The 71,943-nt window shown below is 40.6% G+C and overlaps 5 protein-coding genes across 8 annotated transcripts; 1 reads left to right on the top strand and 4 right to left on the bottom strand.

The window, feature by feature from the left end:
• Positions 1-16,567: 16,567 nt before the first annotated feature.
• LOC131241977 (cysteine-rich repeat secretory protein 38-like) lies at positions 16,568-17,317 on the top strand. Its single transcript, XM_058240334.1, has one exon. The coding sequence runs from the start codon at positions 16,568-16,570 to the stop codon at positions 17,315-17,317; it is 750 nt and encodes a 249-aa protein (XP_058096317.1).
• A 9,705-nt stretch (positions 17,318-27,022) lies between these two features.
• LOC131242119 (uncharacterized) lies at positions 27,023-34,676 on the bottom strand. Of its 2 annotated transcripts, XM_058240544.1 has the most exons (8): positions 34,666-34,676; positions 30,575-30,830; positions 30,262-30,399; positions 29,978-30,056; positions 28,422-28,493; positions 28,221-28,296; positions 27,994-28,062; positions 27,023-27,150 (listed from the first exon to the last, which is right to left on the bottom strand). In XM_058240544.1, the coding sequence occupies exons 2-8, from the start codon at positions 30,746-30,748 to the stop codon at positions 27,066-27,068; spliced, it is 693 nt and encodes a 230-aa protein (XP_058096527.1). In that variant the 5' UTR covers positions 30,749-30,830; positions 34,666-34,676; the 3' UTR covers positions 27,023-27,065. The 2 variants fall into 2 exon arrangements, with proteins under 2 accessions (XP_058096527.1, XP_058096526.1); XM_058240543.1 differs by lacking the exon at positions 34,666-34,676 and having other exon boundaries at positions 30,575-31,706.
• Positions 34,677-39,022: 4,346 nt separating this feature from the next.
• LOC131242118 (glutamyl-tRNA(Gln) amidotransferase subunit A, chloroplastic/mitochondrial) lies at positions 39,023-46,200 on the bottom strand. Of its 2 annotated transcripts, XM_058240541.1 has the most exons (10): positions 45,515-46,198; positions 43,624-43,935; positions 42,581-42,760; positions 42,295-42,389; positions 42,114-42,189; positions 41,862-41,939; positions 41,601-41,694; positions 41,465-41,514; positions 40,672-40,785; positions 39,023-39,451 (listed from the first exon to the last, which is right to left on the bottom strand). In XM_058240541.1, the coding sequence occupies exons 1-10, from the start codon at positions 46,097-46,099 to the stop codon at positions 39,362-39,364; spliced, it is 1,674 nt and encodes a 557-aa protein (XP_058096524.1). In that variant the 5' UTR covers positions 46,100-46,198; the 3' UTR covers positions 39,023-39,361. The 2 variants fall into 2 exon arrangements, with proteins under 2 accessions (XP_058096524.1, XP_058096525.1); XM_058240542.1 differs by lacking the exons at positions 42,114-42,189; positions 42,295-42,389 and having other exon boundaries at positions 45,515-46,200.
• A 3,338-nt stretch (positions 46,201-49,538) lies between these two features.
• LOC131244330 (flavonol synthase/flavanone 3-hydroxylase-like) lies at positions 49,539-53,986 on the bottom strand. The gene is made up of 3 exons (XM_058243958.1): positions 53,583-53,986; positions 51,289-51,613; positions 49,539-49,937 (listed from the first exon to the last, which is right to left on the bottom strand). Exons 1-3 carry the CDS (start codon positions 53,957-53,959, stop codon positions 49,668-49,670), a joined length of 972 nt encoding a protein of 323 aa, XP_058099941.1. The 5' UTR covers positions 53,960-53,986; the 3' UTR covers positions 49,539-49,667.
• A 3,730-nt stretch (positions 53,987-57,716) lies between these two features.
• Positions 57,717-71,270, bottom strand: LOC131242117 (NAP1-related protein 2-like). 2 transcript variants are annotated; one of them, XM_058240539.1, is made up of 10 exons: positions 71,025-71,268; positions 69,603-69,725; positions 69,418-69,468; positions 69,087-69,158; positions 68,838-68,951; positions 68,622-68,683; positions 66,194-66,254; positions 65,827-65,883; positions 63,783-63,821; positions 57,717-58,201 (listed from the first exon to the last, which is right to left on the bottom strand). In XM_058240539.1, exons 1-10 carry the CDS (start codon positions 71,148-71,150, stop codon positions 58,118-58,120), a joined length of 789 nt encoding a protein of 262 aa, XP_058096522.1. In that variant the 5' UTR covers positions 71,151-71,268; the 3' UTR covers positions 57,717-58,117. The 2 variants fall into 2 exon arrangements, with proteins under 2 accessions (XP_058096522.1, XP_058096523.1); XM_058240540.1 differs by lacking the exon at positions 63,783-63,821 and having other exon boundaries at positions 71,025-71,270.
• Positions 71,271-71,943: the final 673 nt, after the last annotated feature.

Genomic DNA, 71,943 nt, shown 5'->3' with positions numbered 1-71,943 from the left:
AGATATTCCACCTACGATCTCTTGGGCTCTCTTTTTCAACGGTAATGATCAATTTCAAGTTGTGATTCACGCATCCATTCCACCACCACCGGACCACTGCTTATTCAAAGATGGGTCTTTTCCTAGTTGGCTAACTGATCGCATTCCGTACATGTGGGTCTGTGGTTCGGTGATCTGGACCGTTGTTATTGTGTTTGGCACTCTAGATGCCCTAGATGGGGTATAGGGATGGCCAAGAATCCTTCTGGAATCGAATATCGTAAATCTCAACTTATGGCGTATTTTTTTGGAATCATAAATGTGGATCGTTGCTGTGTTTAGCACCATATCAAAGGGTTGGGATTTCCAGTCTTTTCTGGAGATTGGCATGTGATCGCATGATATCAACAGTTTGGATCAGTGAATAATGGGTCCCAAATGCGCACAATCGTCAAACAATAACGTCACTGATTATCACGACCTATTGGGTGGTGGACAACCAAACAAAGTACTAGAGTTATATTATAATTATACTCAGGCAGCTTATGAAGCTTCCTTCGCGGGTATTCAGAAATTGTACACGTGGCATACATTTACTCAAATTAAACCGGACTAAATTGTAGAAACCACTGTCACTATGTCATAGTCCCAAAATCAGATTGGACGGAAAATCCTGACCTCTGATTCGTGGACACTTGTTTGTTTAAATAGGGCCATTGGATATCTTTCATTTTCAGCCGTCCATTGAATGTCCACCGTTCCGATTCTCAAAATCTCAGATAATCAATGTATATGTAATTTTTCATTCGCCATGCATTTAAACTGGAAACGATTACTTGGACAGTTTAATTTACTTTAGTTATATACACCCATGCAACGCAATTTCTAAGTGGCTGCTTATCATCCATCACATCTACCAGAGTATCAAAAGTCTTTCTAATTGACAAGAAGATAAACCAAATGAGAACGGACTTAGGAAAATATGATCTAAGCCATAGAAATTAAGAGCAACGATCCACCGCAATTACTTACCTTATTACCATGGTAATTCCTGTGGTGGACCGTCAGATAGGAGTGGTCCACTATGAATTGCAAATGACTCTAAAACCAGCGTCAAGAGATGATCGAAGCTATCAGATGAAGTGCTGAAAATTGGATCTTAAGACTATGTCTACAACTTTGTAGATTTTTGATTTCCTTGATCGGATGGATTTGATTGTCCACTCATGTTAATTTTGGGCCATGATGCAATCCATGGTGAAATCCTCCTATCCAACGGTTGTAATTATCATAGCAGGTCCGAAGAGGGCACCATAGAGGTATTTGAACTGGAATAAGTTTAGGAGGGTTTGCACTGGATAAAAACTATCTTCGATTTAAAGAAGCATGATTCGCATGTGGGCCATGATTTTGAAATAATTATGTACGGCTTGTCAATGCACGATAATGCATTGAAATAATTGAGAGATGGAAATAGGATCTATTATTTTTTGCTAATGAACTGCGAAGTCACCCTTTACACGTGCAAGATCCAGACCGTTCGGCTTCTGGCCTCTGCGTACCTCTGTAATTTTGATGATCCAACGTATCGCAACTATTGATTGGAGGATTACAGATGGACGAATAGGAGGAGGAAGAACCAGTGGTCCGCTTTTGTACTGGTTCACGGCCTTCTCACTGGTGAGGCCCACTATAGATGGTTGTTGCAAAAGCCCATTGAACATGGGACCATAGCATTTAAATCTGCTCCAATCCCACCGAATGAATGGTGTGGATCACGGACATAGCATTGGATTCTTCTCGTTTCCGTTTTTTAAGAGAAATTTATGACCGTGGACTCGACCGTTTATATATCGGATATTCTTGAAGCAATACAAACTTAACTTCCGAACTTAGGCATCCTCGTACGGACGATAAATTCCAGGACGAAAATACCCTTCCTTTGGACGGAAACGGATTGGCTACTCTCCCTGCCACCCGCCAATGGCGGATTGTCGGTGGTCCGTGGGCCTCACCATGATGTATTCTTTTCATCCATGCTGTCCATATATTTTTTCAGATCATTTCATGGTATGAGACAAAAAATGAGGTGTATCCAAATCTCAAGTGTACCACATTACAGGAAACAGTGTTGAATGAGCGTCAACCATTAGAAACTCAGGTGGGACCCACTATGATGTTTGTGAGAAATCCTCCCCATCTAAGTTTATTCATAGGGTCACAAAGACCAGGATGAAGAGGAAAAACAAATTTCATAATGATCCAAAACTTCTGTAATCCCTAAAAGGGTTTCAAAGGTAGATGTTCAATTCCCCACTGCATTTTACAGTGTGGTCCACTTGATAGTTAGATCTGTCTTATTTTTCATCTCAAGCCTTAATATGAGCTCGCCAAATAGATGGACGGTTTGGATATAACACAGACCTCATGATGGGACCTACAAAAGTAACACAGTAAAAAATAATAATTTACAGACTGCTGTACGGTGGCAGTGCCACAACAGTCTGGCAGATTTTTTATTTTATTTTTAATAGATACAAGGAGAACTTTTTCCCTCTTACGTTTTTCTCTAATACATAATTATGTAAATATGTATATATAAGTATATAAAAATATTTTTCTATCTTTTAATTCATTTCTTTGTCTATTTATTTAACAAGCATACCTCCTAAATTAAAATGAGTTATTTAACGTACTACATATGATTTTGGGGTAGGAGAAGCTAATTTAGTCAACTAATGTAGTTATTTTTCAAGATTTCATTGGGTTGATAGTTGAAAATCCATTTCATTCTCTTCGCGGTCAAACTGGAATTTGAGCGGGGCAAACCAGAAATTAAGCAGGGCAAACTAGAAATTGAGTGGGGTAAACTGAAATTTGAGCGGGGTAAACTAAAAATTGAGCGAGGCAAACCAAAAATTGAGTAGGGCAAACTAGAAATTGAGCGAGACAAACCGAAAATTGAGCGGGGCAAACTACAAATCGAGCATGGCAAACTGAAAATTGAGCGAGACAAACTAGAAATTGAGCGGGGCAAACTAGAATTTGAGCGGGGTAAACTGGAATTTGAGCGGAGCAAACTAGAAATTGAGCGAGGCAAACTGAAAATTGAGCGGGGCAAACTAAAAATTGAGCAGGGCAAATCGAAAATTGAGAAGGGCAAACTAGAAATTGAGCGGGGCAAACTCAAAATTGGAGAGGACTACTTTATTATGAACACAAGAAAAACATCATTAGTTTCACCATTTCTTCTTAATTAAATTAATGCTTGCAATTCAATCTATTTCCATTTTGCATCCAAACACAACTCAATTTCTAGTTTGCCCCGCTCAATTTTCAGTTTGCCCCGCTCAATTTTTGGTTTGCCCTGCTCAATTTCTAGTTTGAGCGGGGCAAACATGAATTGAGCGGGGCAAACTAGAAATTCAGCGGGCCAAACATGAAGGTTGAAGGTTATCAAATAAATTAAAATTTTTGACAAAAAAATTTAGACAATTTTTGGAGTTTTCGAAATATTGAAAACTTTAGTTAACATGTCGACCCGATCGATCAAAGCATTTCGACCAATTGACTCGATGGATAGATAAGTTACATAGTTTTGAGTGTTTTTATGCAATTTGTTTTTATTTCTAGTTTTGATTATATATACTGGTATAATCGATATTAGGGTTACTGCTAGACATGCTTAAGAGTTTCAAAGGATTACATCCTGGACCATATTTCAAGTGGTAGACTAAGTGAAGATACCTCGTTTCAACATTGAGGTCTTGGTATCGATTCCCTAGTGGGGGTGGCTAACAGTGGAGTGTGCAGTGACAGTGGATTGCCCTAACAACCTAATCCATCCCCCAATAAAAGGAGGGTTTAAAAGGATTTTTGAAGAAAGAAAAAGATAGGATTTTTCTCATGGGTTTTCGAATCGGTAATGCAGTGTAAATGAGAATACACTAAAGTTCTTTTAAAGAAAGATGATCTATAATCGTCAAATATTGTTTACAAACCCTATTTGATAATTGTATCGTAAGATGCTCATGTTCAGTGCGAGTATAAATATTAAGTTAGCATACGCATTTTAGTAAATTAAGATTTAACCGCTGATTCAAGTTTCGATTTTTGTTTATTAAGATATACTCATTATGCATGCATAAGGTGAAATGAACAGTTATGAATGACTATGATTGAAGCTAAGACATCTCTTGATAGAGATGATTGGACCACTTAGAAGTGTGTATGCCAGTTACACTTACCAAGAGATTTTCATGTTTTACAATAATGTTTTCAGTATTTATGTCGTTGAAAATGCTGACATTAGATCACGTAATTACCATATAATACATTGTATATTGAAGAATATCATGATCATCTCAAGTTAGAGAATGTTGGAATCATTGACCATGTATGGCATGTTTTCATCTAGTAATGCAATGATTGGTTTAAATTAATCACATTGGGTATATACGGTTTTATAAGCATGAAGTACTATAGACAACTCAAGATAGAATTGTATTAAAGAATGACTTCTCTCCTTGTACGTGAGAGATTGAGAAGACGTATGTAAGTGAGAGTTTTACAATGGGTGGATTCTCTCCCATAGTCACTCCCCTATATAAAATGCATTTGGTGTCACGCCTCGAACTCGAAAACCGGGCTCACAAAATTTTCGATCGCCGAATCTGGCGCCGACAGCCTCCATAGAACCCCATTCTCGGATCCCGGCACCCATTTACCAGGTTCCGATCCTGGGATACTACAAGGGGGATTTATAATCACCAGTCTGATTCATAATGAGCATAACAAAAGCATAACCCACGAACAATAAACACAAGAACACCACCACAAAATTCACTATAATCAAAAACTTTTTAGTACAATGCGACAGAAAGAGAAAATACAATGTAACGAAAGAAGCAAGACTCCAGAACCTCGGCTGCAAGCTCCAACTACGGTGAGACTAAGGCTGCGACTGCGTCCTGGCGTCACCTGCACGCATCAATCATGCATAAGCTTATAGAAAGCTTAGAGGGTGGTGTAAGTATGTGTGCAATATAAGCGTGCTCAAAATGTAAGGTCAGAGTAATGCGAAATCATGGCAATCAGCCGTACCAAGGCTATGCGGTGCAAGATATGAATGCTATCGGCCATAACACGGCCATGCGATGCGAGATGCAACTCAAGCATGCCAATCCTCAACATGTATCAGTACAGTTCTCATTCTAGATAATCACCGGGGTTCAATACACTCCAAATGGCACTGTCGCCCTCTTAGCCGCACAGTCCAAGTGAGCGTAAGAAACTTCACTATCCGCCTGACCAATAGTCTGCCAATACCTATCCGGCACATCGATAGCGGACTCATTCGCGAGCTGGTTAAACTCAGTCTAGCATTGCCCCCTACCCTAGGGCGAGTAAGGCCACACCCCTTTCCAACCGACCACGACACAGTGGGAGACGCGGCCTCCTGGTATTCGGCCCTCGTGCGCTTATATATCTACTCGGTCTCGACATTGGAGTCATCCTCTTGTACTATCGGGTTTAGAAATTTTCACCCAGGGACATCTATGACGCCCGTATGCTAGAAACAAACATTCCCGGTATCCAACCCAGCCATCCACGATGTGTCTGTGGAGGCTATGGCCATGATATCGCTAGGGCATATAGTAACTACAATCACACAAATGCAAGTGCATGAATCATACTATCAGTCATGTAACAGTCCTGCGTGTACCATGCATTTATATAGGGCAACTCTGCCTATCAGGGAGCCCATAAACAGTCCGCCCGAAGGCATATGTTATGATCGATTATTCCTCACATCAGGCATACATATGATGCGAATGATCATGAATCATGGATCTATACTAAACATATATAAAGAGTAGGCTCCGTACAAAACGGAGATGGGCCTAGACGGCCTACTTACCACAAGTATGGGCCTATCAGTGGGCCTTAGGGAGAGTTATAATGCGGACATTTAAACAACATTACCCATTCAATGTGGACATCAAACCAGCATTGCTCCCAAGGCATGGCCCGCTACGAAATCAATACATATACCATGGTCGAATTACACTACATTGGGCCTTATGTACGTCCTATTGGGCCTTGACCCATGGGCCTCCAGTACCACAAATGGGCCTCATAATATGAGCCTAATACAAATCAAGGTGAGCCTCAACAAGGATCACCAATACATGAAGATGGGCCTCCACAATGGGCCTTAAATTATCTCCAAAACGGTTGGACAGTCGAATGAAACACATGCATCCTGATGGACCCACACTAATGGAGGGTGTGGTTTACAATACATACATAAGTGGGGCCCACCATAATGTTTATTTTCCAATTCATGTTTGCCCCGCTGAATTCCATGTTTGCCCCGCTGAATTCCATGTTTGCCCTGCTGAATTTCATGTTCGCCCTGCTGAAATTAATGTTTGCCCCGCTGAATTTTTTGTTTGCCCCGCTCAATTTATGTTTACCTCGCTCAATTTCATGTTTACCCCGCTCAATTTCTAGTTTGCCCCGCTCAATTTCATATTTGCCCTTCTAAATTTCTAGTTTGCCCTGCTTAAATTCATGTTTGCCCTACTCAATTTCATGTTTGCCTCGCTGAATTTCTAGTTTGCCCCGCTCAATTTCATGTTTGCCTCGATAAATTTTTAGTTTGCCCCCCTGAATTTTCAGTTTGACCGCGAAGTGATTGAAATTGACCACGAAGTGAATGAAATGGATTTTCAACCATCGACTCGATGGACTCTTGGAAAATAACTAGGTTGTTTGGCTAAATTAGCTTCTCCTACCCCAAAATCATATCTGGTACGTTAAGTAAATCATTTTAGTTTAGGAGATATGCGTGTTAAATAAATAGACAAAGAAATAAATTAAAAGATAGAAAAATATTTTTATATACTTATATATACATATTTACATAATTATGTATTGGAGAAAAATGTAACAGGGAAAAAGTTTTTCTTGTAAAAAAAAAAAAAACTGTCAGATTGCCGTGGCATTGCCGCCGTACCATCGGTAGTACCGCGGTCGTCTGTAAATTTTTTTTTTTTTACTTTGTTGCTTTTGTGGGTCCCATCATGAGGTCTGTGTTATATCCAAACCGTCCATCTATTTGGCGAGCTCATATTAAGGCTTGAGACGAAAAATAAGACAGATCTAACTATCAAGTGGACCACATTGTAAAATGCAGTGGGGAATTGAACGTCTACCATTGAAACCCTTTTAGGGGTTAGAGAAGTTTTGGATCATTATGAAATTTGTTTTTCCTCTTCATCTAGGTCTTTGTGACCCTGTGAATGAACTTACACGTGGAGGATTTCTCACAAACATCACAGTGGGTTTCCTGTAATGTGGTACACTTGAGATTTGGATAAACCTCATTTTTGGTCTCATGCCATAAAATGATCTGGAAAAATATATGGACGGCATGGATGAAAAGCATACGTCATAGTGGGGCCCATACCACCGAGGATCCGCCATTGGCGGGTGGCAGGGGGAGTAGCCAATCCGTTTCCGTGCAAAGGAGGGGTATTTTCGTCCTGAAATTTGTCGTCCGATACGAGGAGGTCTAAGTTCGTAAGTTAAGTTTGTATTACTGCAGGAATATCCCATGGATAAATGGTGGGGTCCACAGTCATAAATTTCTCCTTTTTTAATACATGAAATTCGGAATTTATTACGATGGAGAGTAAAAAAGAGATAACCAGGTTACGCATGTGGATGATCTGAACCGTTTAAGTGGTAGCACACACACGAATGGCCGATGGAAAAACTATAAGTTGCCACCAACAATCTACCCCATTCGATCCATGGACGAATAAAAGTCATGAATGATCAACGGTTTACATTCAAGCCCTTTACTTGAGTGGCTAGGATTAATTGTACAGAAAAATTTGACCATCCACGACTATCCATGGTGGACCTAGGTGGGTCCTAAACTGATCCACTTGGCTCAGCTGGCGGACTAGGATTTCACTCCAGCGGTACGCGGACTATTATCGGATTTGACGTTAGTGGGGTCTTTTTTTTTTTCTTTTCTTTTTTTTAAAACTTTTTACACACGCGCACACACACCCCACACACACGCTTACACACGCACGTCGTGGGATTTCACCACTGGTGGGTACTCGAACCCCTGACCCGGTGTTGAAACTGCTGAGAGTCTACCACCCGGGAGTAAGGACCCACGTTAGTGGGGTCCTGATGCGGCCGTTAGTTCATATAGTGGCCATGGTTCTAGGATCTCAACCGTTGATCCGAAGGAAGCAACAATGCCATAAATATCCCCAGCAGGCAACAGCATAAACCATCCACTGTAGTTCGCATCATATGGAGAGTGCTGATCACTGAGATATGGGCCCCACTTCCTAAAAAGTAGTACGGAGTTGGTGATGGATGATGCGCAGGCGCTCGTCAACTGTACATTCACGTGACCACGTCACTACAATTAAAAGGGGAACGGATTGGCTACTCCCACTGCCACCAGCCAATGGTGGTGTTCAGTGCTATCTGGGCCTCACCATGATGTATTTGTTTCATCCATGCCTTCCATCTACTTTTCTAGATCATTTTATGGTATAAAAAAAATTAGGTATATCCAAATCTGAAGTGGACCACATTACAAGAAACAGTGTTGAATGAACGTAGACCATTAAAAAAATTTTGGGGGCCATAAAAGTTTTGGATAAAGCTGATCTTTGTTGTTTCCATTCATCTGGGTCCTCATGACCTAATCAACAGATTGGATGTCAAATAAACAGTACAGTGGGCCTTAGGAGGATTTTAATGGTGGATATCCAATCACTATTGTTTTCCTGTGATATGGTCCAACTGAGATTTATATTCCTCTCGCTTTTAGCATCAAGCCCTAGATGATCTTTAAACATGAATAAACGGAATGGATGAAAGACATGATGCATGGTGGGGCCCACAGAACACCGACCATCAGCCACCGGGCTGGTGGCAGGGGGAGTAGCTAATCCGTTCCCGAAGCGGATTGGCTTGTGTACGTCACATCAGTTTTATCCCTGCTGTATTGACGTCAGCAAGTCCCGTGGGTCTGTATCATATTGTATGCGTTATGTTCAAACCGTCAATCCACCTGGTGAGATAATTTTCAAGCTTGAAACGAAAAATAAGATAGATCTAAGTATCAAGTGGACCACACTAAAAAAAAAAGCAGGGGAGGATTGAACGTCTATCAATGAAACCTTTTATACGGTATAAAAGTTTTGGATCAATATAAAATTTGTTTTCCTTTTTAATTCAGTTCTTTACGGCCTTATGAACAGAAAATATAGAAAATTAATGTTACGGTGGGTTTTATAAATTTATTAACGGTGATTTATTATCTCTGCTATTAAATGATCTCTAAAAGTTGGTGAACGGTGTAGATATAATATATGCATCACTGTGGCGCCACATAACTTTGATCTCCTTTGAACCGTTACTACAACTCGGAGCTCAAGGAGCATCAGTGCTCGTCTTCGCACGACACGTACCTACAGCAGCTATATAGCTGGTGTGAGGTACACCAGCCAATCCGCTTCCTTGCAAAAGCCAATTGAACATGGGACCCTGGCATTTGAATCTCCTACAACCCACACCTAGATCCTCAAGTAGCTAACACTGAAGTACGAACTAACAGTGGGTGTACTAACAACCTAAAAAAAAAAAAAAATCTCAACCTAACCCGTGGATGGTGTTGAATGACCCACGGAAAAAGTACGAGTTGTGTTGAATGGCCGATGGAAAAAGTATGAGTTGCCACCAACAATCTTGACCATTCGATCCATGGTTTACATTCAAGCCCTTTTCTTGACTAGCTAGGGTGATTTGAACAGAAAAAGTTGACCATCCACAACTATCCATGGTGGACCTAAGTGGGTCCTAAACTGATCCACTTGGCTCATAGTGGCCACGGTTCTGGGATCTCAACCGTTGATCCGAAGGAAGCAAGAATGCCATTAATATCCCCAACTGCATACTCCATCCGCTGTAGTTCGCATCATATGGAGAGTGCTGATCACCGAGATATGGGCCCCACTTCCTAAAAAGTAGTACGGAGATCCACAGAACAAAATTTGATACTCTGGCAGAGGGTGATCGATGATGCGCAGGAGCTCGGCAATTGTACATTAACGTCACTCCAATTAAAAGACCTGTACGATGGGTCCCACTTTAAATGGTATATAGGGCCCGGAAGCGGATTGGCTGGTGTACCACACACCAGCGATATAGCTGCTGTAGGTACGTGTCGTGCGAAGACGAGCACCGACACTCCCCGAGCTCCGAGTTGTACGAACGGTTTAAAGGAGATTAAAGTTACATGGCCTACAGTGATGTATTTATTATATCTACACCGTTCATCTATTTTTAGAATTCATTATAGAGCGTTATTCAAAAAAAGAAAATCATATCCAAAAATCATCTGGACCACAAAAAAAATAACAGCAGACATGATGATTTTCACCGTTAAGCAATTCGTAGGGCTACCATAACGTTTACTTTCTACCCAATCTGTACAGAAAGTCTCAAAGACCTTAATGAGGAGGAAATTTTTTTTGGTAATATTGATCCAAAACTTCCGTGACCCCAAAAAGGGTTTGAATGGTAGATGTTCAATCTCTCACTGCTTTTTTCAGTGTGGTCTACTTGTGGTTAGATCTGTCATATTTTTTGATCTCAAGCCTTAAGAGGAGCTCTCAAAATGGACGGACAGTTTGGATATAACACATAACTCATGATAGGACTCACAGAACTTACTGACGTCAATACTGCAACTATATAGCTGGTGTGAGGTACACCAGCAAATCCTCTTCCATAGGGCCCAGTCTAATAGACCTTAATTCGCATATTAGAGTTATATCTAATGGACAGTCAAAACGAAAAATAAATTAATATTAGTTTTATTATACAATCTATACGCAGTGGGTTCCCTCATTTGTACGGTTTGATTGGAGTTATACCGTACTCTTCGTGTACAAATGCAAGTGCCTGTGTATCATCCATTCACACTCTGCCAGAGTATCAAATAACTCGTCATTTGTGGTTCACGTTCTAGTGGCGGCAGGACTTCATGACTCGCTGTGAAGAGAACACCAGGGTGTACGTTCACTAACAATCAATACAACTGCAACTCTATACATCAATCTAGACCGTCCGAATCATGGGCCTCGTTTTGGATGGTTGCTAACTCAAAATCTATCGACGATCTTGACCATCCTTCTGGCAATTATCAAATCTATAGCTAAACAATCAAAATCGCCAGCTTTGATTCAAAGGAATGTAACCATTAGTCAGAGATCCTGGTCTGAGTTTTGGGATCAAATAACATGGCCCATGATTTGGATGGTCTAGATTGACAGATATGTTTTGCACAGCTCCTGGGGCGAATACACTGTAACCACTTGCTCTTACACGCATCCTTTCAGGCCGCTGACAATTCCAGTCCAGGAAATTAAGAACCGCCACCATTTGTAAATGGGGTTTGACGTACACTGTAATCAACTGACTGGAGCGGGAGCGGATTAAGTAATATCCCGGATATACGGAGGAGGGTGGTAACCCTGACTATGGGGCTCACAGCTATGTATTTTCCTTAAATCCACACCGTCCAACCATTTTCAAAGCACATTTTAGGCATGATCCCAAAAACGAAGAATACCCAAATCTTAGGTGGAGCACACCAAAGGAAACAGTCTCGATTGAATCCCTACAATTAAAAACTTTATGGAATCCACCGTTATGTTTATTTGCCATACAAGTATACAACCTGTTGATAATGTCACAAAGATATATATTAAAAGACTACACAAACATCATCTTAATCCAAAGATTAGTTTTTAATGTTCAATTACTTAGTGTTTACTGTACCATGGTACATCTGAGATTTTGATTTAATTATTTTTTTGGATCATGCCCTAACGTAGTCGCATACATCCAGTTGTACCAAACAGTCGGCGGTCCACGCATATACCGGATCCACCGAAGTCGCGCCTCACTGGGGCCTGTTCGTTTTGAAAGCGGATTGCGTGGTGTGCAGTAAATAACTAACTATTATTTATTTATTTCAATAGTTCGTAGAGCCGGTTCGGCATGACTTTGGCAGCCGGCCTGTTGGAAAACACATTGAATATGTGGAAGAAAATCACCGTCAATCTATATATATATGTTTGATCCACGTCATCTGTCCATTTTGCCAATCCTCATCCATCCGTTTTGCCTGTCCAAAACTGAGGCAGATCCAAAGTACCACCTGCTGAAGGGCTTACGTACGTGCATTCAGGCCACGTATCGCTGACCAGGCTAGGGAAGAACTGATAATCACTGGTAAATAAGTAATTATTATTTATTTCAGTAAAGCACGCAGCCGCCTTCGCATGATGCGATACTATAGCTTGTCTAAAAGGCCCTGCACTAAAAATCAAGGAAGAAAAATACCATACTTGTTAAATCACTAGGGCCCGCTATTATGTGTATGTTTGATTCATGTTTTCTACCTGTTTTGCTTGTCTACAGAAGATAACATGAAAAAAAAATTTAAAAAAATGAATATTTAAACTGTTAAAAAGTTTTCAAAGGCCACCAAAATTTTGTATAAAGAAAATGTTTGGTTTTCTCTTTATCCACGTCTCTCTAACCCTGCAAAAAGGTTGGATTATCCACGTCTCTCTGAACCTGCAAAAAGGTTAGATGATAGACACATATTTATAGCCTTACTAAGATTTCAACCCCTACTGCTTCTTGTCACACGGTGTACTTGTGTTTATAATCTACCTCTCACTTCTAGACTCATGTTCTAAAATTAGCTGTTAAAATAAACGGATGACATGGATCAAACTTGTATATTTTGATGGGACCTATAGATTTTACTCACGCAATCAATCCTCTTTCAATTTAGATGCATGTAATCAAAGTTTTCAAGAGGCTATAATTAACCCAACACTTGGATCTCTAACGATCTGTTTTGCATGTAGGCTTAAGAAGGATTAAGTGAGATAGAATTGCATTTGATTCCTTGTATGTTTCATTATACATTTGGTGATCACGGGAACAAATAAGATTAGATGGAATATAATTGCATTTGGTCCATACAGGATTTATATTAAATTTTGAAATCCACAACATATGTGAGCCTCATATGATGCATGTGTTTTATACATCTCGTCCATCCATATACATCATTTAGATGTGACACTTAAATATTATATATATATATATATATAATTCATTGTTTACGAGACAAACAAGGGTTTTACTTAGTTTACCTTTGAAAAAAGTTATTATTACCTTTTTACTCCCTTTGAAATCTCAAATGTATTTTCATTTCGATAATTGATTCAAAAAAATTAACTTAAATTTGTCAACTCCACTGTGATGTGCATAATATATCCACATCGTTCATCCGTTTCATCAAAATATTTTAGGGCTTAAGTCCAAAATTGAGATAGATGCAACGCTCAAGTGGCCCATACCACATGAAACAATGGCCTTAAACTTTATCATTAAAAGTTATTTTATTTATTAGGCCCACATTAATGTTTATTTGTCATCTAACCAGTTCATGAAGTAATAAAAACATTGATAAAGAGTAAACAAAAATATTAGCTTCATCGAAAGCTACTGAGGACTACATAAATTTTTATATGATAAGCATTCAATTTTCACTGTTTCCTTTGGTGTGGTGTACAGGATCTTTAGATCTATCTCATTTTAGGTTTATGCCCCTAAATGAGGCTGACATAAAGGATGAACGATGCTGATACATAGCTACATCACAATGAGCCCTATATTCATTTAGCAGCCATCCTCGATCTTAGTGTCAAAAAATTAAACCATCAACATTAGCATAAGACACGATTTGGTAATTACTTGGGTAAATAATTATGAACCATTTACCAGGTAATTACCTCTTAACTGAAAAATCAATCAAGCCCTTGAGGAAGAATTCAATCCCAAAAAAGAGAATGGGATAGCTAAAAACAACATGGTATCTCCAAACATGCAATCATTGTGGAACAAAGATGTTAATAATATCTAATGCAATTCCATGGGCTGACCAAGCAGTCGCTAACAAGCTTAGGTTACAAATCCAAGTAATTTGGAAAATGGTGCTCCGTGCTACAGTGTTATTGGTTCTTCCGACGGACTGTAATTTCGGATATTAGATGAGGCGGTCGTATGTGCTGTCCCAAGGTCGGTTCCGTCCCGTCACCAGGTGGGCCATGCACGAACGTCTAAAATGAATCGATCGGTAATATATATATTTTTAAACCGTTAATCTTATCCTACACGTCACACGTCCGGTCCACGGTTCTGGTCTTGGTTTTCAGGTCATGGCACATGCGAGTGGTTTCAACTTAAATGATTGCTTGCGTACCCAAGTGGCATTTGGACAACGGCGCGGATTAGATACTGACAAGTTGAGTAGCCAGTTTGGCAACTGAAGTGACGTCACCAACTTCTATAGCACCCACCATGATGTATGTTTTGTATCCACACAATTCATCCATTTGGAGAGATCATATCGGGGCATCATACAAAAGACTTGAGTCATATCCAAAGCTCGAGTGGATCTACCACAGAAAACAGTAAGGAGAGTGGCGCCCACCCTTAAAACGTTCCAACGGCCGTAAAGGTTTTCGAACAAGCTGATATTCGTGTCTTCCCTTCTTTCATGCCCGCGTTAACACACAGACAGGTTGACCTCAAATAAACATCATGGTGGACCTTCAGAAGGTTTCAACGGTGTGCGTCACTCTCTCCATTGTTTTTTATGGTGGGGTCTACTCTAACCTTGGATCTGCCTCATTCTCTGTATCATGCCCAAAAGTGATATTTCAAAATGTATGGATAATGTGGATACAAAACATACATCATGGTGGGGCTCACGTAACTTGATGACGTCACTTCAGTAGCCAGCCTGTCTACTCAACCTGTCACTAGCTAATCCGCGTCCCTGGACAACACTCGAATGACCACATGCCAATATGGCATACGTGTGCAAGATCCAAGCTCTCCATCATTACTTAGATCTTCCAGTCTACAAATAGGCCCGTTCCCTTCTCAGCTGAGCCATGGCTTAAAAGACAAATGAATGGCCAAAAAAGAAATTCTTTAGTAGCCGTTCGTTTTTATTCACGGTGGCCTACCCAAGGAGTCAAACTGTATGATATTTCATCACATATTTAATCAGTGTGGCCTGATGGAAAGCTATGATCGTGTGGCATCCTAGCACGTGTGCTTGAGTGTAGGTGGGGTTGGGCTCCACAAGCGCGCGTGTGCTCAGGAAACCTCCCAAAGCACACATGCTTTTCTTGATGAGGGTAAAATGGTCATTTCGACATAATTAACAATTCAATAAGTGGAGTTATTTGTTACTCTGGCTGCTGCGACGCTTGATACGTAGGCCCCTAAAATGGAATAACTCAATTTAAGCCGACTAAACTGTGTAATCCACTGCAGTCAAGTTACAGTCTGGAAACTAGGTTGGTGGAATAATCGTAACCTCTGATTGGTGGACACTTGAATTTTTTAAATAAGACCATTCAATACTTTCATTTCTAACCGTCCAATAAATGCCTAACAATCTAATATTTAAGTTAATAAATAAGAATAAATTTTTTGGCTCATGACACATCTAAACTTTTTCATAATTTGTACGGTTTAGTTTGAATTGTATGCATGCAGCGTAAGCAATGTTTGGTAATTTATAAAAGCCTGCGTATCATCTACCACACTCTTTTACAGTATCAAGGAATTTCTCAGTCAATCAATAAACCTCGCGCCACATAATAAGCTTATTCTACAACTGCTGCACTTCGGATCCACATGGATGTTTTATTAAATCCAACCCCTCCATCAGAGTCATTCCACCACAAAATTCAGCCTCCCTAAAAATCAAACCGATCCAACCATCTTCTGGGCCACAAATTGAAATCGACGTTGTTTGGATGGTTATTTATTGTTTTGTGTGGTGGGCCCTACCGTATGGTGTCGTCCCACCGTGAAATTCAGCCTCCCTAAAAATCAAACCGATCCAACTACGTAAGCCCCAGCACGATGATGGAATTTCCCCGAAATCCAGGCCTATGCAATCATTAGACCGGCCGCTACATTGAAAACAACGGGAAACCATCCAAAAAGCTAAAAGCTTACCTATGGCCCACATGATGGTTTGATCATCCTGATATTTGGGGCACCCAACTTTCATGCAGAGAGAAATCTATGGACAGGTTGGATTCCGTACAAATAGCTTGTGGGCCCCACTCTTAGTACTAAAAGAATTCTACAAAGACTCTAAAGAAGAACTGGCCACAGACAAAACCATACAAGAACCCCACACGCAACCAAAACCAAACCCCAAATGCGTGCCATGGCCTTACTCCTCTACCCTCAACCTCTCACCTTCCTCTTTCTCCTTCACTCAACAATCTCTCATCTCCCTTCAATCTCCACAACCCCTCTAGCTTACAGCTGTGGCCCGCCTCTCCAAACAATCCATTCCAACACCACAACAACCCTCCTTCAAAAGCTAACCACTAATATATCATGCGCCCATCCAGCAACCATAACCATGGCCCACCAATCAGGCCGCATCAACGGCCTAGCTCAGTGCCAGCCCAACCTCTCATCAAGTACCTGCAACTTATGTGTACAAACCGCAAAAGATGCGGTCACAGATCTATGTCCGAATTCTAGTGCCGCCACGGCATGGTTCGACGGCTGCTACATACACTACTACTACCATACATCCAACTCCACACATGAAATTCGTGTCTACCAATCACGGTCGAACCGTACACACGTTACGGACCGGACCCACTTCGCGTACGCTCTCGACGCATTGCTCCTTCGCCTCACCGCCGACGTTCATCTACCGTCCCGCCGTGGATTTTCATCTGGAATCGCCGATTATGGCGACGGACGCCGAGTCTACGGTTTGGCTGAGTGTCTTGAGTTTGTTACGCTTGAGAATTGTGTGGCCTGTGTCACACGTGGGGCACGTGAATTGCACGAGTGTTGTGGTGGGAGTGCGGGTGGGACCGTTGTTGCTGGGAGTTGCCTTGTACGGTTCGAGAGCTATCAGTTCTTTTCGTCGGGTGGGATGTGCGATGCTGGGTCAGATTCTAGTGGGCCAATCACTAGTTATGATGAGATGGACGGTGATGATTGTAGAGGGTTTAAGGTGAAGGTTGTATGGGCTTGGAGTGTTGGAGTTGCTTGCTTTGTTGGGGTTGTTTTGGGTGTTTGGATGTTGAGAAGAAAGATTATTTCTGTTAAGGTTGCAACCTATCCTCTAGAGATTAGTGAAGAGAAATTGTAATTAAGGGTTGTTTAGTGGAAGGTGAGCAGTGTTTAATTGTTTAAATGAAGGGATATAATACGGTGTCTCATGTATAGATCACGTCCGATCATCTAGTTGATCATGCTGTGGATGCAAAATGGTCCTAAATTGGCATTGATGGAATGATTTTAGACATCTGATCAGTGGGTCACAAAGTGACGGTTGAAAATGAAAGTGGAATTGAAGGGATGTGATCAATTCGATTGGGTTATAGATTTTGATGTTTGAAACATGAGTTGTTTATGTTGGGGCCTCGTAGATGGATGGGCAGGATTGATAGAGATCCTTGCGGCGTGTATTACAGAGATGGATGTCTTTTTCAGTGTATGGGTGTAATGATGAAAACCGTTGATTTCATTATAAGGGTTTCATCATAAGGGTCCCATAGAACAATCTCAGCTCGGTAAAAGTTGTGTGAGTAATTACTATATTAATTGTTTTTTGTACACCATCTTTTAAGACTGGAATCAGTTCCAAATCCCATAGGGACCATTGTACACGAAACAGCGGTGATTGACCATTAAAAACTTCTTATGGACTACGAGAGCTTTGGATCAGGATGATATTTGTGTGTTCTCTTCATCTAGGTACTTATGACCTTATCAACAGGTTGGACGGCGAAAAAACATTCCAGTGGAATCCAAGAAGTTTTTAATGCTGGCGATTCAATCAATACTATTTCTTATGGTGAGGTCCACGAAGATTTGAGTCAGTTTCATTTATGATTTCATGCACTAAAATGAGCTTTCAAAATGGTTGGACGGTGTGGATTTAAGGCACATACATCACTGTGATCCCCACAGTCAAGGGTCACACCCACCTCGGTGGATCCGGGGTCCCACCTAATCCGCTCCCGCCTGAAACGCACTTTGGTGGGTCCCAAAGGGTGGCCCATCTTGTATGAGATTCGCTAGCTCACTAGCCATTACTCTTTTACATTACCCTGCTGACACTGAGAGGAGACCGGTTCCACTTGCCATATCATACACGTGGCTCATGAGGATGATGATCCAAACCGTTCATTCATTGGAGACGACCCATTAAACGGTCCTTGTACCGAAAACTAATGTAACCCGACAATTCTAATAATCTAAAATTTTCTTCATTTTTTGGATCATGCCCTAAATGCCTTTAATGAGCTTTCAATACGGATGGATGGAGTGGATGTAGTCACATACATCACAGTGGGCCCCACCCACCTCGGTGGCGGGTCTCACCGAATCCGTTCCCGTTTCAGGCATTTTCTATCACACAGGCACGTGCCATTTGTAGGGATACGGTAAGTGGACCGCGTTTCCAATGGTGCGGGGAAGATTTGAGTCCCACGTGTGGTATTGATGAAATCCAACCCGCAAATCAGTTGCATCACCGCATGTTACCACTACCGTTTGGCCGGGTGGATTGGAAGGGATTGGATGGTATTGGAATTGATTGGAAGTTAAATCCCGGGATTGGCCGGGCGTGCCAAACAGACCGGGTGATCTGATCCCGGGATATAGCAATCCCATGGATATTAAGACAATCCACTGGCAACACCATCATTACCTTTAAATCCCATCTAATCCACCCTAATCCGTTCAAATTTGCCTGGGACGTGTTTAGCTCGAGGGATTGGAAGGGATGGGAAGGTTTAATCCCAATATTGGTCGGGCGTGCCAAACAGACTCGATATAGCAATCCCACAATCGGATGGAAGACAATCCACTGATAATCCACTGACAACACCATCATTACTTTGAAATCCATGCCATCCACCCAATACCATTCAATCCCTTCCAATCCACCCTGCCAAACGGGCCCAGTCTAAAAAATCAGGCCGATCGGTTAATCAGTTGGGCCACAGCATAGGAAACAAGCTGGGAGGGAATTCCCACCCTTAATTTACTTGGGCCCCAACGTGTTGTATATATGGAATCCAGTCCATTGATACCCTTCAACTGGCGTGGATGTACGAAGTTTCAGGTTAAAAATCCGGCTGTTTTGCAACTCAGGTCAAAATCAAGGGTGGGCATTCCCTCATAGATTGTTTCCTATTCTGTTTCTCACCTGAGTGTTGGATCCAGCCGAATTTTGATACCTGAATGTAACGTGAGGTTATGCATCTGATGGATGGATTGGATTTTGTAAGTACATTACGTAGGACCCACATCTGTCCAATACCACAATAAGCTAGAGGCGGTACCGGTACCACTGGAACTTTCCTCATCGTACTATACATCTCCGTTCCATTTTGTTACGGTGTAACTTATAAATAGACGGTTGCGACTATCGATTTCGAAGATCAGTTAAAGGGCCCCACGTTAGGTTATCTGTCCCACCGTTTGCAAAGACCAGGCAATCATAACCATCTTCCTACGGTCAGTAAATGATAGTCAATATAAGTTGCAAGCAATATCCCACTAGCCAAAAAGGAATTTACGGGCGATATATCCATCAAGCTGGACGGTTCGGATCTATTATCAGATTGTCGCCATTTAATGTAAGTGTTGGATAGGTGGATGGCTAGACCCCCGGTCCACTGCCATCCCCAATGATCTATATTATATTCAAAGCCAGGAGTCTCTACCTATACCCATGCCCATTCCCATTTAAGTTCATGCCCACAAATAACAGTGAATGATCCAGACCGTTCATATTTCGCTTTCACTAGCAAACTACTTTTTCTTTCCCTCCACATGCATTTCATGTACTAATTTTGTTAGCATTAGTGCTGGTAATGAGCCGCATTAGGATGAAACGTAGGGATACTGGAACCTATAGCTGCCGACAGGTGCCACAACTAATACCTATACCAGGCCTAAAACCTACACCCATATCCATGCCCCTTTTACGTGTGGGGACTCATTAGGGTGTGCATGAGTCGAGTTAGCGAGTTAGCGAGTTAGCGAGTTAGCTCGCTCGGATCAACTTGGATCGAAATTGTGTTAGAGTTGAGTTGAGCCAGTTTTAATAAGCTCGAAACCGGACGACCGGCAAGTAAAGTGAGTCTCCTCTCTACTGTCTCCATTTTTTTAGCGTTTATTCGGTGAGTAGTGTCCATCCGATTAGCGGACCCCACCCGACTACTTGAAAACTCGAACTCGAACTCGGCTCAAACTGGACCGAGCTGCTGACCGAGTCGATCTGTTGATCCAAACTCGAAGGCCGAGCCAAGCCGAGCTCGAGCTAAGGACTCTAGCTGGCTGAGTCAATTTGAGTTGGGCAAAGCTAATCAACTTGTGTACGCCTCTACCCACAAATAATGGTGAATGATTGAGACCGTTCATATTTCGCTTTCACTAACAAACTACTTTTTCTTTCCCTCCACGTGCATTTCATATACTATTTTTGTTAGCATTAGTGTTGGTAATGAGCCGCATTAGGATGAAAGGTAGGGATACTAGTACCTATAGCTATCGACAAATGCCACAACTAATACATATACTAGGCCTAAAACCCACACCCAGATCGAGACTGTTCATATTTTACTTTCACTAGCAAACTACTTTTTCTTTCCCTCCACGTATATTTCATATACTATTTTTGTTAGCATTAGTTCTAGTAAGGAGTCGCATTAGGATGAAATGTAGGGATACTGGGATCTATAGTTGCAGACAAGTGCCACAACTGATACTTATACCAGGCCTAAAACCTACACCCATATCCATGCCCCTATTACGTGTGGGGACTCATTAGGGTGTGCATGAGTCGAGTTAGTGAGTTAGGTCGCTCGGATCGACTTGGATCGAAATTGTGTTAGAGTTGAGTTGAGTCAATTTTAATAAGCTCGAAACATTTCTTTCCAATGTCTATTCAGACGACCGGCAAGTAAAGTGAGTCTCCTCTCTACTGTCTCTATTTTTTTAGCATTTATTCAGCGAGTAGTGTCCATTCGATTAGCGGACCCCACCTGACTACTTGAAAACTCGAACTCAAACTTGGCTCGACCTGGACCGAGCTGCTGACCGAGCCAATCTGCTGATCCAAACTCGAAGGCCGAGCCGAGCCGAGCTCGAGATAAGGACTCTAGCTGGATGAGTCAATTTGAGTTGGGCAAAGCTCAGCTCGAATCAACTCGTGTACACCTCTACACACAAATAATAGTGAATGATTGAGACCGTTCATATTTCGCTTTCACTAGCAAACTACTTTTTCTTTCCCTCCACGTGCATTTCATATGCTATTTTTGTTAGCATTAGTGCTGGTAATGAGCCGCATTAGGATGAAAGGTAGGGATACTAGTACCTATAGCTGCCGGCAGGTGCCACAACTAATATGTATACCAGGCCTAAAACCCACACCCAGATTGAGACTGTTCATATTTTACTTTCACTAGCAAACTACTATTTCTTTCCCTCCACGTACATTTCATATACTATTTTTGTTAGCATTAGTTCTAGTAATGAGCCGCATTAGGATGAAATGTAGGGACACTGGTACCTATAGCTGCAGACAGGTGCCACAACTAATACCTATAGCAGGCTTAAAACCTACACCCATATCCATACCTTTTACGTGTGAGGACTCATTAGGGTGCCTGCTCGTGAATAATTATGAATGAGACATTTCATTTTGAAATAAATAGAATTAAATGATCTGGAACTGCTTGAAAACCACTTTAGTTTCCTTCTACATGCATTTTATATGCTACAGTAAGTTGTGTTGGGATTGAATGTAAGGGTACTCATATTCATACCCTCTAATGGTACAATGCCTTTACTTATACGCGCTATTGGGTTCTGGACCTTTACCTATGCTTGTAACCATGTTGAGTTTTAAATCAACATTCATATGTTTTCATTGAGTGTCAGGTAGAGTTTGTACACTACTTTTACTTGTTATTGGGTACTGGACCTTTATCCATACCTATACCCATGTTAAGTTTTAAATCAACACTCATATATTTTCATTGAGTGTCAGGTAGAGCAGTACACGAACTGAGTTAGCTCGGTTAGCTTGCTCGACTCAGTTTGAAATTGAGTTCGAGCTAAGTCGAGCTGATTTTTTGAGCAATATGAACTTACCTGAGCTAGATTCGACTCGGAACAAACCCCAACTCAAATCGAACTTGAATTGAACCAATTTGGTGACTCGATTATTTTGATATTGACGTTGCTCGCCAAGTGTTTGATAAAATGACTCAATGAACTATCCGCTAGTGGCGAAGATGGTATAAATATGAAACAAATACCTTTGTATCTTGATTTTGATGTTGTCTATTGAGTGTTTGATGAAATATCTGTAAATTGCTACTGTTGTTTTACATACCGTGAGAAACTGAAAGTGTACTCCATGTGTTTGAGAAAATGTCGCACAGGCTCGTTCTTGGCTCAAGCTCGGCTTGAGGTGTTGGCCAAATCGAGCCGATCTGGCCAATCAGGCTCGAAGACCTAGCTAAGCCGAGTTCGTGTTGGGGTCAACTAGTGGCTGAGCCAAGTCAAGTTGTGCCAAGCTAGAAATCGATTCGACTCATGTACAGGCCAAGTGCTCATTTAAGCATTGGATACCCATTTATCATTTCAAAGTTAAAAGGAAAAATAAAAAATAAAAAAAATCAAACTTTAAAAAAGTTACAATGGAAATAAAAAAGTGATATTTTTCTTTATAAACATAAAGAAATAACAACATAATGTTTTACATCTGATTAACTTTAGGGTCCACTTTCACGATTTAACGATATTTTTTTTACATCACACATTTAATTAGTATACACATGAAATATATTTACTCAAATTAAATAGTGAATTGTATATGTGACCCACATTATGATTGGATTGCTAAACTTAAGGCTCATGGTCGACTTAGTAGGATTGGTTGTATGGAATGCACAATGCACACACCAAAGTAGACCCACTTCTCATGGTGGGCCACCTCTATTGTATGGCATGCACAATGCACACACCAAAGTCAGGTTACTTTTCATGGTGGGTTGACCTATGGGATGGATTGCATGGTAAACATAATGCACACACTAAGGTGAGCTCACTTTTCATGGTGGGTCAACTTTTTAGGATGGGTTTTAGATGGTATTCAGTTATTTCAAACATGAAAGTGAGAACCAAGCTCTTATTCCTCAAATAAATTTGTAATTTTAATAACTAATTATCGATTAAATTAATTTTAATTATAAGAATATAATATACATATATAACATTAAAATATAATTAGATTTGGGCTGAAATTAACTATAGGCAGCATTGTACTAAGACCCATCCCATTTATTACATGGGCTGGAATTAATATCTAGACTGAAACCCCGCTGTCCATAGATCCAAGTAGCCACTGACAGACCCGGCAAGACTGAATCAGTCGTCAAACGAAAAGAAAAAAAAAGAAAAAAAGAAGGGTATCAGGAGTATTATGCACGGTACATTGAAAATGAATGCAATTAAACCATTCTGATAACTTATTAATGAGCGTGGACCAAACAGTAACAAACAGACGTGCGGAAGTCGCCCCAGCAGCTGGCATCATCAGAGCATGATCAATAACGGTCCATACGTTTGAATGTGATTGAACGGAAAGCAGTTGTGAGGAGTGAAAGAGGAGAGAGCAAAGGCATGGGTAGGTGATTGAACGCACGCGTATTCGAACATTTAAAACAGATTCGAAAAGGACACATATTTCTGATAGGATTTTTGAAGCATATTTCAGCTATTACGGCTGTCAATGGGCCAGGTTGGAATATTAGGCTCGAGGGCTGAAACAAAGAGATAAAACTTTTAAGCCTGTTTAAGCAGCAGGCCGGGCTTAGGCTTCATTTAGGAGCCTCTCAGCCTAGACTGAGTCCAGCATGTTTAGGATTTCCAAGCCCATTTTTGGCATATATCATACATGCTGAGGCAGGGCCATGCATAATCATCATGGGCTAGGCTTAGAGGCCTGTTTCGTTTGGTTTGTCTAATTTTTGGGCTGGGTTTTGGCAGACGATGGCCCGGCACAAGCCCAACGTTGATAGCCATATTAGGCAACCTTATATATCTGGGTCATCCTCTCACTTCAATTCCAGTGTAGTGTCTGCAAATGGGCCAAGATTCAATGAGGGGGCACGGAGCATATGTCACAGATCATGATGCATGGCATGCATTTTAAATTTCAGGCCATTCATCAGGAATGGACCAGACATGCCATGGACCTAAGATAGTCTACAAGTCCAAAACTAAATTTAGCCCACATGTGTAGCTCACTTGATGAGCCTTGATTTTTCGTATATGGCAAATTTCACAGTAGGCCCTACATACCTGATGGATCTCATACCCATGCTCTCTGCCGGGATCTCTAACATGTATTCTTGTCACCCATATGGGCCATTCATCTGGTGGGGTGCCATCGACCAAAGATGATGTTGGTCTACTGATTAGGTAGGCCAACTAAAAAAATAATCTAATAGTACAAATCTAAATTCCACCAAACATCCTAATGGGACTAATTTCACATTTTTCTATCATTTGGTTCCCCAAAAGGAAACCATAATATAAGGGCCATTTGGATAGTAAGTTGCTTAAGATAAGCTACTTATGCCTCAAGTAGCTTATCTTGGTTTCTACTTACTAAGCAAAAGTGATTAAGTTCCTTTTAAGTAAAAAATTACTTAGAATTAATCTTAAACCAAATTTACTTATCTACTGCTGTAAGTAGTAAAAGTAACTTATTTGGTAGTATCCAAAAGGGCCGGTTTGGATCATAAGTTACTTAAGCTACTTATGCCACAAGTAACTTCTCTTGATTTCTACTTATTAAGCGGATAATTAGCTAAAAAGTAGATAAGCATGTTTGTTCCCAACATTAACATGTAGCTTATTCATAGCCCTTTTCTTTTCATTTTTCCTTACACCATATAAATCAGCTCCTAAAATGGTCCGTTAGATATTTTGATCAGGTTTTTTTTATTTTTTTTTTTGGGTTAGCTTGTTAGTACACACCCATGTCAGTACACACACTCCATGTTAGCCACCCCCACTAGGGATCGATATTTTGATCAGGTTGATCTTTTCCTTTTCTTTTTTTCTTCTTCTTCTTCTTCTTCTTCTTCATTTTTTTTTAACTTTTCACAACGTGCTTGCACTCGCTGTATCCACAACGTGGCCCACAGCAGTAGGCCCCTCAAAACAGCAAGGCGGCCGCCAAGGACGGTTGCAGAGGTGGACGCCAAAACAGTCCTAAGCGTTGGGTGGTGTGGTCCACTTGAACCTCAGACCCGCCTCACCCTTGGTCTCATGCTCTAAAATGAGCTGACAAACAGATGGGCGGCTGGGATATATAACAGATCATCAAGGTGGGTCGCCACAGCGGGCCACACCTGCTGGACCAGCAAGGTGCGTCACCTCCTGTGGGGCCCTTGGCCAGCAGCATGGTTAAAACACATAAATCACGGTGGGCCTTGCAGGTGGACGGCACAGATAAAATTTATACATCACGGTGGAGCTCACAGCAGGCCCCACACTGGCCAACACAGCCCGTCAATCCAAGTGGGCCAAGGAAGATTTCAATGACAGGCGTTCATTCACAGCGTTTTGCAAGGTGCAGTCCAGCTTTGCTTCGAATCTGGTTGGATTTCGGGCTGGACAAAAGGATGGACGGTGTGGATTTATCACAGGCATCACATGGGCCCCACACCCAACAAAACTGGAAAATACAGCTGGACAGAGTAGATTTGTACGGACATCTCTGTGGACACCAGTAACATTCGACTGATGGACGTTGTTCCCACTGTTAAAAGGTGGGGCGCACAGAGCCTGGAGCAAGGAAGCGGATTGGCTGGTGTACCACTTGAGCCTTGGATCTGCCTCATTTTTAGGCTTATACCCTAAAATACGGAAAAATGGATGGACGGTGTGGATAAGATCCATACATCACGGTGGCCACTCAAAGCTCCTGTCCGTTCCCAGCTGGAGACAGGCGGGGTAGGACCAATCCGCCTCCGCCACACGTGGCCTAGGTCAGCAGGTTGGGCGGCAACAACATATCATAGTGGGCTCCAGTAGATTTTAACGGTAGCAGATCAATCCCTCCTGCAATCAACGGTGCAGACCTGGACACCATAAAACGATGGGCCCCACATGAATTAGGTCAAACCGATATTCTATATCCACCGCCCTATCATAGTGAGCCCACCTTTGATGTGGGGCCGTCCATCATGCAGGGCCTGCATTGGATATGGAGTGGGAACCATCATGCAGGGGGCTGCGTTTATTGAGCTATTGTTGGAGCTTGGCAGCGGAACAAAAGGGATGTCACACATGCACCATGTGCACAGAGCTTCAGACTGATTGGATCTCTGATATTTTGTGTTGGTCAAGAAAATTGAAACCTAAACAAAATAAATAAACAGTCCCTTTGTCCATAAACAAGCACTGATAGCGCTTGTCACCTTCTGATACATTGGAATGAGGACTCTCAAATTCCATCAATTGACATTTAAAAAGGCAATAAACAGAACGCAATGGCCATGTAACCCTCTTATCTATGTAGTATTGCTTAAAAACCAACGGAAGATACAACATAAAATGGCATGGTTTCTGTGGGAAAAATCAGTAATTATGTTATCTGAGTAACCCTCTTTTTTCAGAGGGAATGAGAGAGGGAGCTGCAAATGTAGACGCAGGCCGAGTCATATGAATTCAAGAACCAAGTTGCAGATCCTTCCATTTGTAGATACAAATAAAAACTAGAAGAGATGGAAATAGGTGAACAAAAATCCACCGACACCTGCGATTTGCTTTCTCAACAACCACAAGTCCAGCTGCTATTATCTTCCAAATGGCTTGTTTACTTTGGAACTGGATGCTGGACTCTTTCCAAGAAAACCACTTGGCTTCATTGTCCTTGAAACACTGTGGGACAAGCAGCAAGCATGAATACGGTGAGCTGGCAAAACGTCAAGCACATGTGACCACACAATGCACAGAGGTAAATGCATGGGATGTGTGCACACATATGGATATGACATGACCAAGGCAACATGGATCATGGGTTGCTCTGGAACGTGTGCATGATATGGATGTGTGACATGCTAGGGGTAGGATCGTGTGTGTGTGTGTGTGTGTGTGTGTGTGTGTATCTGAACTGATATCAGGATACTACAAAGGGATATTACGGGATCATTAGAGGCAAAATTCCTAGGGGAAAATGAAGTGTTTAACCTGTTGGAGGCTGCTTTAATTTCCTGAAATACATTAATATCCTCAGGAGAAAACCTTCTCCAGTGGCCCAAAGCATATCAGCCAAAGCCAAGCTACAAAAATCAACCTCAATACGGTGAAAGAGGAAGACACTATCCTGATGGATTCTTTTAAATCAATTAGCAGCAGGAGGCTGCAAAAAAACCACTGCAACTTTACCCACAGGGTCAGAAATGAGACCACCAAAACCAGCCTTTCGATGTTTCCAGTTGCAGAACCCATTAGAGATAAAGGACCAATGTGCCTACTGCCTACTATTGCATAAATCAAAGAATGTATCTCCACATTCCCAATATGAATTAACATTATGATTTAATCAATGACAAGAGTAGAGAATCATAACTTCAAAATGGTAAAAATAGCGAACTGGATAGCAAATGACACGTGATTTGGAAATCATGCCGATTCAGAATGGAAAACATGGCCAGGACCTACACATGCACGCACTCAAAAACACATCTACAGATGGATGGATAAGAAATAGAGTGTGCATACCCAGGAGGCGGAAAGGACTTCCTTTGCAATTCCTTTTTCCTCATAGCTTCATGCACTCTGGCTTCATGGCTGTTGGCCAAATCAAAGGAGTAGGACATGACAGCAACTCAGAGAGAACATATTTAACACTAATTTCATCATAATAATCAAAACAAAAATGTTATTGCATTTTTTAGTACCTAAGAATGATAAAAGAAATCCCAAGACATTTATTTGCCTAAAATTACCTGTTATGATACTCCATTTTTGCCTTCTTCATCAGGTTGCCCTTCACATTTGAAAAATTGTTTCCAGGTCCATGGCCTGAAAACAAACTTTGACAGTACATAACCTCAAACAGTAACCAGAAATTCACAGACTCTTCTCTGTGCGGGGCCATGAGACATCATGAGCAAATCATAAAAACCAACAGGGAACAAAACCTCAACCTCCAAAAGAATTTCTCTTTTTGCTTGAAGGTGGAACCTTGGAACAAAGCTGAATCTGCCGACTTTGTTTTCCTACAAGGATAGAATGATATTTAGTGCTTGATATAAACTTTTAAGTATGCAAATCTTGCTAACATGTGAGCTCATATAAAGCCGCATATTATCTCAGTTACTAGTGAATTCCAATTCCACAAACTGAAGTTGCTGTAGGCATTAGTCATGTACCTAGCATGTCCATATTTCAAAATTGCTAATCTAGGTGGTGATAGTACTTGGTTATTGTCTTAAATGAAAAGCCATAAAAAATAGAGTTATGATGACTCGCAAACTATGATCTTCTTAGAGAAGAATGATTCTAGGAAGACCTAGAATGAGAAAGCATAAATTTTATGTTCTCCCTTATTCAATGCATTCTACTCAGCAAGGGCCCCAATATCCGTTTTTGGGTTGATATCTGGGTGGGCAATTCTCCCCTTAAAGACAGATTCCCGAACATTTATCTCCTCGCTCCTTCCAAGGATATCCCTGTGGCCGATTGTTATTCTGTCGTTGGGGACAAAATTGTTTGGAATCTGATTTGCAGAAGAAATTTGGAAGACTCGGAAATCAGCGAATATGCGGATCTCCTGGAATGTATCCATGCAGCTTCTCAAAACCAGTCTATGGAAGATTCCTTAATCTGGAAACTGGACAAGGCCAGCAGATTCTCTGTCAAATCCCTGTACAACTTGCTTCTTAGTAACCGGGTGGCTTCAGAATCCCAGCGGCCCTTTCATATCTGGAAATATTCAGCTCCCCCAAGGATTGTGGTGTTCGGTTGGTTAGCAGGCAAGAAGAAAATTCTAACAGTTGAGAATCTGAGAAGAAGGGGGATGGCCATTGTGAATATCTGCCTATGCTGCATGTGTAATGAAGAGACAATTGATCATCTCCTTCTGCACTACTCCTTCATTACTTCTATTTGGTCCGAGTTTTGTTCACGGTTCAATATCAGTTGGTGTGTCCCTGGAGTGGTGGATCAATTCCTTCAAGCTTGGCATGGGGTCAATATCGGCAAGCACAGGACCAGGTTATGGAGGATGGCCATTGTCGCGGTTTGGTGGTCAGTCTGGGAAGAAAGAAATGGGAGATGCTTCTCGGACGTCTCGAATTCTGTCCATGTTATTATCTCTAAGGCCAAACGTCTCTTGATAGAATGGGAGTCTCAAGTTGATCTGTTAAAGGGCTGTGATCTTCTTTTTATAGGAGTTTAGTTTGAGTCCGCCTCCTCAGCGGACTCTCTCCTTTTCTTGTATCTTTTGTCTTATTAATATATTGTCGATTTTCAAAAAAAAAAAAAAAAATGCTTTCTACATTGTGCAAAAATAGGTTCATATTAATCCATCATAGCTAACCCAGCCAAAGCTGAATATGAAGCTTAGAACTCAAATCCATGACAGTGTGTTATGCATTGGATGGGAAAGCAGGTTAATCATTCAGAGATAACAATAAAAGCAGGGACATAAAAACATTAACATTACAACTAACGAAAGATAATAAGATGGAAAATAACTTACTAACACCCTCTTCTTCATAAAGCTTCTTCAGTCGATCAACTGATTTCTGCTGAGCTTCATCCCTCTCTTTTACTTTTGCCTGCAAATGAATGACAGCAGTTGAAAACAAATTCCTTTCCTACCAGACCATAACAACAGACGCATCTAAGAATATTGCAGCCACATTTAAAGAAATCAGGATAGAGCACATCAAATCCAACAATATAGAGGACAATTTTTTAATGGATAATTAGATAAGAAAATTGTAACAGGAAAAAAGGAAAAAGAAAAAGAAAAAAACATACTTCATACAGTAGCCTCCACTTAAATACAACTTGCTTCCGCTTCATCCTTTTGACAACAAGATTAACACTTTCCTCACCAAAATGTTTTTCGTAAAAATTTTTCCACAAATTATCAGTTACTGGACTCAGGTCTCTTCCCTGCAATAATTTACAACAAGTAAAAGACAGATGAATATCACATCAGAATATCAAGCAATCAATTTACAAGCGATAACATGGAAGCAGCAGCATCTGCCGTGACAGCAAAGACTAACCAGTTAACTGTAGAAAAACATAAATTGATAGAAAGAGGTAGGAAAATTTTATAACTTACCTGTGAACACTCCTCAATGTGCATTAATTGATCAAGTGTACAGTGAGGTAATATGTCCTTCAGCAGGTATATGTCCGTTTCCCCAACATCTCCAATATACCTAATATTATCTATAGCAGTCTGAATACAGAGGTCCAGCAAAGTAGGAATCTTCCTTTGGAAGCTCAAAACCATATTTATCTTGAGTTAATACGATTGATCTAAAGCCCCAAAACGAACCCAAGGGGCTAGAACTGGCCACGCGGAGAAGCCCTTCCTAATAGATATCCACCAAGAGAAACATTATAAGAGATTAGAACACTGCATGAGTGACCTATGCAAGCATGATACAACTGTTAGTTTTCAAACCAGGCTGGTCGATCCAGGATGTGCCCAAGTCCCAAGGTTGATCCAAGACGCACCTACGTATCATATTATGATATAATATATTTTCATAATAGAAATAATATCATACTATTTCTTGACCCACTGGTCAATCCACTGAGTCCCAGGTTGACCCTACCCAGTGACGGACAAGGTCCTGGGCCAACTCCTGGTTAGCAAACTATGAAACAATTTCACGAGGGTGGCTAACTACATAGAACAAAAGAGTTCCAAAGTGGGCAACGAAAACCAGCGTTCAAAACAAGGAATAAAATCTTTAAATAGCCCAAGAAAAATTGAAGGATTGTTGCAAATATAAAATCACAGAAATATGCCATTATCTTTCAAAATGAGTTACAGTTAAGTACTCTCAGTAAAAACAATAGCAAAGTCACATGCTATGCACGTGAGAAGAGAGATCCACCAATAGCACTAGTGGCCTTGTTTCCATGCAATAACACGAACATGGTGGGGTCCCACATACTGATCAGCACAGATATCAGACCATCGTGCCATGTTTTTGCTCGTGTGATAAAAGTTGAATTCTTGCAACCAGTGGAAGAGGCAGAGAGCTCCTGCCCTCCCCCTCTCTCTCTAATGTGGTGGCTTTTGGACGTGGGTTTAGAGGTGACTTCCTAATTAATGCTGCTGGCTTATCTCATTTGATTTTGAAAATGTCTTCAAGATTCTACTTTCCTACTACCCTTGCAGATGGTTAGAAAACTGGATTAATAGCTAAACGTACATTTTAAGGAGGAAAAGATGATGCATATGCTCCTCCTTGCACATCACCCACCTGTTAGGAAGGTCGATACCCCTGCTCTTTTGGTGGTCCATGGGTAAGATTTGTGCCCTTCACTGTCATCTATTCAAAAACAAAAACTTTAGGGGGAGTAGCAGTGGCCCAAACAAGGTGGGAAAAAGGTGATGAATCTTCCTTGAAGCTTCAAAAGACTATTTTGTTGAGAACTACCCGAAGCATTCTGTTTCCACACTTTGGTATCCTCCACATCGAAGGAGGGAGAAACTGACTGAAGTCAATGCAGCAGCTCTCAAGAATCTACCATTTCATTATCCTTTACATCTCTTTCAAAATTTAAATTCCAAACCAGGCACTCCCCAAAGCACCATTCACAGACACTTCTTTATTTGCAGCCACTCTGTATATAATAAGAAAAATCACACTCAGTGGCTTATCACCTAGCAATCCATCATCCCAAAGACACACTCCACATTGTCATGTCTTGAATCTAGTTTGCTCTTTTAGAAATTTGCACAAACCTTCTTATCATTTCCCATCTTACTAATACACTTCATAAATTGGTACCGTTGCCACATTTCATCACTACTGGGTCCCACCCCTAATTGGAAAAGCCATTCTTTTTGTTCACCATCTCCAAAACAGATCTTTCACTTTCTCAAACCTCAACCACTGAGGCTCTAGTTTCTCTCCCTCATCCTCCCCAAACCAATTCCCTCATTCTTTTCATATTCCTGGACTTCATTCCACCTAAGACGAATTTGCAATTGTCAATCTTCCTTCCCAAGATTTGATTACCAATGAGGATATGGTCCTTGATAGAGTTGAATGGCGGAACAAGACTCGTGTAATGGACCCCAATTAGGTGAGATAAGGTTTAGATGATGATGATGATGCTTAGCTGACCCAATTCTAAAACCCGGCCTGGACTAGATGCAACAAGTTATAGCAGGCAGGAGTTTCAAATCCAGTAAACTTCTCACTAACAGTTCTTTTGAAACTTTCCGGTGTCGGCGTGGCAAGCCATCCTACTTTCATCTCATCCCCCTTGGCCTTGAACATTGTTGTCTCTCGCTTTTGAGGTCAATTAGATTAGCTTCTTCCCTTCTTCAAATCTTTTCACTTCTTAGGTCTAGTTCTTGTAGTGGACCAGTAAGTTGACATTTTTATGTTCATTTTTTATTATTTGTTTCATCATCATTTAAGCCTTATCCCAACTAATTGGGTTCGGCTACATGAATCCTTTTCTGCTTTGGATTCACGTTGGAAGTTACGGCATAAGCTCGACGCTAGCTGCGAATGTATCGCAACCCTTCATCTTTATCCGTGATGGGGACCGGCAATGAGAGCATAAAACTCCCACGAACACAATGTAATAAACTATTACATAGGTTGATTATAATCAAGCGCTATCTATTCATTACATAGGTTGATTATAACAAGCGGTATCTATTCATTACATAGGTTGATAAACAATAAATGAGTTATTTTCTATTATCTGTTTATGAATTACTAAAAGTATATGCATGAAACACAATAAACAATTGCTTCATTGATAGAAGCAAATATGAAGCTGAGAGCAGATGTTCAGGCACCAACTCCATGCCGAACAAGGAGGATCAATCTTCCTATTAATAGCCAAATTGCATTCAGAGAACCGCTCTGAATTAAAACCGGTAGGGAGTTCAAATCTATGCAAAGTTGAAGGCCATCCAAGATGGCTCTTGAACTCGGCCAGGCATTCCTAGGAGAGGAAGGCTTTGGTTTGGGATCCCACACGAATGCCCTGACTAGCTGAGGGCATAACTTTCAGCTCCAGCATCTGTTTTTCTATTAATTGTCAGGTCTCACCCAAGGCCTGGTAACACCACCAGGGCCAAGGTACCGAGCCCTCCTAGGATGTTTGTGCTTGGAAACTATTGGCATCAACCCATATTGCTTTTGGCGTCAAGCCTTCTAGATCTGCAGTAGAGAAAGCAATAGCATCATCGGCAAGAGGCAAGGGAGGAAGAGAATACTGATTACTCTGTAAACCAATCCTGGAAAGGAAGACTGGCGGCTTTAATGTCAGAAAGCAGCTCCAGCTGTCGAGGAATCAGACAGATTTCATGCCTTGTGAATTTTATTGGTATGGGCTGAAATTAGGACCATTGAACCTCCAAACTGAACTCCACACTGGAAACCATCGATAGTTCAATCAATCATAGGTGAAGCAGGGACTCGATCAAGGGAGATGGAAACCCCATATGGCATGTCCTAAAATTCACACTATACACCCCTCCCTCTGGGACGAGGCCCGTGATCAGGCAGGAAATTGGATGCTTTTACAGAGCAGCTACATCTGGTTGAGTTTGGACTGAAACAGGCCATTGAAAAAGTACAGGGGTCAGCAGACACCGGTTCAACCAAGGTGCTCTATGGTTTCTTAAAAATATACTATATTATAGGTACAGTTCGAATGCTCAACCTCTACCTCAATCACGACCCTCACATGCGAACCCCTCATTGAATCGCCATTCATGACCACAACTCATACACATAGAATTTCACACAAATTCCCAACTCAGCTCAGGCATCATATACATAAATAAGCTTCAACCTTCATCTATTAGACCGCAAGAACACAATTAAAAATTAAAAATTAAAAAGGAAAGGAAATAGAAATCAGACAATTCCGTAAAAAAGAAATCCAATACAATTCATCAAAATTCATTCATCTAACATGCAAATCCATTAATACTTTTCTCAGTAAACAAAGAATCGAAAATAAAAAGAAACATGCGATCTGCGATTTCACTCATTCAACAGGAAATCAGAACCGATCGTTTAAATTTCCAGATAAATAACGAAAACAGCAATCAGCGAAATCGAGATCAGATTAGAGGAAACTACGATCATCATAATCTGCAAAAAAATCAAGAGAAATCTCTCTCTGGAGAATTTCCAGGGTTTTCTCGGAAGAGCTTACCGCGTTCTTTGCGATTGATGACCGTACGCCGGAGAAAAATACGCCCGCCCAGGCAACGAACAGGTCCTGCAATAATGCAAATCTATTAAATGTTTTGCACAGTACTGCTATCATGCACCGGGGAGGTCGAGGAATCCATTCCCAAGGAGGAGAAGTTCGCAATACACCCTTTCACGTGTCGCTTATGTAAACATCCGAGCCGTTAAAAGTGTGGGCCGCATCATAAAAATCGACTCGGCACAAAATTATAATGGTCCATCGTCAGATGGGGTAGACATTACTAATAATAAATGGACAGCCCGTGGTCGTCTGACTAAATATGCGTGTCTTATACAACGTTGTACGATGTTACGCAGGAGATAATCTGACCGGAATCGTCTCCAAGAATAAACACCCGAGTTCTGTGGGACCACCATGTTTTATCTGTAAATCCAACCCGTTCATCAGGTGAGAACCATCGAATTAACCGCACATATATAAATCTTGTAAAGATTACAATGGGGTTACCAATGAAAACAATGTAAAACTGCTCCTAAATCCTATAAGTTTACATGATGGTTTGGCCCACCTGATAATGGATCAGCTTAATTTTGTGTTTGCGGTGAGTTATATCTGATCAACGCGTTTGATGAAAGATACGTACCATGTCGTCCCACACACAAACATATGGACGGCATCCCATCCCAATGTTTCCCTGTGGTGTGGCCCACCTGAGTTGTGGATCTCGCTGGGGTTTTTCCTCCAGGTCTTAGAAGCGAGGATAGAACTTGATGGATGAACTAGATTTTACATATACAGCATGGTGGGACCCATAAGCTTCAGTATCTTACGCGAAAACAGGTGTTGCAGAGGATTCCGGTCCAACACAATCGCAAGCACGCGTTCTATAGAAAGCAGATTGGGTACTGAGTAAACTCTTTGGGGACCACCGTGGATGTATGTGTCTTATCCTCGCCGTTCATCCGTTTTTTTAGATTATTTTAGGGCATTAACCTACAATTGAAGAATATACACAGCTCAAGCGGACCACACCGCAGGAAAAAGTGGGGATAATGACATCCACCTAGGAAACCTTCTTAGGGCCACAGTAATATTTATATGTCATCCAGGTTGTTCATAAGGTTACACGGACATTGATGAAGTGAAACGATAAATATCATCTTGATACAAAACCTCTGTGGCCCCCAACGCAATTCACACTGTTTCCTGTGGTGTGGTGTATTTGAGCTCTGGACATGCTTCAATTTTGGACTCATGCCTGGAGTGAGCTAATAAATCGGACGTACGGCGTGGATAAGACAGATACATCACGGCGTGGATTTCCTGCTAAAGCCTTTGCAGGAAGTTCCTGCCCTGGAAACCTAGGTGGGGCCCACCGTGATGTTTTTGAAACATCCACCCTGTTCATCCAATTTTTGAGCTCATTTTAACACTTGAGACCAAAAGTGAGAAGGATACAAGACTAAGGTGGGCCGCATTAAGGGAAAATGTGGGTAGGGAAATTCCTACAGTTGAAACCTCCCTGTGTCGGTAGTGACGTTTACATGCCATCCATACCATTCATAACGTCATTTCCACCAGGATGATGAACCGAAAACACAAATATTATCATGATTCAAAACTTTTGTGGCCCCGCGCATATTTTAACCGTGGAAGTTCGCTCATTTTTGCCTATAGTCCTAAAATGAGTTGGATTTCTCGAAAATATCACGGTGATAGGTTTTTTTTTGCTAGCTTGTTACAAGCGCCACTGTCAGTTCACACTTCACCATTAGGGATCGATACAAAGACCTCAGTGTTGAAACGAGGTATCTTTCACTCATCTGCCACTTGAGCTATGGATCAGGTGGTAATCCGCGTACAGGTTGCCGTCCATTTACATACGCGGCTTACGTGTGATGTGTATACGGCATCTGAAAATGCTGTCCACAATCTTGATGGTTGGTGCTGTCCATTTACATATGCGGCTTACGTGTGATGTGTATACGGCATCTGAAAATGTTGTCCCCAACCTTGATGGTTGATATCATTGAGCACAAAATTGGGACACTTAGACAACCCAATCGATTGATCTGGACTTTACATCAGGTCCAGCATGCATTTGCATGTGCGACCATGCAAATATCACACCGATATTATGGTCTTAACTATCTGATTAATGGCTTCAAATATGGACGGTCAAGATCATTTGTTAAAAAAAGGTATAACCAACCATTCGATCCGTCTATTTAATAGCTTCCATCATGGATTACTTATGATTCTAAATATCTACTTGCATTATGCAATCCTGACCATCCTTTCCCTGAGTTGAAAAAAGGATAGGTAAAGAAAATAAGATTCAAATCTAGGATGGATTTGATCATCAGATCTGTCTAGCTTTTCATGATTGCACTTGACACGTGTTCTAGACTTAATGGATGGTTTAGATCAATCTAGTGGGCTGTCAAATTTACCCCATACAACTATGAGCACTATATCTTATATGGGAAATGGTAGTATGAGGTCGACCTCATGAGAACTCCCCATGAGGTCGAGCTGTGTGGGCCCCATTGTGATGTATGTAGAACAACTACCCCATCAGTCAGATGCACCATTCCATGGTAGGCCACGGGCTTAAAAATCAAAATTAATCCATGGCTTGGGTGGGCCACACCATATACAACAGTTAAGAGGGGTTACCCTCCCATTAAAACATTCTAGTCATTTATTGGCCCACCGAGATGCGGTTCACAAATCAAGCCCATCCATATCGTGTGTCCCATTTGGATGAGGGGTTAGACCGAGTTTCAGCAGCATCCAAAACTCAAGTAGGCCCCACCAAGTGATTTTATATGTTTTAGGCATGTCTTCACATGGTTTTGGATGGTATGGCTCACCTGAGTTCTGTATATGGATAATTTTCGAGATATCCCATAAACTAAATGGGACCCATCAAATGCACGGTATTGATGTTTGACACACATCACGGTGGGGCCCACACAGCTCGACCTCATAGTAACCTCATAGTATCATTTCCCATACCATTTCCCATCTTATATGCTTTGAGAGTTCCGAGCATTTCTCAATATTTATTTATTTATTTATTTTTGTTGGTTTTTTTTTTTTTTTGTCCTAACCAGTTCTGAAAATTGCCAAATCTGGTTAATTTCAAAGTACCTATTTAATAATAATAATAATAATAAGTTAATCCACTGAGCCGACCATGTAAATGCTCTTATTTAACTCAAACCTAACAAAAAACCTAATTCTAAGGACCCCATGAGCATCCAACAGAACCCATTACCCTGGTGGATGTGGGTACTATAGGACCCGATCCAAACCTGAGCAGTTTGACAAGCCTGCTTCTCTCTCTCTCTCTCTCTCTCCCCTAAAACTTTAAAAATTTTCATTTTTCTGACACACGTGTGGCCTCACTTTTGGGCAAGGAACTGAAGACTCGTTGCCTGGGAGGTGAGTCGGTACAATTTGGAACAAGGGTAATTTTTCTAACTGTTAAGTGGATCAGCTTGAGTTGTAGGCAAGGGCCTTATTATTCATTAAGTGGGCCACACATATCCATTGCATGCAAATCATTGGTTTTTTTTTTTTTTCCTAATTTTCTAATTCTTCTTAATACAACTGCGGCCCACCCGTTGAAAGAACTAAGCTGACCTTTGGGCAAAGTGTTCCTTGTTTATCAGGTGGCTCTCACATGTCGTTGATTGTGGATGGCCCTCTACCGACTGGACAAATGATTTCTGGGGAAAGACATCTTCATGGTGCCTCTCCTGATGACTGGCTCCGATCTCACTCATGGGTAGCCCACCAGAGCAAGCCAGAGAGATAAGAGTATGATTTTAAATTTATTATTTTTTAAGTCTGCCGCACGCACCTTTTTCATGGATGAAGTCGTCTAAGCACTCACCATCATAACCTCGTACAAGTATTTGGGGGTGAAGCTTTTTTCATGAATAAAATAATATATTTTCATAATCTCATCTGAATCTGGTACCTATCACCCTATATTGAAAGCTGTATCATCCCCGTATCGGTAAGTCTCTCTCTCCCCACATCACCAACCCCTTTCCACTGGAAAATCAGATGAGGACAAAGCAGGGGCTAAATTGAGACCCAAACCCAGCAAATGGTAGAATAGGCCAGGGGATCCGCAGCCCAGTCCGGCCTATTGAAAGCCTAAAGAAACTTAAAACCACTCTAAATATTCAAACAATACCTTATTCAATATTGAATGGCTCATTATTTTCCTTAAACGTGTTCATTTATTTGACAAGTTTTGAAACTATGGTGGGGCTCATCATGTCAACAGCCCAGATCGCTAAACCATTGGGCCTTCTGCAGCAAACAACGCAGCTTATCCTCAGCTTCCCAACATGTGACTTGATTTCAGAGGAAAGGAAAGGAAACAGGCCATCTAAAAGAAAAGCCAAACAACAGTTAGATGCTGGACGCACAGCCACAAGACGGAATTTGCACCATCTCTACGTGGCAGCCCATCTGGCCAGTTTTAAATGGGAATAACAAAACTTGTTCATATGATTATAGTTTTAAGCTATGCGATCCGATCAAAATGGCAAATTGAACCTGTTCTCAAAATGGCCGCTGGCCGTAGACCTTTGTCCAAAATTTTCCTCAAAATGCCATTTTCAATACCTCAAAAGATCTTCAGCTTCTTGTGACATTGATGAGATCAATGTTGTCATGATCTGTCATCTCCTAACAATGGCGGAACGAACCGATAAACTTGTAGAGTCTGCTCAAAGATATGCCCCACCCTTAGCAATTTTGCCTGAAACACATAAGACAGAGACCTCAGCAAAATCGACCACTCACCAGCATACCGTTATCATTATTGAGAATTCCACCTAGCAGCTTGTTGGTAAGCAACCAGGTAAAAAATGTTTGATGCCAGGTAGGTAGCTGGCCATCAAACGTCTGCTGAGCTACCATGATAATGAATTGTGTTTCGAAAGTTCTGAAGGATGGAGAGATTAAAGAGGATGTTTCAAATAGAATTAGAGTTGGACAGATGGAAGTGGTGAGTGCCCATAGTGTGCACTGAATTCCTATGAAACTTTATGGGGAATTTTTATTAGACAGATGTTTGACCAGCTACATTATATGGGCAGAATGTTGGGCAGTCTAGGAGCTAGCATGAACAAAGAGTGTTACAGAAATGGAATGCGGGCAAACCAGCAAGAAGGAATTGAAATACAGGACCGTAAAGGCCGTTACATAAAGGTAATGGTGGCAACCGTTACACGTTACATGGTCTTAATGTTCATAACAGCCGTTGTGAAAAAAAAAAAAAACCCTCTAACCGTCATTAATGGCCTGTTACACCCCATATAAAGGCCATAACAGCCTGAACTAGCATGTTACGGTGCAAATATAGGTTTTTCGGTCTCTTTTTTTTTTTTCAATGTTACAGGGGCAGATACAGGTTTTTTGGGTTTTTTCTTTCAATAATAATTAAAAAAAGAGACCATAACAGCCGTTACAGGGACCGTTACTGTTACAGAATACCTTGGTACCAAAGCCAAAGATGTTAAGAAAGGACAGCTGGGCAAGCCCATCCTCCCTTTAGATGACATAGGCTTGGAGCAAAGGCCCGTATAGGTCATCCAAGGTTAAGCTAGCGTCAGCACTGCGGTCATCTAGGCTTCAGCATGAACCTCGCACAAAGGGGTCCAGGTCACATTAGAAGTTGGTAACTTTGCAATCTTCTTCTCTCCTATGTATATTAAATTTCCGCCTCTACCATCCTTTATCTATTTGCCTCCACATTCTACAGTATCCACTCTCACCAAATAGTCTCCTTCCTTCACATTGTTCCCCAAAACAAAACCTTCCTCCATGTATCGCAATCTCTCTGTTTCTTAACATTCTCCTCTTCCCTTCCTCCCTCCCCATCGTTTCCTACTTTTCCCTTCTCATGATTGGTCTTCAATTATCAGTCATTGAACCAGAAACAGCATGTTCTCAGAAACAAGAAAGGCAGTTCAATACCTCATCGAAGGCAGCACCAATCATTTGAAGTCCAACAGGAAGGCCGGCAGGTCCACCTTCAATCAATCCACATGGCAGCACCAGTGCAGGCAGTCCAGCCAAGTTAACATTCACCTGCACCAATAATAATATCACTTAGGGTTATTTTATTTTATTGACGGAATCATTAAGGTAAAAATAAAAAAGCGCAGAGGAAGGTGACAATGCATCCTGAACTGAAACACAACCAGCGGCCCAGAAATTCAGCCAGTCACCCAAGAACACGCCATCGAGATTCCAGAGAGTTCTGCTCGAATGCAAGCTACTGGTAGGAACACCTAGATTTTAGGTGCCATCACAAAAGAAGGATTTTCCAAAGACCACTAGCATATTTTGATCAGATTGAATCTGTGAAGCTAGAAATCCTTATGAGCTACTATCTTCTGTAAATTGACTAGTTCAGAGCAAGCACCATGCAACAATCTATGAAATGTTTGTAGGGAATTGATATCTACAGCGATCCTGGTAGATTTTTGTATTCCCATTATTCATGTTTGGAATCGAAATAGTGCAAAACAGATGATTGCTGTGAGCAAATGAAAACAGTGGGTGTAAATAGTCCATGCCTGGCAATGTATGTATTAATTTCAAAATAATGAGTCATCCGCTGAGTTGAAAAAACTAAACTCCATTTATTTATTTTCAAACAATCTTTAAAAAATTTATTTATTTTCAAAATAATGATGCACTTATTCAGAATAGAAAAAAAAACTGCAATTCGTTGATACACATAGAGCAGCAGAGTGAGGATTACAGTCATGATGTCGCCTGCATACATTGCCAGAGGATCATTTGTCTTTTCACCTGCAAACAACATTGCCCATTGGCCATGAAGTAACCATGAAAGTAGCCTCAATAATTCATAATATATGCTGCTGGAAGTGGCATACCTATCTTATAAGCCGCTGATGGTGCAGCAGGTGAAATGAGGATGTCATTTTCATCCAATGCTGCCTTGAAGCTTTTCTGAACCAAGGTCCTCACCTAAAACACTATTACAACAATAAGTTTCCAAATAAATGGCACAAGATATCTAAAAAATAACTTCTAGGTTTCTACAACACCACAACTGCTATTAAAACATCGGTACACTACGTAAAATTCACAGAACAGCCTATAATGGAAAGCCTTTACAAAAATAACTGTGGTACCTGCTGGGCACGTTTGTAATATGCATCATAATATCCAGCAGAAAGAGCATAAGTTCCCATTAAAATTCTCATCTTGACCTGAACAAAATGTGCATGGTTGTTAGTCTGCCTGTGAAACTACCAGGCAACTGCCAATCTATTTTGGACTCCTTGTTCAAGCACTAAAACCATAATTCTGCAGTAGCAGTGTAAATGAAATAAACTAGTTGAATCAAGCTGATGAAAAACATAAGCATGCGAGAAGCTCCACACCTCAGGACCAAAACCATTAGCTCGAGAATCTCCATAGAGAGAACTTAGTTCATCTACTGCAACTTGTTTTCCATATCTGATATATATAAGAAGCAAGATTTCAGACACCAAGAGCGTTTTATAAGAATGCAAGCTACTGGAAAGAGAAAAACCATGTTTCTAATGATGGGTAACCAATCACCTTACACCATCATAACGTGATAAATTAGAAGAAGACTCAGATGAAGCTAGAATATAGTAGGCTGGTAACCCAAGAGAAAAAGAAGGGAGTGATACCTGCAACACATCAAAGCAACATTTTAAGCTATCATCACGAACTGGTTTCAGAAGCACACAAGAATGCTGATGATAAGAATGGGGCAACAGGAAGAAAAAGAGCAGGGAGAAAATTTGTCTGCTTTAGCTGCCAGTCGTGCTTTCAGACTTAGCAGGCAGAAAGTTAGTGATGGCTTGTAAAGAAGAAAAACCTCTGTCACGACAGATCCAAGTTCTTCAAAGTGTGAAGCAGCAGCTTTAATAGAGGATATTACTCCCCCATCAACACCATCTCCAAGAGTTTCATGAATCAACCCGACCCTCAGACCCTTCAAAGGTTTAGACTCCAACAGTTCAGCAGATTTAAGCTGAGATGCATAGTCAGGAACCTCCTGAAAAGCACCAGATGAATATTAAAATTAGTGCCAAAACTCTAACTAGCAAGTCACAAAATAATACACATAAAGAAAGCACTATTTTATAGCTTTCCAAATGCTGCGAGTATTAGAAAACTTTGCTCTTACTAATAGGAGGAATTCATAGACAAACTGAAAAGATCCAAGGTAATCGATTTCCTGATTCCAGATCCAGACATTCATATATGGTTGGAACATGCAAAGTTTTCATCTTGGCAACCAGAAACATTTAAGAATAAAAAATCTCGGTTCCATGGAAGAGCAGTGACTAAGAAATCACCTTGTAAGAAACATTTTTTATTTTTATATTTTCTTTTGATCAATCACCTTGTAAGAAACATCCCCAGACCAGATTTGCAATCTAAATTCATATGCTCATATTACGATATGGGTGTTGCATTTTTACGGTCCTGGTAGCCTTCTTCTAAATGGCACTTAAGTATCTTAAGTTCACACCATTATTGTAGTTTGACAATGTGAAACTATTACTTATGTAGTTTGAAATACTCCAAAAACCATCATTAAAGCTGCATTCGGATGCACTATCAAGCAGAATACCAGTAATTAGTTCAATAAAGTGGATTAACCAGATCGCAATTATCATCCTTAGTATTGATATTGAGGACTAGGGTCTAAATTGAAATCATGTTACTATCAAGTTGCACTTGAAAAGGATGCAACTCAATTTGAAGTCTACTTCCTCATTGTAAATGCTAAGTTAATTACAGTTCAGTCAGTTCTTCCCTATTTAAGTAATCTTTGCAATTCAATGCATCGAAATGACAGCATAAATCATCCTGAGGAACTATTAAAAATTCAGGGCATGGAGGAAATCTTACATGCTGACTGCTGGTAGCGTCAAGTCTATCATGACCAGAAAATGCACCAAGAAGAATCGCAGTGTCGATGACTGATGAACTGAAGCATCCAATGACATCCAATGATGATGCATATGCCATGAGTCCAAAGCGAGAGACACGCCCATAGGTTGGCTTCATTCCCACAACACCACAGAAAGATGCTGGCTGCCTGACACTGCCACCAGTGTCACTTCCCAAAGATACCACACATTGCCTTGCAGAGACAGCTGCGGCAGAGCCCCCTGATGATCCTCCAGGGACCCGAGAAATGTCCCAAGGGTTAGCAGTTACCTACAAAGGAACAGATGCAACACAAAGACGCTATAGTAGACATCTCAACTAGCACTGGACTTGGACACAGTGAAGGCCCAAACACAAGTTGCCATGAAACTAGGTCCTTTATGGAGAATGGTCACATCATGGTATTCAAAACAGTTACATACAGCCAATGCCTAAGGAAACAGTCACCTCTGTATCACATGGTCACCCCCATTATGTGATACAAGAGTGAATCGGTCTGTTATGGAAAAGAAGAAGAAGAAGAAGAAGAAGGGCTCCATGGCTGATATGGTGTCACAGGCCAATATGGCCATAAAGGGCCCATTTTGAATAGTTTATTTTCAGTTTTTCCTCATTTTTCCACTTCTTTCTTCAATACATCAACGAAGGAAGCTTAGAAGTAATTTAAACAAGTTCTAGTCCTATTTGAAAGATCAAAGCATAAAAAATTGGGTAGGCTTCGATGAACCAGGGTGGAGAGGACCATTTTGGGAAAGATCGGAAGAAAAGGTAAACCATCACCTCTTATTTATTTATTTTTTTCATTTTTTCTTCTTTTTGTTGTATTTATATGTACCGGACCCTAATCCACCAAATCGTGCTTGATTTGTGTTCGATTAGGGCTTATTCGGTCAACTTTCAGCAGGTCAAATTGAAACTTCCCAGCAGATAGCACACTTACCAAAGAATGGTCGGTCCACTAGACGATCAAACACATGACGAAACCAAAACACATGCGGCGGACAACAATTTTTCTGGCTGTTATAGGGTCATATCAGCTGATACGAGGCCCATGTATGCCGATACGACCCTTATCATAATGGCCAGCAAGATGCCCAATACACCACCTAATACCGTTACATAATACCTTGGATCACAGTGTCAACTCTACCTAACTTACAGTGTCGACCTCTTTGGGGCAGCGCACCTGATGGACAGAACAGATGTCATGCAAACATCATGGTGGACCTGCGTTGGTCAACATTGTCAACACTGTGATCATATTTTTTTTCTTTTTCCTTTTTGTGGGTCTTGTGGTCACAGATGTAACTCATACTTTCTTCATTCCCACCGTTCTGTGCAAACTCAAGGCTGATGAATTCAAAGAGGAGTCAGGTGAATGAATTACGGAAGAAGGCAAGTACCCCATGGAAGTGTTCCAAATTGCAGTTCACTTTACCATCCACACTATATGAGAACTTCCAATTTTAAACGGTTCCTCCTGTGGGTCCCATTGGGGACGGCTATGGGTACGAAAGTCCCACTGATAGTAAGATCATCTGGGATCGACCATGGCCCAAAGATGGTCTGATTGTAAACGACCAAGTTCACATTTCACATTAGATGGGAAAGACTGTTGAATGGGCGTCTAGGATTGTTGGAGTTGTGCAATATTTCGCTGAGGACCATCCATAATTGCAAACCCCAATTAGTTGGGATAAGGCTAAGATGACGATGACATAAACGATTCCAATTACCCAGGGTGGGTCCCATGACTGGCAGATATCCTGCAGAGTTCAGTTTCAAGTAGCCTCATGGACCAACATATCAGTCATCTGAGAGCATGACAATGGGGGAAAAGATTCAATACCTGAAAACCAGAGGCTTCGGTGGTGCTCCCCATCCCAAATTCATCCAAATTCGTCTTCCCAACGACAATTCCCCCGCAATCCCTCACTCTCCTCACTGCTGTCGCGTCAAATGCTGGCTGATACCCCTCGAGAATCCTGGACCCACCAGTCGACGGCATGTCCACCGTACATATATTATCCTTCACGCCGACCAAGACTCCTGCCAACGGCCCTAATTCCTCGCCGCGCTCAATCTTCTGATCGACGGCCTCCGCTTCCCGCATCACGGCATCCTCCGCCACGTGGAGGAAGCTCCGGATGTGGGGCTCAGTCTGCCGCAGCCGGGTCAGGTAACCTTCAGCGATCTCGACGGCCTTCTTTTGGCGGGAGAGGAGGGATTCTCGGACGGTGAGTATTTGAGAGGAGGGAGGGGAGGGAGGAGTTAGGGTTTGGGGATCTGAGACGAGCTGCTGAGATGAAAGGGAGAGGTTGGAGCGGTGAAAATGGCGGGAATTTGGAGGGAGGTTTTGGAGTTTTGGCGGGAACTGGAGTGGGAAACGGCAGTGGGTGAGAAGGAGACGGGGGTTTTGAATGGGGGACGGCATTCTCCCTCCCTCCCTCTCTCTCTCTCTCTCTCTCTCTCGGCTTGAGAGGAGCTGGAATGGACGAAGAGCTTCGTTTCTTCCACAGGTTTGTAATCGGGGGTGGGCAGTTGATGCCGAGCTATTTGATAGTCCGGCAGAAGATGACGCTTGATACACGGGCGCTCAGATATTCTATACGTGGCACACGTTAACTCAAGTTATAGAAGTTACATTTCCATAGTCAAACAGGTTGAATATCCAATCCTTTGCCTCTTTAGGGGTGGCAATGGGGCGGGCTTGGTTGGGCTTGGCCAGGCCTGGGTTTTGACAGGACATCCATGACACAAGGCACGAACCAGCCCAGCCCAAGCTGAAAATATTTTAGTCGGGCTTGGGCCTGACCTATCCCAGCATGGAAAATGATTTTTAAAAAAAATATTTCCCTAGAATTTTTAAATATATTTACTTATCAAATGGCAGCATATGCACTGAGAAATAAATATTTAAGAGTAATGAAACTAACAGTATGCATTAAAATTAGTTGTTCCCCAGCTAAGGATTATGTGCCAGATTAGGTGAGGTAGGGATACCAACTTAGTGGGCGAGGCCTGACAGTGGGGCCCACCTTGTTGTACTTTTTGTATATCCACTTTGTCCATTCATTTTGCTACTCATTTTAGGGCATGGTCTGTAAAATGAGGCAGATCCAAATCTCAGGTGGATCATACTGGAGGGATTGTTCTCTCACCATTAAAAGCTTTTTACGGGCCACAAAAATTTTGAATCAAGCTTTTATTCTTATTTTTCTCTTCATCCAGGTCTATATAACCTTATCAACAGGTTGGATGGAAAATAGCATTACAGTGAGTCCCGTAAAGTTTTTAATTGTGGGATTTCAATTAACACTATTTTTCTTTAATATAGTCCACCTGAGATTTGGATTTGCCTCATTTTTTAGACCATGTCCGGAAATGAGCTCACAAAATGAATGAAAGGCATGGTATACAACACATATATCGAGATAGGCCCCACTATCAAGGCCTCACCCTAAGCTGTTACACCTATCTTATCTAATATACGTTCTAGGAAGGGCTTTGTAAACCCTAACACGTCGGCCAAAGCCAGCGAGCTTCTGAACATCCAAGCTCAAGCCCATCCCATTTATAAACGGGCTTAAAATTAAATTTTAAGCCCAAGCCTAACCTTCTTACCAGATATTTCAGCCCAAAGCAGGCCGGGCCAAGAAGCCCAATGGCCAACCTAACCCATTGATTTCACTGCCTGAAACCTAAACTCCTCTTCTTCATATTTTAAAGAGAGGGGTGTTTGGATGCCCTCCCCCTTTGGCATGTCTCCACTTGAGTTGAGAGCAAGTAGAGCTAAAAACAAACCAAGCCAACTCGATTAGCTTGCTCGTTTGGCTTGGTTCGGCTTGAATAGTCTGTTTGGGTTGAGCCGAGTTAGAAATCTCATCTCATTTCAAAATCCGGCCGAGCCCAGGCTGTATAACAACCTGGTTTGATTCGGCTTCAACCTTGGCTCGGTTTTGCCCAATTTGGCTTGATCGAATATGAATGTAGTATAAATATTTAAATAAAAAATAAAAAATCTTAACTTACTGAGTTTGCTACTTTACCTGAGTCATAGCTGAGCGCCGAGAGCCATCCTATCCTCCTCTCCCTCTCATTTACCCTACACACCCAATCGAGTGCCCTCCTCTCTTTCCAGCCTCTCCTATTTTTTAATCTCATCTTCCTTTCTCTACCTACACTTGAACGCAGTTGCCCAGCCCACTCGCCATACCTGACTCTCGTTTCCCTCTCTCTCTCTCTCTCATACCCGCACATCACACACGGCTTCAACCTAGCTCAATTTTAGCTTGATTCGATTACCAAACCAGGTTAGCTCGATGATCAAACCAAGCTGAACTCAAGATAGGCCCCTTGGCTAAACAAGCCGAGCTGAGCTGGAGCAAAGTTCGGACCAGTTTGGCTCATGTATAGTTGTATGTGAAAGTGGACCAGGTCTACACTTTCCCATGGATGGGGTCCGCTTTATGGACTATTCAAATCAGATCTCACCCTCACCAGGATTTTGACAGAAGTTTTCTTTGACTCTCTGCATATGAGATAAATATAGGAGAGATTCCTTGCATTAGGAGATTGATAGCAGTAATGATCAACAACAGTCTGCTTCAAGTATATTACAGATTAGTGTTTTTTTTTTCTTCATTAGCTTGTCAGTACACCCACTCAGCTCACACTTCACTGTTAGCTTGCATGGAGAAATACTATTAGGAAGAAGTGTGCATTAACGGGAGTTGTCATCCAATCAAGCCTATTTTCTTATCTTTAGTGGCACCCATGTTTAGGCCTATGAACCACTTATATGGACATTTTCCTCTGCAATACAGTACCACTGTTTGCTCCCCTTGGACCAAAAAATAAGGCTAATTAGCTTATTAGGTAAGGCACACATGTACAAAAGATTTGGCCAGAAGTCCAACTAGCATGTGTGAAGCTCTCGAGTTTTTTAACAAGACATCCAATGAAGGAAATGCAATTCCAAATGGCACAATCACGTGCCATTCAGGAAATGCACTAAAGGAAAAAGGATGTCATGTTCATACTAAGACAATTTAAGCATTCAAAGACTCAAAATGCACTTTCCACAAGTGGTCAGTTAAAAGGAGCAGCGGCCCGGGATAAATAAAATGATAATTTATCTTCTTCTTTTTCACAGCAGACCTGTTTAACAAGCTCACGTGATACTTTCTTAAATTATGCTAAGGGCCCGTTTGGGGAGCGTGGATTCAGAACCCCTGGATTTGAAATCCTCCTATTGTGTTTGGCACCTGGATTGGGAATCAACTTTAATCCAAAAGTAGTTGTGCATGGTATATTTACAAGGGCTTGAATTTAATTACTAAATCAACTTTAATAGTTCTAATTAGTGAACATATGTAAGATTTGACACAATGGTTGTAATAAGCCCGCTGAAATATATGCTTTGCCTGAAAATGATAAAATTTCAAGTCTCGGGTGGGCCATAAGCACAAAATCATGTCTGACAGTCCGAGTGACTAACCAATGATTTTTAACTGTTGATTTACATAAACAATGTTTGGACGGTGTTGATCATCATATTAAAGTCATTATAATGATGCAATTGATAATGTAATCATTTTGGGACATCATTAGTGGGCCATGTGTCCAATAGAATAATAGTCCAGTGAGATACATGTTACACATGCAACTTTTGGAAAGATTTTAGATGTAATACAAGCTCTCACTGTTGATTTCAAACCCCTCCTTGCGGGGATTTGAAACCCACTGGATTTGAAACCTTCAATTACTCTATGGTGCCAAACAACCAGGGGATTTCAAATCCCCCCAAATCCATGGCGCCAGATGACCCCTAAGAATTATAGGAATCTAGAAAGTACACATTGAGATTTACCTTTCAAAATATTGATTTTGCCCATTACTAATAGTACTTTAACCACCATAAAAACTAAGTCAGCTGAAATTAAGGATAGAACAATGGATGTCTTTATTCTTTTTTTATTATTATTTGAAATTTATAGAAATCATGGAGGGATAGCATAGTGAGAAATGTGGATGACATCTCGAGGGTCAGAAGGCGGGTGGGTCTTGTTTCTGAGCCTCAGCTGTTGGTAGTCCTTATACCTAAATCCTCTGTATTTGGGTCCTTCACCAATTTCTTGTGTGAATTGAGGCAATGGTTCAACCCACTTCTCTCCATCCAGATTGTGGAAGAATGCATACGAGTGTCGGCTTTTCCCTTCCTTTCTCACCACCCTGTGAGTAGCGCTCTTCAGCTTTCCGTTGCTCAGCACCTTTTCAACCGTTCCCCAAATAATTAAAAAGAAAAAGAAAAACAAGATTTATCATGCATTAGAATTTGGGTGTGATGGTTTACCTAAAGGGCCCACAATGGCCCTAGCCCATCTGTCTTTCCAGACCATGGGCCACGTTGTGGATAGAGCATATCTGGAAATCATACCGTTCAATCAATCCGCACCATCCAATTGATGGATATCAAATGGATGGTTTAAAAGTAAAATTGTTAGCGGTCCAAATTTCCAAGGGAAGAATCGGATGGTTACCATCATCCCTTAGTGTGATTTTTGGGTTACGCCCAGCAATTCGGACGGTCTGAATTTCCATGAAATTAAATTATTCCAGTACCGGATTTAAGAGTCACCAACATTCTTAAATCGAATCACGTTTTGGATGAGGTATTCCCGGAAATCATCAGATTAGAATATCCCCAACCCTTTGATCTCTGGACTTCTTTTACTTCAATCTAAGCCGTTGTCATCATTTCTCATTGATCGAACACTTGTAATCTGCCTATATGGAAGATTTTTGATTCATCCGCCTTCGGATGACGAAATGAACGGTTTAGATCAGTTAATGGGACCAAATCATATGTAGCTGTGCGGTATTTCAATTCCCAAAATGAAATTGAAAATGGATGTTTTAGAGAAAAAATTGATACTCCTGCATACGTGTAACTTATATTAAACCGTCAAAATCATGGGCCCCACTGTGGATGAATTCATAAACCAAAAATATATACGAAAATGATGTCCCACCTGCTGATTGAAGGACATCATTGTCAGCTCAAATGACGAATGGTCATGATCAGGATTCGACAGACAAAGGGTTGTTAATATAAAAATTAAAAGATTTCACGATCAGATTTTCAATTTACGAACTATCGAGTGGGTCCCACGATTTGGACGGTTATTTTTAGTTACGCGTCTGCGAAGTCGACTATTGCTCAGTGACTGCTTATGGCCTTTCATACTCTGCCAGAGTATCAATTAACAGCCAGGAGAAGAACGTGTATGCGAGATCAGGGCCACGATCTACAATCGATGCGTCGCTGGATGGGACCCACATCGCAGCACTTCCCCATGATGAAAGGTCCATCCAATGGGCTGTGGGACGGGATGGGCTACGCTCCAAAAGATCACATCAACTGATGATATTGACCATTATCAAAACAGATGGTCAAAAACAAAACCAATCAACGGTCCTCATTCAATTATAAGAATTCATCAACTAAAACATCCAACCGTTATGATTTCCGGAGCATATTCCATCCACAGCTCCACCCACAAGACAGACCGTTCAGATCATCGATCTAGTAACATATCTACTGGATACCGTCAAAATTACCTGGATAACATCCCCAACGTTGACGACGATGGTCCCTTCTGTCGGAGTTACAGGGATCCATTGTCCATCCTTGAGAACTTCGAGCCCACCAACGTCATCCTGGAAGACGAATGTGAGGCAATTCCCATCTTCGTGTTCGCTGATTCCGTTGTCGTCGCCATGTGCTGTTGCAGGGAAGTAGCGCAATGCCGCCATGAAATCGTTGCTGCGGTCTTTGTTGTACTCCTTCAAGAAGTTCTCTGGAAGTCCCATGCATTCATTCAAGATGGACTCGACAATCGATGCTGTTTTGCTAAGCTGGCAACAGATCTCTTCCAACACTACCCTGTCATCCAAGAATCAATTTCAACCCTGCCCTTCATAAAACCTTATCCGAGAGTGGCATAGAAAACTCACCCTTCAAAAGATTCTTTGGCATATGTATTAGTAATACTTGAGTGGCAGTTTAAAAGAACGTAAGAAAAGGGTTAAATAATAATGGTTCAGCGTTGTTGTCGAAACGCATGTGCGATCATGTGCTATGTGCATATGCGATTGTATTTTATTTTTTTTTTGAAAAATTAAAAAATACATATATATTAGGGAAATTTTCAAAAAATTGTAAAAATATATAAAAAACTGAAGAGAACTTTTCTAAGTTAACAGAAAACTAATTTTACATATTTAAAATACATTTGAGAGAGATAAAATCAATTAAACAATGAATTAAACATCAAGTCATCCACATTTAACAGTATAATTACAAGTAGTAATAACAAAATCAACAAGTTATAGAAAATCAACAAACTATCTTCCTTGAAACTTAAGAGTGCTTGAATCTTGATCTTCCAACTTCCAAGAGAGAGGAAATGTAGAGAGAGAGAGAGAGAGAGAGAGAGATTAAGATCACTTGGAAGTAAGAAATACAAGAGAGAGAGAGAGAGAGAGAGAGATTAAAACTACTTGTAATTAAGAAATATAAGAGAAAAATACATTAAAAGAGCTTTGGAGTGAGAATATTGTAAATAGAGGAGATTTGAAAGGGTTTTTTTGTATAAAACTAAGAATTCAATGTGTCCGATATGCGATCGCATACATCGCATATGCAATTGCATATTTTCGCATATGCAACATATGCGATCGCATATGCCATGATCGCATATGCGATCTGCATATGGATATGCGCATATGCGATCACACATGACAACAATGGTTTTAATTTATCTATAATAATTTAATTGATTTTAAATTTATATTAATTTATGTATATCTAGAAGTAAAATCAATTTAATTTAATTCTCTTCCATAGTACTAAATACTTTCAGCTATTTCTAATAAAAATTGAGTGACTTATTAAAAGGATATTACTACTTATGGTATTATATTTTCTTTCTCACTGGCATGCCACTAGTGGGAAACCTATGGAATCTGATTGACTGAATAAACCCTAATGAGCCCACTACAGATGTATGTATCTTATCCACACCACTCCTACATTTTTTTCATCTTATTTTAGTGCATGAGCCCAAAATGGAAGCATGTCCAAAGCTCAAGTAGACCACACCATAGGAAATTGTCGAGGCAATGACATCTACCGTTGAAACCTTTGTGGGGCCATAGTGATGCTTATTTGTTATCCAACCAATCGATAAGGTCACAACATAGATGAAAGGAAAACATAGATATCGACTTGATCCGAAACTCCTATGGTCTTCCAGAACTTTTCAATGATAGGTGCCCAATTCACACTATTTCCTGTGGTGTGGTCCACTTAAGCTTAGGATATGCTTTAACTTTGGTTTCATGCCCTAAAATGAACTGGTAAAATAAATCCACGCCATGGATAAATAAACATACATTACGGTAGTGCCATGAAAAAGGTAGGCCCCATCACTTGGCACAAAAATAGGATTGGTTTGCTCATCGGCTAGGCTAAACCTTTGGAATCAATAATGAACCAATGGTTTGATTCAGCATACTAATGGGAACCAGTTAAGGATATACAAGGTTAATATGTTGGAAGCTAGTCCAAGATATATGTGAAAAAAAATCCAGATCTTCTGTTTGCAATCTAATTGGGCCACATCATCACACATTCCATTTAATGCCGCAGCACTGATAGTATCAATGATGGCATGAAACCAATCATAATGCATGAAAACAAAATTTTCATATTTGTAGCAAAGAGAGAATCCGAGTTCTTAAAAATAAAAATAAAAATTAAAAAAAAAATAGAGGGTGACTGCCCCATAACTCAACTCCGGACCAAGCAAGACCGATCGAGTCGCCATGGTCTTACAACGTCTAGATGATACCTGAATTCAGGTGGATCTTCAGGGTAGACATTGAGGCTCGCCAGCGCAGATCCAGCGGACGGCACGAACAACAGCAGGTACTCGTTCTTGTCAGACGAATGCTCCGGCTGACGGTTGTAGCCAGCCGGGAGCGGCGCGTCAGGTCCTGGCTTCCACTTGAGCTTCTCGTCGGTTGGGTACTGAAAGAACGTCTTGGAGAGGTCGATGGCTCGAGCCATGAGCTCGAGTGGCACCCCATGGTTAACTATCTGGAAGAACCCTGACTCGGTGCATGCGCGAGTAATTATCTCAGTGGCCTTCTTCTTACCATCCTCATCATCTCCTTTGTCAAAGAAGGGAGAAAGGTCTACTGTAGGAATAGTAGACTTGACTACCATCTTAGACTTTTTTCTTCTCCTTCTGCTTCAACCCCATGACTAAATCTCACCTCATTTATAAATCGAAGTGGATTGCGTTCTGTCCCGCTAGATGATAATCTTTGGGGCCCACCGTGATGTATTGGTTTATCCACGCCGTCCATCCAATTTTTTCAGATCATTTTAGTTTATGGGCCCAAAAATAAAGCAGATCCAAAGATCATGTGGACCACGCCGCTGTAAGCAGCGGTGATAATGACACCTACCGTGAAACTTTCCTAGGAGACACCGTGATGTTTATTTGCCATCCAACCTGTTCATAAGATCATATGGTCCTGGATGATGGGAAAGGACAAATATCAGCTTGATCCAAAGATTATGAGACTCCCAAGAAGTTTTTAATGGTGGTCGTTCAATACCCACTGTGGTCCACTTGAGGCTTGGATCTCCCTAGTTTTTGAATATGTACTCTAAAATGATCCGAAAAAATATATGGACGGCGTGGATAAAACCCAGGCATCACGGTGGGCCCTATAGAGGGCTGCATGGACGGATTATCGTTTAGGCGGGGGAAGGACGCAATCCACTTCCAAAAGAATCTCGACGGATCTCGATATAATGGCTCTTGTCCGTTCATTGCATGGGAATCCAATGTGAATATAATAATAATAACAATAATTAAAACAAAGCGATTTGGGTTTTTCTGTTTGGAAGCATGTTAACATAATGATCCCTTGCTAACGTGAGCAATGGAGACGGGTTAACAACCAACGACTTCTAATCTTTAACCAGGACACACGTGTGCCAATAGCCACACATGACATTTTTCGGAAACCATCACTACCCAGATATGCCCTAAATCTTGCGCTTTTTATGAGAGCTTATATGTTGACATGTTGTACAATTTCTAAGATTTTTTTTTTCAATAAAAGCTTCCCAAATAAGGATTTTTTTTTTTTTTTTTTCTCTTGTTTTAAATAAACTCACTGGGTAAAATCACTTTTCAAGTCTTTAAAAAACCCTTATTTGAAATAAATAAGTTTTGTAGAACTCTCAAATAAGAGTTCCTTTTAGCCGTAGTTGACATTATTTTTAAAGATTTTAAAAGCTCTATTATTAGAACAATTCAAATAGTTATTTTGATGGATCTCGTCATAGATGAACTGTGCCCCAAATGACAAAAGAATTGATGACTACAATCTTTATTTTTTAAGACATTTGGGTCATCTATTACTCTATACATTAGATGTGAATCAACCATCATATGGAGCTCAACTTTCATGTGGACCACTCATTATGTGTGCTAAACCTTCAAAGTGGGCCGTCCATCATACAAGGCTCATCTTGGAAGTGGACCATTCATCATTAGGGGCCCACCTTAACATAAGTCATCCATAGCGTGGGCCTACAATCAATGGTAATTGTCTTTTATGTGGAGCCTTCAATGTCCACTACCCATCGTTTATCATGTGGACTCTACATTTGATTTGTTCATAGCGTGGGAGTGGATTGTCCACCATGCCGGGACCACTTTTGATATCCACTAGTCATTGTGTGGGTGCACCTTTTAAGTGAATCATCCATCATGTGGCCCACTTTGGATATGGGTCATCCATCATGCGAGACCTTGAATGTGGAACATCCATTATATGGGGCCCACTTGATGTGGACTGTCCATTATGAGGAGTCACTCTTCGATGTGGGTCATCCATCATTTGAAGCCCACTCCGTCCATTATGTGATCCCACCTTTACGTCCAACATTTATTGTGTGGGGCTCCACCTTCAATATGGGTCATTCATCATGTGAGCCCACCTTTGATGTAAACTACCCATCAAATGGTACCCACTTGATGTGCATGTTCCATCATGTTGGGCCACACTTTGATGCCGGCCATCTATCATGTAGAGCCCACCTTTGATGTGAACCGTTCATTATGTGGGCCCACCTTGATGTGGGGCCCCATGTTCAATATGAGTCGTTCATCATGAGGGGCCCACTTTTGATGTGCACCATCCATCATGTGGGCCCCACCTTTGTTGTGCACCATCCATCATGTAGGTCCCACCTAGGTTGTGGACAGTCCATCATGTGGGGCCCACCATCCATCATGTAGGTCCCACCTTTAATGTCAACCTTCCATCATGTGGTCCCACATTCAATGTCCACCATCCACCATGTGGGTCCTACCTTTGATGTGGACCATCCATCACATAAGGCCCCGGTTTGAAGCAGGCCATCCATCATGTGTGGTTCACCTTTGATGTGACCGTGCATTACGTGAGCCCACCTTTGATGTGGACCATTCATCATGTGAGGCCTGCCTCGAAGAGATTGTAAAGAAGAAAGAAGAGAGTAAGATGGGCATTAAAAGTTTTTAAGGACAAACTTGTCAAAAGTAACTCATTCCCAACTTGTCAAAAACAAATAAGCACTCATTTGTAGAGATGCCAAACACCCCCTTGTAGTTAGTTAAGGCCTAGACCGGTGATGATGATACCAACCATCATTACTCCGCCAAAGTGCCAAAGCACCAAAGCCTTCATCCTGGAGCCCACAGTCACGAGGCTCCATCAACGTTGCCTAAATACCTGCCCCTGGCTTACACAAATTCTTCATAGTTGAGAGATGAAAACAGATATTGGTTACCCAGTATTTTCTTCATTTCACAATGTTTTGCCAAAGCAAAAATTTGCTCAGGCAGCCAATATGAAGTGGGATCTATCTTTCCTTTATTGAAACTGCCGTCTCATGGGCCCCATCATGGGTAATATCCCAAATATCTTAACTGCCAAGGTAATCTTAGCCATACACAATCTAACGGGTCAGATTGTCCCGAAATTTTGGGCATGGGTTATATGTGATTAAACAATCTCCATCAATGAAAGGTACACCCGACGCGTACACCCCAATCATACTACTGTTTGGCCAAACAAAAATTGGCATTTCAACAGCCAAGTACCACATTATACCTTTTCAAATGAGCCTCGGTCATTTGAGACACGGCTTCGGTGGATCCCTGACTGTGGGGCCTACCGTGATGTATGAGCCTTACATCCATGCATTTCAATCCGTTTTGACAGCTCATTTTAGGGCATGATTCCAAAAATCAAGTAGAATCAAAGCTTTAAGGTGGACCACACCACAGGAAACAGTCATCATTGAATATCCACAATTAAAAACTTATTGGAGGCCACCAGAATGTTTATTTTGCCATCCAACCTATTGATAAGGTCCAAAACGCCGGCTGAAGGGACCATACAAATATCAGCTGGCTCCAAAAATTGTGGCCCGCAAGTTTTTAATTGTCAATCGCCACTCTTTCCAGTGATGTGGTCCAACTGAGAATTGGATCTGCTTCATTTTTTGCTTCATGCCTGAAATGATCTGAAAAAATGGATGGACGGCATGGATGTATAGCACATACATCAAAGTGGGCCCCACAGGGGTCCCCCAAAGCCACGCCCGGTCATTTTCTGTTTCCCGCTGACCTGTTGCCTGCGAGTACCCTGCTCACTGCTGGGAGGAAGGTCTATTCAAGTATATGAAAGGTAGCTTTTCCAAGCTAAAGTTTTGCTAAAGGAACCATCACATAGCAACTCCCTTTCAAGTACTTACAACCTGTCTATACTATATTGCGGAGAAGAGCGTATATATAGTGACATCTAACACTAGCCAAGGCGAATAAGAGGACGTGTGGATTAGTCAGATGGACAGCGGCAATTTCCTAAGAAGAGAAGCAGCTGGATGATAAGATATTATATTTGAAGAAAAAAAAAATGGAAAGAGAATGATATAAAGTGAAAGTATCCATACAACCTTAGAAACTAAAGAACACAATTTACTCTCTGCCCGCCAGACTATCCTACAAAATAAAGGACAGCAATCCTTAAAAGCCAAGAAGTGGGGAGACCCAATACTCTCATCTAATACCCATGGAGTAAAAAGACCCATATATATAAGAAGCCCAACATAGGAAAAAATGAAAAACCAAGGAAAAGAAAAGAGAGAATAAATAAACAGAGTAGAAGTCAGTAGAGCTACAGGTAAACTACCGTATTCCCAGCAAGTCAAAAAGTCATCTCCTGTTTTACCTGGCTCTACTGCAACCACAGGACTTTGCTTCACATTAGTCATAACCAAGCAGACAAAATTCAAGAAAGGAACCGCCAAATAACCTTAGCCATCGTCCTCCTCCCCGTCTTCCTCGTCTTCCTCATCATCATCATCATCATCCTCTTCAAAGTCTTCACCACCATTTTCCTAACAAAGGACACACCACTCTGTCAATGGTTTAGATTTACAGAGATCTCAATTGCCTCAATCAGGAAAGAAAGAAAGAAAAAAGGAAGGTAAAAAGGTGAAGGTGGTAGATTCTCAACAGGGTTATTCATTTTTCAATCAAAAGCATAACAGATGAATGAAATAATGTCAAGAAACCCTATGTACCTGATCAATGAGGTTTTCTATTCGCACATGAACCCTCTACACCACATTCGTTTACACACATTACACATGCCAAGGCGAGTGGAACATTCGAGTGCTGCATGATAGAGGCCCAGTGATTTTGTGTGGCCCACCAAATGAGTAGACCAACATGATTTCTGTTATGCTTGTCTCCCCAAAGGGGGTCAATCTATACACGACTCAGATGTCCCACACACCTGCCAGGTTGGTATGTGCGCTGAACATAAAGGTGCTGGTGGGGCTAGGAGACCACCCTAATCTATATACACCATGCTTCTACCAACAATTATAAGATGCTACACTTTGCTTCTACAGTTCTACCAAAGATTGAGAAGAAGAAGAAGAAGAAGAAGAACAACAACAACAACAGGAAGAGGAAAGAACACTCAAGAGACAAAGTATGCTTCCATTGATAGAGGGGATAAAACGTGTCAAAAGACTTGATGTTATAATAAAATATAAACATCAGCCCCATATTACCAGGCACGTCAAAATTTCATCACATTGCATCAGTATCCAAGTTTTAAGAGATTGTGATACTTTCCTTGTGAGCATTAAATGACACTCAAGTGATAAATTTGAAGTGCTACAAGCAAGGTATTCAATAATGTAACGGCAGACATAATGGCCACCACGTTACTGTTACCAGGCCTTAACGGTTGTTGCAGCCTTTTTTTTCCCTCTTTCTTTTTTTTTTTTTTAAAAAAAAAAATGTATCTGCCCCATAATGCCATAATGGATTGTTATAGGGCCGCTACGGGCATGGTGTGCCGTGAGAGCCATCATGGGGCTGTATCGGCCATTACGTAACAGTAACGGTGCCAACCATTATGCGGTATGGGGTCGTAACAGCCATTACAGAAAAAATGACCCACATTAGACCGTTACGGAGCTGATATGAGAGAGAGAGAGAGAGAGAGAGAGAGAGAGAGAGAGACAGAGACAGAGACAGAGAGAGACCATAGGCTGTTACGGCCCGTATCATAACGGTGGTGGCCGGTACCGCAAACCTTGGCTACAGGCCATTTTTTCCATAACGGTCCCACTACTACCATAACACTACCGACGTTACATGACCATTTTTTAATACCTTGGCTACAAAGGGAGAAAAGTAGAAACCAAAGCTATCTCAGATCATCAGAAGCACATGATTTCACCTAAAGAACAAAGTTTTGTCATGTTGAAATGTAAAGCTGACAAAATCTGAGATTCTATGTTAGTTCTCAAATTCCCATTTGTTGATTCCTACAGGTCATTGATTCAAGTGGATGACTCACCTAATTCCTTTCTTTATAAAAATGAAGCAAATTCCAAGAAAAAGGATTAAAAGAAAATTGAAAAGAGAAGACTTCCCCCATCAACAATGTCGAAGGACACACGGAAAAACCAGCCCATGGAGTGCAAACTACAATCTTTTGTTTGTTTTTTATAGTCAGTTCTGGAGTCAAGCTTATCCCAGAGAGAAACTTTTATGAACATCCTGGAACTCAGCATATCTACATCTCTCTTATTTGACATAAGGTCACAAGATCTTGCCAAACAAAATACTTTATAATCACCAATAACTCTACTAATCGCAAAGCCTCAGTTGCCTCTCTTTTTCCTTTTGAGTTATTGCATATTTATTAATAAGAAAGTACAAATTGAGGAGGTTTTTTTTTTTTTTTTGAGTGATGAATTTTCTCTGTACATAAAGAAGACATAGCCACACAATTCTTAAACAAAAGCAGGTCGGGATTACCAACCTCAGGAAGCATTGAGGTTAATGGCAGAATTATACAAGTAGGTCTTTACTTCTGTCTTTGAGCACCTTACAGTTTGAATGTAGAAGCAGTAACTCCACCTCATGTTGGCCCACCAGTGCCAGAACAAAACAACTTATTAGGCGGGCCCCATCCAGTAGGTGCCTTTCTTCAAAAATTAGGATGATCTAATCATCAAGTGGGCGAAACACTTGCAAACAATAGGCAGTTAAAAGAGCAACTGACCAATGGTCCACATTCAATGTACACGTGGCCCACCTGATCATTAGATCCATGGCATTCAAAAACAGTTATGTGATTGTGTAACAATGGGGGCCATTATATAATAGGGGGCTACAACGGCCATTCTAAAAAAAATGGCCCTGTCACGGCCGTTGGAGGCCTGTAACAGGCCGATATGGTGCCAATGCATTTTCTTCCTATGAAAAAATTTCACTATTACGGGGGCCATAATGGCCATAACACTCCATATCCTAACAGCCATAAGGCCACCATTACCATTATTAAAGACCTTATTCGGATTAGCTTATCATTAAATAAGGATCTACAAACGTGATAACCAGATTAGTTGGGATTGGAAAACCCCAAAGTGAATGGTTTGAGATTGCTTCAATACACAAGAGTAAGAGTTACTTGAGTATGAAACATGTTCCCTTAGGATTGCTGATACGACGATATTTTGGGGCTCTCAGGCTTTTCAGGAAGGAAAATTGGAAAGGCGTCAAGAGCGCCTTGTTTCTGGTTTTGCAGAATTTGCTCCAAGTGAAAATTCCACAAAGCTCGACATAAGTAAGGAAGCAACTAATGTTACTCTTGCAGTCCCAAAATGTCCCTTTTCCCCAAATGCATCCATTCCTTGTAATGCTCCTCATCATTTAAACAATCTTTTTCATCAATAACTTGAACAAAGGAACGATTCACGAGGCTTCTTCCCTTAATTTTGGATACATGAGAAGAATATGATTTATGGGGAGATAGAAAGAGAACTTCAGGCCTTTCATTGCTGTTACACGAGCAATTATGAGTTGACTCCTACTTGCCAAAGCAGCCTATTCTGGATTTTACCAGCCTCCAGGGTTTCTTCTTCTTCTTCTTTTATTTTAAGCTGAAGTTTCTTCTAATGACATCGAACATCCTGAGGACTGGAACAACCGCTGCAGCATGAATAGGCTATCCTATGAGCTATACTACTTTGTAGCAAAAGTGCTAGCATCAAGGTTATCCCAATTAATTAGGATCGGCTAAATGAAGCCTATGCCACCATTCCACCCTATCAAGGGCCAAACCTTCAATTAGACCATAGGTCATCAAGTCTTTTCTTACTACCTCCATCAACGTCCTTTTTTAGCCTTCCCCTGGCCTTTTAGAGCCTTCGACTTGCACCAACTAACTCCTAACTAGTGCGGTTCTTGGTCTCCATTGCACATGACCAGACCATCTATAGTCTACTTTCCCTCATCTCTCTTTTTCTTTTTCTTTTTTGAAACGTTACTTTCCCTCATCTTATTTGCATCTTTCTTAAAGCTTCTTTCATTTCAAATATTCTAATCCTACAAAAATATCTATGGTAGCCGACGTCATTTGAGTTCATGATTCCTTCCATCCCTATACTCTCAGTGTGGTTGTCATTTAACAAGTTCTGGAAAAAAAAAAAAAACAAAGCTTGTCCGCTTTTCATTGATCTCATTGTCTTTTACTAGTACCCCCCGGTCCTAGCTCTTAATGCATCCAACATGATCTAGGTACCAACCCATCCTCTCTTTCATTTTTGCAAGTTTAAAGGCATCTTTCTCACATTCTCGTCCCAATATATTGTAAAATCATCATAAGCCTTACATCAAGACTCACTAATTTCTTAGCTATCTTTTTGCCATTTTTATGTTGTTCAAAATTTTCATTATTTCTAATCCCTTGCCAGGCTTTGAAACATGAAACTTTCTTGTGAAGAGCTTTTTATACATCATCATTCCATCACCAAGTTTGCTTATTCGATGGGCCTTTCTCTCTAGATACTCCAAAAGGTGGGACAAAGGAAATGAGCTAAATTTTGAAAAGAGGAGGAAAACAGAAAGATTTGCAGGAAATAGATGCTGCATTTGTAGACCTCTCGGGAATTTTTTACTGAGAGAGGATTCAAAAATAGAAATATTAATCAGATGAGACAAAACAAATATCTAAATATATCAAATTTCTGAACTATGGATTCAGAAGAAGAAGAAGAAATGTACTCAGTAAAACATTAATTGGGAGGGAAAACAAGAAAGGTACCACTATCCCTACAAGCATGGAAGAACTAGTATGAGCTGGCACTGCTGCACCATAAAAATATAGTGGGAAACGTAGTCCCATAGCAAGATGGGTTCAACTGCTTCCAGTGGGCTTCACTGGATGCACTGAGATCTGACTTCAAAATGATGAAAGAGCCATCTAATCTAATCGAAGATCACCTGCATCCTCCAATACGTGATATCGGAAGAAGCACGTGCTACAGCACTTCCTCTAAAACGTAGTATGCAAGGGGTAGGATCATGTGGGTCCCTCCAGCAAATAAACTAAGTATATGCAGTACATATATATATATATATGAATTAAACGAACCACAATCTGGATCACGCAATTCGAAATGAAAATGTAGGGTGGTTTGATTTGGGTAACGTTGACCTAACCAGTAAACAAGCACTTTCAATTGCTTGCCGTTATTCTTTCACAGAATGCAAGGGCTATATGTTACAGGAGGAATAGCCATGTGGCTTAGACACTAACATATTAACCTCAACCTGTGGCCTCCAATGCTGATGAAAGGATAAGGAATAGCATGTTAGCACACAAGAGACTCTCTCTTGTAGCTATCAGCCTCCGACTCTCATTATAGCCACTAGCTCATGCCTCCAATATAGTTAGCACTTAGCAGAACTAGCCAACACTTCAACTTCAGAGCTTATCCAAGGGCGCAAACTCGCAGGAATAAGTATTCAAAATTTCTTATTGGTAAATACCATCTAGCCATTAGCAGTATGGACAATAAAAGCTGTAGTACAACTATGACCAAGCACTGATTTAAACATCTGAAAATGAACTCTTAATGAAAGAACATAACCCAAAATGTCCACCTAATAAAGATTTGTGACGAACCAACATAAGCTTTGGAGTGGATACAAAATGCAAAGGAAGAATGACTTGGTGAATGAAGCTTTGCCAACTGAAAAACACAAGCACACACATGAAACAGGGACCTTTAAAGACCTCGTAATCTATAGAACCAAGCATTTCAGACCAAGATTTTGCTTCTGTCTGCTTCAGTAGTTTTATCAATCCTCCAGCCAAGCAGTATTCAGTTCTATTTTGTCTCCATTTGTCTACTCAAAATTAAGAAACAAAAACTGAAAGATAAACAATGAAATGCCAAAAACATAATGCACGAAAGATATGCAAAGAAAGCAAACCAACTTTACATCAAAATGACCAATTTTTTAACATTATCAAAATGACTAATATGTACATCCTGAACTTGAAAACAGTGGCAAACTAAGAAGCACAAGTGCAGAAACAGTTACTCCTGCCAATATACCCACATATTTATAATAAAAATATATTAAAATTTTGTCTACATTTACCTCCTCTTCTTCGTCATCAAAATCCTCTTCATCAGCCTCCTGCACCGGTGAGATTATAAGTTACCTCTCAAAATGAGAAATGTACAAAAAGCAAAAACAGCCAAATTCACACTTATAGAACTCTGACATTTCCCTTTTCTCCTTCACAAATAAAAATGTGGTCCAAGCAATAATTTGTGCAAATTTCTTTGATGGCCCAAAGAGAATGAGATCCCAATGGAAAAATCATCATTAAGGATGAGGGGAGGGGGGAGAGAGAGAGTGTTCTTTGAAGTGAAAATTTGATGGATTTTTTTCAGAACCAACCTTATGGATTAATTGTGGTTGGATGGAAGCAGGGGCACTTATAGAAAGGTCATTACATATTTTCCTTATCACTTTTCTGGAAATGTGGTGATTACTGTAGTTAAAGGTGGTAGGCGCACCATAGGCTCATCTGCCCATGGAAAACCCGAAACACCTAGGTGAATGCCTAGAGATTCCAGGCACAGTTTTTTAAGATTTTATATGTAGATGAATATAGATTTTGTCAAATAATTTTAACTTCGGAACTAATTTAGCACAATGAAAAAAAACAATTGAATAGCATCTTTTTTTTTAAAGGTTACTGTTTTATTGATAAAGGATGCATAAGATATCTATACTAAAAATACAATCATAGATACAACCTCAAGACAAAACAGCCACGAGGCCAAAGCACAACTAATTTTGACGTTATGACGCATTTAAAATAGATTGATAGTTTGACACCACTTCCAAAAGTTTATATCTACTTGAACATTCCAATGAATCCACAAAACCCTAGAATTTCAAATTTCCCCAATCTCCCAGACCTAGAAATCCTTACTTGATAAAATTACCAGTTCCTCTTAGCTAAAAACTCATATACCCATCTTTCAAAAGAAAAAAAAAAACCATATCCCCAATGTTTGCTAAATTTCCCCAAAATTCTAAAGCATAATGTTCTAATTTCCTCAAATCCTAACCCTAAATTTCCTTATTTTTCCAATTCATAAAAAAAGATTCCTCGTACCACCAAACTTCCCAAACCTAATATTATAATTTTGCTAACATCCCTAAAATTTTCAAACCCAAAGTTCCAAAATTCTGATATCCCCAAATCTAATAATTCGCCTAAAATCTCCTTATTCATCTTCTTCTGTCTTTTGCATGGCGCAAATAGAAACTCAAAATGCTTTTAAGAATTCTGGTGTAGTGGTTAAAACACCAACGAAATCAATAAGAAGATCTCATGAGTTAATGAAAAAGCCAAAGCAATTTCTGATTAGAGGCATCTGTCATAAATCAAAGCATTGATCCAAAAGGAATTGTGAAAATGTGCTCAAAGGGGACATCTTTCATAAATCAAAGCATTGATCCAAAAGGAATTGTGAAAATGTGCTCAAAGGGAACATCTTTCCACCCTCAATGGGTGTCAACATACTGATACCATTCATTGAGTTACCCAGAAGGGTACCTCACAACATTATGCAAGTGCCACACAGGTGCACCTAACCTAGGCGTTAGGCACTAGGTGCACACCTAAGGATAGCACCTCGTCTAGGGACTAGGGGAGGAGGTGACCCAAAAGGCCAAGGCATTCACTCAGAATGCCTTTGACCCAGACAAGGCACAGGTGGCCCAAATTCTAAACAAGGTGCACCCAGAATTCCTTTGACTACATTGGCAGTGATTAATCCTAAAAATTTCATTCATGGGCTAACCCCTAAATTCTAAACCTTGAAGACTATAGTCATTGTTTAAGGAAATTTGAGACATAGATCTGGGTCAAATATCTCGTTTGTTTGTGTAAGTAGATGATGAGATGACCTACACTCTAGCAAATGTGTGGTGAGAAGTATCTATGGATGGTGGGAACATTCTTCCTATAATTTTCTCTTTCTGACGGTTTTTAAAAAGTTGCTACTGTTAATTAAAACAAGCTCTGCTGCGGTCACACAGGAGACAGGACACATAAATTTGATAAGTGAAAAAGGAAGGAAAGGGAAGCAACATAAAGAATATAATGGAAAGAGAAACTCACATTGTTGAAATACTTTAGAGGATTAGGCCACAGATCTTCCTTGATTATCTCAGCTACCTGCAGTTGCAGAAGTTAAAACTAAATAACAGGAGAATGCTCAATTTCTAAAGAAAAACACAGAATAAATTCCAAGTTTTCCTTTCAGTTTCAAGAAAACGAAAGTGTATGATTTGCAATATCCATTTCTATTCAAATTCATGAAAGAGAGTTAAAAAGGGAAACAGCAGCATAATAAATGACAAAGCACATCAATGGTCAAAGTTTACCACCATGAGATGGCGTGTGATGTGCAAAAGACATGTGGATTACACATCACAATCATTAACATGATTATTTGCATAATGGAAAAAAGAAAGAAAGAATTTACCTCATCGTGAAGCCCTTCAGAAAGATCTTTCTGCTGAGTTTCACTGAACCAACTAAAGAAGCTGCATTCATTTAAAAAAAAAAAAAAAACTGAGAATGAGTAGCAGGAGGAGTGGCATGGATACTACACACCATATTAATAATGTTGGCCTAAAGAAGATGGCTTATGGACGTTTGAATCATAAGATACACAAGTAATAGAGGTCTGTTTGAATGTATATGTAAAGGTCCATCTTTTCAAGCAACTAAGAACTGGACATGAACTAACAACCATAAATCCCCCGTCTCTCTTCTGCCCAAGGCCTCAATGTTGAAACACGCCTCATCTACCACTGAGCTACAGGCTTGAACCCATCTGCTTCAGATTTATGATTGCTCGCATCTAGCAAAGCATGCAACCATATTGCCCAAATAATATTCAGTTCAGGTACTCCATCATATTTTAGAAGTTGCACAACTACACACCCACAAAAATAAATACCATAACAATAATTATTATATAATCTGAATATGTACTAGCAGATGTATATGTAGGCTTGGCATGCGGTATTCCCCATGTACCTTCTTTCATCTGCATCCAAGTCACAACTACTTAAATGCAGCAAAACCTGTATTTGAAATAACCATATGGTCTTCCAAACAGCAGTTAGTTTCAGCTTGTACTATTTCATCAAAATTTTAGAAATTGCACATGCAATCGAGCATAATATATTATATACCAAGCATCTTACACATTCTACCCATGTCATACCTACGGTTGTCAATGGGTCGGCTTTGCATTGGGCTTGGCATACCTAGATCCAAACATGACTAGGGAATTCAGATTTGAATCCTGTTCATTTTGGATCCGGGTATCATATATGAGGAACTAGATCTGAAACTGATTGGAAATATAATGTGGTGCCCAATCAGATAGTGGGGTCCAAGCTTCGAGCCTTGTTTGAGTCTTGATTTGGACAAGTAATTGGGTCTGGAACCAGGTCAGAAAGATACAAGCTTTCATCACCTTGCTTTCACCGAGGATGGACACTTGCACAAGAGAATTCTTCGAATTTCCAGCTCTAAGCTGCCCAAAATACAAGATCAGCTTGCTTTCTAGACAATGTTGGGAATTCTCCTAGACCCAGCTCTAAGCTGCCCCAAATACAAGATCAGCTTGCTTTCTAGACCATTCTCCTCTATCACTCACTTTCTATCTTTGTTTCTCCTTTTTTTTTTCTGAAAGCAACTCTATTTATCTTTTAAAAGCCTACATACTATATAGTTCTATTGAAAGATTATTAATCTTATTAAAACAAGAAAAGAAAAAAAAAAAAAAGATATAGTTCTAGAGGATCAGAATGTGCAACTGATCATGAGTGATTCTCTCATCACTCCCTCCTTGAGGGTATAGCAATCTCATTCACATCCCTCAAAAAGTTAGAGAAAACAACTCTCAACTACTAGGAACAAGCAAGCCCAGATATATTATGTTAGGCTCTTAGGGTGTTTGTTCATTTCTATTTTTGGTAGATAAGATGTGGGACCAGCTCCAGTGCCTCTAGGAGCATGGATAGTGTAGTGCCACCATGCCATTATTGCACACACAGCATACACCAATCAAATTGAAACTATTCTAAATCGACAATAGTCCAAAACCGAATTGCTTCAACAATTTTAACCCCTTTCATCAGAGCATACAAATGGACGATACTTAACAGAAATCAATAATGGTTACATTCAATGAGAAAGCCATTTATTGGATGGTCCAAATCATCTAATTAAAGCAATATTTGATCGATCGTCAGCCATGACGAGCCAACAGCATGCCTGGTTCAGATCATCATACACACATGCCATGTGCATGTTACATAATTCGGAGGCACAAAAATTCCATACCTCCAGAGACAATTATCAGTTCCCACAAGGCAAATGCATGACACTCCATCTTTTAACTCCATAACTTGGACATGGACACATGTATTGGTGTCAGACATGGATATGAATGGTCAGAAATGTTTGGTCTTTAAATTCAGATTTTCAGACATGTTGCTAAAAATATTTAAGACAATACATATTATATTTTAATGGTGTCTTTTACTTATATGTAGAAGGATCCCAATAAATAAAACTTAAATTTATAGTGTATATATAAATAATGATGATTAAAGATGAAAAAAAAAAGGTTTCAGTTTTTTTTTTTTATATAAGCAACATCAAGAAACATCAGATGTGCAGAAAAGGAAATGTTGACACCGCACAATTTCAAAACAGTGCCATATTCTTGTTAAGTACATGCACCCCATAACTGATGATATACAAAATCTGAACAGCTATAATATATGGTTGGACATTCAGCAATCAGCCACATGTTAGGGATTGCAACCCCAAAAGAAAAAGGATATCCAATATAAAGCTTTAAGAACAGGAAAAAGAGGCGTGGGGTTAACCTTTCTTCAGCAAAGGGCCGCTTGCTCCCTTTCTTCTCAGGAACAGCACCATTCGCAATATTCTTCAACGATAGGGGAAAATATTTGGAGAACACATTAGGCAAAGATTTTTTATTTTTTATTTTTTAAATCAAACACTTTAAGTAAGAATGGAATATGGAATACTACAGTCAATAAATACAGAGCAATATGGAGGTGTCACCCTTAGTCCCTTACCATTCCCTCCTTCCACTTGATTGTAGTGCCAGTAATCTTAGTTGTTCCCTCATCGTAGAAGGAAAACGTCTTTGTTAGCTTTGTGTCCTCAAAATAAGGGTTAGGGGAAAAGTGCTGGAACATCAAAGGCATAGGATTACTAATTGGGGAAAGACTGGGTATTAAACTGTGGTAGAGAAAAGTGAAAAGGAAAGAAAAAGATACATAGCCAAATAGAATAAGCTAATTGAGGAAGGGGAAGAAACTCACAAATGTAATGGAATACCCTGATTTCACATCTTTGAAATCTTCAACATCCAGAGAAAGTAAGTATTTGAAAATCTACATCAGGACAAAAGAAACAGCTGTGAACCTCAGCATTCATGCAGCTATTAATATCCAAGCAGTCCAATATCAATGTTCACAATAATTACGGTAATGGATTTGGAATCTTCTGACAAGTTCAATGAATTGAACATAACAGAGCTGGAACATAGAAATTCAAGTTCCACAAAATAGTAGCAGCAGTAGTAAATGTGGAAGGAGGGAATCCACGTCCACTGAAGTGTACGTGGATGTATTTAAAAGAACAAAAGTACACCTTCTGGTCTTCCTCATTCAAGAGATCGCACAGTGCAGGATGACTCAAAAACTGCACAGTACAACATCCCAGAAGTCAAATGGATGAGCAGATCCCCAGAATATTCTCACAGTGATTCAGCATTTAAAAGCTCAATATAAACAAAGCAGGAAATAAATAAACAAGAAAAGGGATAGGCTACAAACTGCAGTTAACCAAAAGTCGGGAATGGATTTAATGATCTCATTCCGCCTGCTGTAGACAGGACTGCGTATCTCATTATACTTCTGTTCCACTTCCAAAACTTTGTCGCTTGCTTCCTCGTTGACCTATCAGGCACCAAAAATAATGCAAATGTCAAACTTAAAGCTATGAGGTCCAACAAAGATGGACTTGATTACAACAGCAGGGCATGCAAAAGTAAAACATACAAATTACAAACATCTTATGCAAGGATGATGGTCGGCTTAGAGATCTAAAACATGGGTTCCAGAAAGAAACGAGCTTAATCAACTAAAGGAGGGCACTTATATTTAAATAGCAACAGAAACATTCACAGCCAACATAACAAACAATTAACAAAGAGAAAATGATAGAGCTCTTGAGTATCCAAGCATTAGTTTTAGAACAACTGGTGAACCAGCTGTTAGAACGGTGATTGCCCCAAACAGATACTATCTGTAACACAACAACAGGTAATGTAATCACCGCCATCTCCTCAAAAATAAATAAATGAACGAATAAACAAAAGAAGAAGAAGTTCAGAATAACAACTGTCCGATACAATGGGCACTTCGGAAGTTCCCATTTTCTTTTTAACAACTATAGCAGCTGTTGGTATCGCATAGAGGTAACCCCCTTAGCTGTGATACTAGAGTGCTGCCGAACTTGAAACCTTGTACCCACGTCATTGTAACTCAGGGTTATTACAGAGAACACGTGATTATACCCAACTTTCAAAACATTGTTTGAATTTATCATGTCAACCCAAGAATTTATCCCAGTCCAATACAATCCATTCTAACATCATCAATCTCGCTATGATATTGAATTTCATTAAAATTATTTGGAAAGGAATGTATCAATGATGAATTCAGATACTATGTGTTTGCATTAAAATGTATCAACAATACCAAAATGATACTTTCTAATACAATCTCATATTGTGATACCGGCCGCATGTACCCAATACAATGGATAAATCCTTGGAAAATAGTAACGGATAGGACACCTCCCACGTTCGAGGGATTCATAAGGCAGTTTTGGACAACATAGAGCTTTGTCAGCATGAAAATTTTATGTCACTTCCTGCAATGATGACCTTGAGTTGGGCCATGTGGGACCCATTTACAGGTCTTATTCAACATGGGATGAACTACTCCACTTGCACCAGAATCTGATACACACTGCAAGAAGTTCAAACGGTTGCAACTCTTTCAATGGCGTAAAACTCATTTTCCAGCACAATGTCATCTTTCTTTCATGCAAAATCCAGTGATTGTTAGAACATAAAGAACCGAGAATTTCTCACCAATGATTTTTTTTTTGTTTTAAGGAACAAGAAACAATAGAGAAATCCTTAAGAATGCAATTCCTAGCTCCGACGGGAAATGACAAAACGAAAAGACCTTTTCAAGCTCGTCCTGAATCTCCTGCAGCTTCTCGATGGAGAGGACGAGGTCTCCATCGATGTGATCGGATTCCTCTCCTTCTCTTTCTGCAACCTTCGATTTCTTCCCTTTGTCTGCAACCATCTTCCCAAAAACCTAATTTCCCGAGAGAGAAAGACGGGAGAAAGATAGAGAGTGAGGAAGGGTTTTCCTTAGAGAGAGAGAGAGAGAGAGGGAGGGAGGGCTTCTTCTTCTATTCTAACACAAGTACCTTTGTTACGATATTTATAGGACCTCTCTACCCGAGTCGCGGGACCGATGGATTGAGGCCGAGGGTTTGAGAAAAGCTCTACGGTGCATCTGAATGCATGGAGAATATCGTGTGCCCTCATGTCATTTTTAAACATGTATTATAAAATTACAAGATCTGAACCGTTTGATCAAATTTAAAACAATAAATAGACTATTTTTTAAAACATATAATTTTTATATTAAATTAAAACTTTAAATGGTAGCTTAAAAATAAATATCACAAGACAAAAATAGAAACGGATATTATTTAGTGGTAAAAGTTTCATTTATGAATTTTTTTTATATTTCAATCAATTATGCTTTTTATTTAGTAACCATTAGTGACGGATTACATATACTGTTCGGTTTAGATTGTCGTAATAATGTGCCAAACATATGGAACAGAATACAGATGCACGGAAATTTCGTACCTCGCGACGCACTCTTCTATTCTTACATATATGCTGTGGCTATGCGCGCGAACCAACGTCAAAGAAAGATTTGCGGGACACGTAAAAGTGCAAGACATCCGGCCACTAATCAGATGGATCCGACGGTGGAAATGTTCTGGATCGAGAATCAGGTCTGCCTTATCATCATGCCCGGCAAAAATGAACTTTGAATCTAGATCGTTGGTAGATGATTC

Source organism: Magnolia sinica, chromosome 4 (genome assembly GCF_029962835.1).
Source record: "Magnolia sinica isolate HGM2019 chromosome 4, MsV1, whole genome shotgun sequence".
NCBI classification, from domain to species: domain Eukaryota; kingdom Viridiplantae; phylum Streptophyta; class Magnoliopsida; order Magnoliales; family Magnoliaceae; genus Magnolia; species Magnolia sinica.
Note: the sequence above shows the minus strand (reverse complement) of the source record. Positions and strands in the feature narration are given on the sequence as shown.

Bases quoted from the DNA above. Each gene is read 5' to 3' on its own strand.
- LOC131241977 (XM_058240334.1), top strand. From the start codon at position 16,568: ATGGCCCACCAATCAGGCCGCATCAACGGCCTAGCTCAGTGCCAGCCC.
- LOC131242119 (XM_058240544.1), bottom strand. From the start codon at position 30,748: ATGGTTTTGAGCTTCCAAAGGAAGATTCCTACTTTGCTGGACCTCTGT. The intron at 28,297-28,421 runs GTTGAGGTTTTG...GTTTGTTTTCAG, and splicing joins AAAGAGAAATTCTTTTGGAG to GCCATGGACCTGGAAACAAT. The intron at 28,063-28,220 runs GTAATTTTAGGC...TTTGGCCAACAG, and splicing joins AAAATGGAGTATCATAACAG to CCATGAAGCCAGAGTGCATG.
- LOC131242118 (XM_058240541.1), bottom strand. From the start codon at position 46,099: ATGCCGTCCCCCATTCAAAACCCCCGTCTCCTTCTCACCCACTGCCGT. The intron at 41,695-41,861 runs GTACCACAGTTA...ATAGTGTTTTAG, and splicing joins ATTACAAACGTGCCCAGCAG to GTGAGGACCTTGGTTCAGAA. The intron at 39,452-40,671 runs GTATTGAACTGC...TATGTGTTTCAG, and splicing joins TTGGTGCTGCCTTCGATGAG to GCAAAATTGCTAAGGGTGGG.
- LOC131244330 (XM_058243958.1), bottom strand. From the start codon at position 53,959: ATGGTAGTCAAGTCTACTATTCCTACAGTAGACCTTTCTCCCTTCTTT. The intron at 51,614-53,582 runs GTATCATCTAGA...CTTGGATGACAG, and splicing joins GAAGATCCACCTGAATTCAG to GGTAGTGTTGGAAGAGATCT. The intron at 49,938-51,288 runs GTAATTTTGACG...ACGGTTGAAAAG, and splicing joins ACGTTGGGGATGTTATCCAG to GTGCTGAGCAACGGAAAGCT.
- LOC131242117 (XM_058240539.1), bottom strand. From the start codon at position 71,150: ATGGTTGCAGACAAAGGGAAGAAATCGAAGGTTGCAGAAAGAGAAGGA. The intron at 69,726-71,024 runs GTCTTTTCGTTT...GGTGCCTGATAG, and splicing joins TTCAGGACGAGCTTGAAAAG to GTCAACGAGGAAGCAAGCGA. The intron at 69,159-69,417 runs GTGTACTTTTGT...GTCCTGATGTAG, and splicing joins TGAATGAGGAAGACCAGAAG to ATTTTCAAATACTTACTTTC.